This window comes from Sorex fumeus, unplaced genomic scaffold (assembly GCF_029834395.1).
Source record: "Sorex fumeus unplaced genomic scaffold, SorFum_2.1 ptg000047l, whole genome shotgun sequence".
NCBI lineage: Eukaryota > Metazoa > Chordata > Mammalia > Eulipotyphla > Soricidae > Sorex > Sorex fumeus.
Window position 1 is genome coordinate 11,826,122 of NW_026606104.1, and position 72,089 is coordinate 11,898,210.

The 72,089-nt window shown below is 39.7% G+C and overlaps 2 protein-coding genes across 2 annotated transcripts in view; both read left to right on the forward strand.

The window, feature by feature from the left end:
* Positions 1-16,354: 16,354 nt before the first annotated feature.
* On the forward strand, positions 16,355-50,608 carry LOC130031709 (guanylate-binding protein 6-like). Its single transcript, XM_056123164.1, has 11 exons — positions 16,355-16,445; positions 27,337-27,550; positions 28,356-28,483; positions 37,910-38,019; positions 38,226-38,422; positions 40,324-40,569; positions 41,409-41,689; positions 42,357-42,569; positions 43,048-43,150; positions 43,465-43,658; positions 48,520-50,608. Exons 2-11 carry the CDS (start codon positions 27,361-27,363, stop codon positions 48,739-48,741), a joined length of 1,884 nt encoding a protein of 627 aa, XP_055979139.1. The 5' UTR covers positions 16,355-16,445; positions 27,337-27,360; the 3' UTR covers positions 48,742-50,608.
* Positions 50,609-70,655: 20,047 nt separating this feature from the next.
* LOC130031859 (guanylate-binding protein 5-like) overlaps positions 70,656-72,089 on the forward strand; it is a 15,310-nt gene continuing 13,876 nt past the window's right edge. Inside the window, exon 1 of the mRNA XM_056123390.1 lies at positions 70,656-70,766. The gene's annotated coding sequence lies outside the window, so the exon portion shown is untranslated. The remainder of the gene's footprint in view (positions 70,767-72,089) is intronic.

Here is a 72,089-nt window from a genome sequence, read left to right on the forward strand (position 1 = left end):
GACATCCACACCAACACTAGTTGCTTTTGCTCTTTTGGATGTGTGCCAGTCTCGTGGTGTGATATATCTCATTGTTGTTTTGATCTGTGTCTTCCTGATGATTAGTGGTTAAGAACATTTTTTCAGGTACCTTTTGCCCATTTGGATTTCTCTTTGAGAAAATTTCTGTTCACTTCATTGCCCTTTTCCTGATGGAATTGGATGTTTTCTTCTTGTAGAATTCAACCAGTGCCTTGTATATCTTTGATTTTAACCCCTTATCAGAACGGTATTTGGTGAATATCCTTTCCCAGTCTGTAGACTGTCTTTGTATTCTGGTCACTGCTTTTTTTGAGGTGCAGAAACTTCTTAGTTTAAGATAGTCCCATTTGTAGGAGAGAGAGAACAAAAAGGAATGCCATGCCACAGAGGCAGGGTGGGACAGGGGGTATGGGAGATGGGAAGGATACTGGGATCCGTAGTGGTGGAAAATGGGCGCTGGTGGAGGGATGGGTACATGATCATTGTATAATTGAAACCCAAGCACAAAAATTTATAAGTCTACAACTGTACCTCGTGGTGTTTCACTAATAAAATTTAAAAAAATAAAAAGGTAGTCCCATTTGTTTATCTCTGTTTCCACTAGCTTAGTCAGCAGTGTTTCATCTTTGAAGATACCTTTAGCTTCAATGTCATGGAGGGTTTTTGGAACTTTTTCTTCGATATACCTAATGGATTCTGGTCTGATGTTGAGATCTTTAATACATTTTGATTTGACTTTTGTGCATGGTGTTAGGTAGAGGTCTGAGCCCATTTTTTTTTTTTTGTATGTAGCTGTCCAGTTTTGCCAGCGCCATTTGTTAAGGAGGCTTTCCTTGCCCCACTTCACATTTCTTGCTTCCTTATCAAAGATTAGATAATCATATATTTGAGAGTGTATTTAAGTATGTTCAACCCTATTCCACTGGTTTGTGGGTGTTTGTTCCAATACAATGCTGTATAATTATTACCACTTTCTAGTACAGTTTAAGATTGGGGAAAGTGATGTCCCTCCTTTCCCCCCCAAGAACTGCTTTAACTATTCATGGGGATTTGTTGTTCAATATGAATTTCAGGAGTATTTGACCAATTTCTTTGAAGAATGTCATGGGTACCCTTATAGGGATTGCATTGAATCTGTATAATGCTTTGGGATGTATTGCCATTTTGACAATGTTAATTCTCCCAATCCATGAGCAGGGAATGTATTTCCATTTCTTAGTGTCCTCTTTTATTTCTTGAAGTAGCATAGTAGCACTTTGTAGTTTTCTTTGTACAGGTCTTTAACCTCATTATTTAAGCTGATTCTGAGGTACTTGATTTTCTGAGGTATGATTGTGAATGGGTTTGCTTTTTTTCACATTATTTGCTTATAAGAAAGCCATGGACTTTTGGGTTTTGATTTTATAGCTTGTGACATTACTTTATAAGCCTATTGTTTCTAGAAGCTTCTTGTTAGAAGCTTTAGCATTCTCTAAATATAGTATCATGTCATCTACATAAAGTGAGAGTTTGATTTCTTCCTTTCGTATTTTGATTCCCTTAATGTCTTTTTCTTGCCTGACTGCTATGAAAAGTACTTCCAGTACTATATTGAATAGTAGTGGTGAGAGTGGGCACGCTTGTCTTGTCCCTGATCTTAGAGGGAAGGCTCTTAGTTATTCTCCACTGAAGATAATGCTTGCAGTAGATGGCTTTGACTATATTGAGGAAAGTTTCTTCAATTCCCATTTTGCTGAAAGTTTTCATCATAATCAGATGCTTTCTCTGTGTATATTGATATGATAATATCTTTTATCTTTTCTTTTATGATATGATGGATTATGTTTATTGACTTTGTTTTTTGCCTTTCTTGAGGAAAAACACTGACCAAAATCTTATCAGACCTTAAAATAACATTCTAAGAAAAAAATTTTGTACACATATTTTTCTCAAAAAAGAAAATAAAATTTTAATGTTGAGATGGTATCATTTTAAAAATAATTTTATACTGTGAAAAAGTAATACCTGAACGATATATATGTTTAATACTTCTGATAATTATTATCAATAGCCTGGCAAGCTACCAAGAGTACCTCACCCTCACGGCAAAGCCTAGCAAGCTACCCATGACATATTCAATATGCCAAACACAGTAACAAACTAACCTACCATGTTGAGGTTTGGAATACCAACCCTAGATTTTCTTTACCTGAATTAAATGTAACCCCAAATTTATTTTTTATACTTATTTATTGGTATGCAATATCTGTACCAGAAATATTGAATGTCTATGTACAGTAGTTTTAAGCATAGAGATGCAAGGATACAAAAAAAATCACTGCACTAAAAATTTTCAGCTCAATTACCCCTAGACTATTCTCACTGAAATATGTGTAATCCTTCTTCTTCGGGAAGAAACACCCATATTGAAAGATCCAATACTGCAAGAGTGTATTAGGCATTTCCAAAACAAAAGTGTTTTATCTCTGTTCGGCCAATACACGGCAAAGATCTCCTAGCCAATATTGAGAATGTGCCTGAAAACCAACTGGATTCCCAGTTGCACCTAAATCGTGCAAAGTGGGAGAATGAGACTGAAGTTTATTCAAAGATAAGCAGAGAGCTTATTGAGAGAAACAATAGCAGAAAACATGTGTAATAGCAGTAAACAAGTAGAGAGGCTGGAGAAGAGCACCTCTGTGAGACTAATCAGAGCACCTGATAATCTAAATGGAAAGAGACCTACAGCAAGACACATAATAGAGCTGTCAAATGTCAAAGAAGCATAAAGAGTATAAAGGTGACAAGGGGGAAAAATATGAAGTATAGAAAGATTCCTCCATTAAACGATTAGTTGTATTCATTTTTCACTTTTTTCATTTCACCTTTTGAAAGTCATATTTTTGCATTCAGAACAACTCCATGAACTTAATAAACTTCACACCAACAAACAAAATGCAGTGAGTGGCATTTATAGACACTGTGGACATAATTTATAGTAGAGCCATAATATATTTATATTTGATAAAATTTACTAAAGAAATCAATGTTCAGTGGAGATACCTCCGAGAAGGCGTGTAGGTGACTCGCAACAATATTAAAAAGTGTTGAGCACCCTTGCTGTTAGTGAAATTCAAGCCAAACAGCAGGGCAATATTACATTGCAATTGTGAACAGCCTATAGCAAAAAATTGAAAGCATAAGTTTTGGCAGATGAAGATAAAAAAAGGAACTGGAGCTGGTGGGCCCCCTCTGGTGGCTTATATAAGGCAGGGAGGAGACAGACAGTCACTTTCTCTTGGTCTGCCTATGCCACGGGGACTAACTAGAAAGGCTGGAACTCTGAAACTGATAAAATCTATGATGAGCCCCTGCATAAAAGTTATACGTAAAATATTCACTGTCACTGTCACTGTCCTGTTGTTCATTGGTTTGCTTGAGCGGGCCTGGTAACATTGTGAGACTTGTTACTGTGTTTACCGAATATGACACGGGTAGCTTGCCAAGCTTTGCCATGCGGGCAAGAATAGCTTGCCGGGCTCTCCGAGAGGGGCAGAGGAATCGAAAGGAATTTTTTCTTTTGCAAAATATATATACATACACATATGTGTACATAAATTCATTGAAAATTCATAAAAGACACAAAAGTTAAAAAAAAAACCTTTGATACTTTCAGTATCCTAGTTAATTTTAGAATATTTTTACAACATTTTATCACAAAATAGTTAAATTTAAAAAAGAAAAAACTCAAACTCTATAAATGACAACTCAAATTTCTAAATTTATATGCCTGCAATAAAATAGTTTATCTGGAAGTGGTTTGGAGGCTTGAAGGGAAGAGCTTTGAAATTCATTTCACAGTCACAGAAACATTCAGTTGTCACTGAAATGTTTTAGGTGGCTAAAAGAGGTGGAGAGGAGTACAGAAGAACAGTCAGCTAATTTTGCAGAATGAGTTTAAGTTTTCTAAATTACCAATCCATTTTCACTTTCAAAACCACTTATGCTACTGTTAAAGAATTTTTGTCAAGCTATGTTTGTCCTGGTTGTTTTGTGGGCTACACTGTGTAGAGCTTAGGGCTTACTCCTTGCTCTCTGCTGCTCAGGTATGACTACTGGTGGAACTGTGATGGTGGTGGGGGAGAACTTTGTGGTACTGGTGATTGGAATCTGAGTCAGTTGGTTGCAAATAAGCTCCTTAATTCCATGGATTAGGTCTAGCTCTAATTTGCTTACTTTATTTACTATATGGCATTCCATGAATCAATTGTGCCACAGCTATTTGGCTAATTATTGTGTATAGACTTGGTGTTCAACTCAGTGTGGAGATATGCACAGTGATCTTAGGGTCATTTTTCCTTATGTTTTCTATGCACATGTTTTCACATTTCTGCTGGGTGTAAACTTAGGAGTGTATCACAGGTAATTTAAGTTCATCTGAAACAGATGAACTGAATGTGCTTTAACCCATATGAGACTTAGGATATTTTCTAGGGTAAAAACTTTTCAGGATTAGTATTTATCTGAATTATTTGTGTGAGTTAGGGATGGCTAACTTTAACATCTGGTGGCATTAACAGTGCCAGGCTCGTAACATGATAACAAGTGTAGTTTCTATAGGTTTGGAAATAATGTCTCCATGTTAATGAGCAGAATATGGTGTTGAATGAAATTTGTTAAAAATAGAAATTTTTGATTCATAGTGCACTGCATCAAAAGACAAGAGCATCTGTCCCTCTCTGTTCAACAGATCTCACTCAGCATGATATCCTCTAGTTCCATTTATGCATTGGCAATTTTGCATGATAAATTACCCAGAAGGAAAAGAAGAGATATAGGACGATTTTTTTGTGGGACATTGTGGTGAACAATTAAGGGATGAGGGCAACTAGGGGTGAGGATGAAGTCCCTGAGACTTGGCCTAAACAAGTGATAGGCATTATGCGATAAATGGTAGGTAAACTTTCTTTTTTTTATTAAAAAAATTTTAATAGTGAGACATCATGAGGTACAGTTGCAGACTTACACATTTTTGTGCTTGGGTTTCAATTATACAATGATCAAATAACCAACCCTCCACGGGTACCCATTTCCCACCACCACGGATCCCAGTATCTCTCCCACCCCCCATCCCCCATCCCACTCTGCCTCTGTGGCAGGGCATTCCCTTTTGTTCTCTCTCTTAATGGGTGTTGTGGTTTGCAAAAGAGGCAATGGGTGACAATCATGTTTAGTCTATAGTCTACTTTCCGCATGCTTCTCCCATCCTGGGAGGATCCTCCCAACACCTTTATTTGGTGTTCCCTTCTTTATCTGAGCTCCATTTCCCCCTGGTATGTGTGGTTGGCCTCCAATCCATGGAGTAAAATTCCTGGTACTAATCTCAGCCATTCTTGGGTGTTAGTCTCCTATTTTGTTACTTTATGTTCCCCAGATGAATGCAACCTTTCTATGTTTCCCCCATAGCTTTTTCTTTCTTGAAATCCAGGCAATAGCCTCTCTCCCCTCCTTAACCTCTCCAGCAGTCAATCTTAATATCCAGTCACCTTATTGGCACCAGGGGATGAGCAAACAGAGCTCCAAACAAGAAGGAATGACAAACTGCAAGTGTGCTGAAAAATCCCCACAGTTTGTTTCCTGTTTCTTGAGGAAACAAACCTGACCCGCTTGCAATAAAATGAGTCTTCTCTCTGCAGAGGCTCCCAGAGTGCTAGTTTTTTGTTGTGTCTCTGCATACTCACTCTCCCTCATAGGGCTGTCTCCCTCCCCTACTACAGTGCTCAAAGGGCAGAGTGTGGTGACTTCTGTGGCCAGCTCCCTGACCAATCGTGTCCCCAGCATGTCGGAGTGTCATCTGGTGCCAAACGTGGGACACAAAATTATCAAAAGAGGAATCCGGTGTTGATTGGGTGAGTAGTCATCAGTGTGAGATACCTGGATCGCCTTGTTTTGTGCTTGCTGATTCCGAGAGTTCATGACTCTGAACTCTCTGAGGCACCACCAACTATCTGCCTCCCCGTTGTGCGTAGTGTGAGTGTGTGTGAATGAAAGCTTGGCCTGTCTACAGTGTAAAATCCAGACACTGACTAAGCTCTAATCCATGGTTCCAGGGAGCCAGTACAGACTGAAGGAGATGTGGCGAACTCCAGTTGATCAACCATGCAGGGAACTTATACCTATACTCCCAAGCCAAGGTCTCTTTCAGATCCCGCAAGGGGTCCAGTTGGACGAGAATCTGAGAGTAGCCCTTTCCTTTCCTTTGAGTGTTTGTCTTGTGTATCCTTTTGTGTATTCCCCATGGGCAGATCTTTCTACTCTCTTAAGGACCCCCCCAATTGACCTTTCTCAGAGGTCCCGTGATCTTCACCTCTCTCGTCCAAAACTGAAACCTTTTGGGATGCCATTATCACCATCACTCCATAGGGTACTGCAGCCCATATCTTTGGTGACTTATTACGAGAAAGAGTGGCTTTTCTCAGGCAGCTCAGATAGAGAAGGGAGCACCAAATAAAGGGTGTTGGGAGGATCCTCCCAGGATGGGAGAAGCATGCTGAAATTAGACTATAGACCGAACATGATTGCCACTCAATGCCTCTTCTGCAAACCACAGCACCCAAAAGGAGAGAGAGAACAAAAGGGAATGCCCTGTCACAGAGGCAGGGTGGGACAAAGGGATGGGGGGTGGGAGGGATACTGGGATATATAGTGGTGGAAAATGGGCACTGGTGGAGGGATGGGTACTTGATCATTGAATAATTGAAACCCAAGCACAAAAACTTCTAAGTCTACAACTGTATCTCATGGTGTTTCACTAATAAAAATTTTTTTTAAAGAGTGGCTTTTCTCTCCTGTGGGGCTGAAAATCAGGATGGCAAATCCTTCCTTCTTAACATTTTTGGCATCATGGCAGCCATTTGACAGTGATTTGTCAGCCTGTAGGACAAAGATGTGGTGGAACCCAAACCACTCTCTCTAGAGACACTTTTGATTCTCCAAAATTGCTGGTGAAATGTCCTGCCCCCATCCTTGATTTGCCTGATCCTCCTGATCTTCCTTCGATTCAACTCTCTTGTCCTATATTCCTTTTTTCTCCTTCCATTCCACCCTCTCCCCTTTCCTTCTCTCTGCCCTCCAGTCCCAAGAACTCTGGAGTTTGAGGGCTGGTATTTCCCCCAATCATGGAGACCCCTTTCCCATCCCTGATGGCCCCCCGTTCCTTTCCTGTTAGGACTGCTCCAAATCAGCAGTGTTCCCAGAATCCATATTCATTCATTCATTCACGGATCTTAAAGAATACTGCAGTGCCATAAGTAATGAAGGGGTCCACACTCTGTGGATGAAATCTGTGTTATATGGATTGGCCTGAAGAAACAAGCCACACAAATAGCAAGAGTAAATCCATGACAGATGGCAAAAATAATAAAATCCAGATAGGCTTCAGTCTCAGTTCCTGGAGCTGAAACAGTTTCCATTTCCTGGAAATGTAACAATGTGACACTATCCAACCAGACCCCACTTTGAAAATTCCTGGACATATCAAATGAGCTCAACCAATCATCATGCACAGAATCAACAATGCTAATGCCAGAAATAGTCTTTTGGTAACTGCAAAGAATGAGTAGCTTATGTAACCAGATACTATAAAATGCGAACCAAAATTAGTGTTGGGATCTTTGTCTTTGGAGCTGCTGTGTCAGTGTGGACTTGGACTCTAGCTTGAGCTAGCAATAAAATTCCTTGCTTTTGTATCAACAGAACGACCCGTCTTCCTTATTCTGAGACCCAGTACCCCAGCCCAAAATCTTAATATTACCCTCCAATTGGAGGAACCTTTCTTGGGCCTCCCTCCCAGGCTCCTTCTTTTTGCACTGAAAAGTCTATTACAGAGATGAATGTCACCAAGTCACCAGCCAGAATAAGGCCCCTGGCAGTATGCCCTGGGTCCTAGATCACATTATGGAGGAAGGATGCAGATTTGGAGCTACGCAGTTGGCCACTCAGCCTCATGGTTTCTTTGATCAATTTCACCTCTGAGTCTCTCAGGCCTGGGATTGGTTTTGTCTTAGATATGGAAAGTTTCCAATACTGTAGGATAACATTGGTATGTCCATTCTCCTCTGCCACAAGGAGTTTAGGTTTACTGAGCAATACCTATTACAATGCTCCTGAAGCACCTCCATTCCTCTGGATTTATTGGAATATAGCTCTAAACATTTTAGGATAACATTGGTATGTCCTGTTTCCCTGCTATAGGAAGCTTAGGTATATCACAGTGCTTCTGAGGCATTTCCATTCCTCTGTGTTTATCTGTAAACTCTTCTCTGTGTTCTCTTCCACAACCGGTCTATCACCTTTCCCCCCTATTCAGACTCTTCTAATTTGTAAGGTCAGATTTCTCAGAAATCTATGATTTTATATTTGTGAACGAAATGTTGCTTTTCTCCTTTTCTTATGTCCTTTTGCATAGTTTACTTTAAAGCAATGTCTTTTTTATATGGACACAGGAAGACAGTTAATATTACGTTTTTGTAACTTGGAGTTAATTGACTCTGAATAATATTCACTTCGCTTTCTCAACTTAAGCCTCAGTTGCCCTTAGTTCCTAGCACCCCAGAGGTGGGGTCCTGACAAGGGACTGGTTGGACCCAGGACAATCTGTGAGCTACAATGGCATCTAATTGGGCCAGGCCAAAGTGCCACAATACTTAACTATAAGTTAAGTGCATGGTCATAAACAAATTCTGTCATGATCCAAAAAGTCACAGCTGAATTAGGACCCTGCTAGGGTTAGGAAAGACTAATCTGACCTGAGCACTGTAGTCTGAGATAGAGATGGCCCCAGGAGAATAATCCTATAAACGTAAAGTATCTCTTACTGTGTCCATACAAAATGACTAATATTATGAATGTTTATGATTTTCGGACTAAGGAGAGGATAAACACACCCATATTTTGCCCTTAGGCCACTATTGCTTGATGAGAATCTGTCCTAGAAGAAGCTTCCCCTGAGGGAAGGACCTTATATCTGTTGATTGTATGAACCTATGTGTAATTGTTACCCCAACCCCTCATGATTTGGGATTTAACTAAAGCTGTAAGAGTGGACTGGGGGAGGCAGAAGCAGAAGGAGAATCAGAGGAGAATGAAGACAAGATTGGAATATACTGCAATTGATACCAATCAGTGTGGCCCTCATTCCCTCCTTCATCTGCTCATCACCATCGCCCACCCCTGGGTGGGGGAAGTGGCATGAGAACACTGAACGCAGGAGGTGAGAGAGATAGAGAAGGGAGGAGAAAGAGAGAAAGAGAGAGAGAGAGAGAGAGAGCTGCTGAAGGCCTTCAAAATTTATTTTTTAAACACACACAGTACTTCCCTGGTCACTCTCTGTCAAAAGGCCACCAGACTGGAGCCCTCCATGAATTTTTTGCAGTGAGTTAAAACCAGAATAGAGTGGAAATTCATTCAACCCTTGGACATGGAGGAGATAGATGATTCATCAGATCTTTTGCAAGGACATGACCAGTGAGTACCTCACAGTCTGTCAGGAGTATAAGAATGGGCATTATAAGGATTGGATTGTCCAGACTCAGAATGTTTGCACCACCTCCTACCAAGCTACCATTATGGTGACCTCCATAAAGCCTCCACACCCCCACCAGAACCTGCACCCAATGCTTTAATTGCTGCAGGACTGGCCACTGGCTGGAGGAGAATCTTTGACAAAAATGAGCCCCCCTCCTCCACACACACACACAAACACACAAACCTTCCACTCTCTTCCCTGATACCAGAAGGGATATCATTGGGAAAAGAACTGCACAATTAAGTATCATAAAAACGAAACCATCCCCCCTTGTCACCTCTAAACGGATTTAGGTGTAGCTCCCAGCCCCATTACTAAGAGAGCTCAATTCTTCCCTGCAAGTATCTGTTGTGCCCGAGCTTCAGATCTCCAACTGTGGAGAGACCAATTCCACACACGATAATGCAAAACCAAAGGAACTTTATTTATTGCCCCAGTCATTGCTAGCTTGAGCTAGGGTCCAAGTTTCATCCTACGTATTGGAGTCTTGAGAAGGATCCCGACTCCAAATCACAAGCAGTTTTATAAGGTTCAGAGTTAAGAAGTGGTTTTTATACTGGTCTATTTTTAGCATTGGGCCTATTACAACAATGTTCAGCAATTAGACAATGGTTCCTCAGTAATAGTTTCTAAGGAGGGTACAGTGACTCCTCATGACTGGACAGACCCAACTGTCCCACTTCTTATCTAGGCAATATATTCAACTGGGAGTTCACCAGAAACTGCAAGTCCTCCTCCAGGGAAACAGAAACTGAGGTCTAGTTTAGACTTAATGTTAGCTGTAGTCTGTCATGGCATCAGTTTTGTCCTCACATCTGCAGACTAGATGACCATGATCTTGGCACACACTGTATCACTGTATCACTGTCATCCTGTTGTTCATCGATTTACTTGAGCAGGCACCAATAACGTCTCCATTCATCCCAGCCCCGAGATTTTAGCAGCCTCTCCTTACTCGTCTTTCTCAAGGCTGCCGTATTGGAGGCTCTTTCAGGGTCAGGAGAATGAGACCCATTATTGTTACTCTTTTTGGCATACCAGATATGCCACGGATAGCTTGCCAGGCTCAGCTGTGTGGGGAGGATATTCTCGGTAGCTTGCTGGGTTCTCTGAGAGGCATATATATAATATATATACATACATATATATAAATTAACACATATATTAATTATATAAATTATATTATTAATAATATATAAAAATTAATAATATTAATATTATAAATATTAATACAATGATAATATTAATAATAATACGAAGACCTCAAAGAGAGAAGAGCAGCAGTGCTGGTAGATGCAGCAGAAGCCAGGAAAAGCATTTGCAATGCCCACTTGTCCTTTGCCAACTATGAGACCAAGATGACTGCCCTCTGACATCCTGATGAATCTATCACATCTTCCAGAAGGGCAATAAAGAAAATTATTCATGACCTCTACTCAGATCTCTTTGATAGCCACGTCCACCTGCCCATATACCAAATTCCGCAGGATGGATATGTCGTTCCCAACATTCTCCCTTCTGAAATCCGACACACCATTTTGTTGGTAAAGAAACAAAGAGCAGAAGAGAGAGAGAAAACACTGAGATTGGTCTTCATGACCATTATGGGCCTTCCATAAAATTGAAAACAGATAATGCCAACCTTGTCTTCAAAATACCTGATAGATTCTGATCTGATGTTGAGGTTGAGGTCTTTGATCCATTTTGATCTGACTTTTGTGCATGGTGTTAAGTAGAGGTGTGAGCCCATTTTTTTGCATGTAGCTGTCCAGTTAAGCCAGCACCATTTGTTAAAGAGGCTTTCCTTGCTCCACTTCACATTCTTGCTCCCTTAAGAAAGATTAGATGATCATATATTTGAGGGTGTGTAAGAGTATTCCACCCTGTTCCATTGGTCTGCAACTCTACCTTTGTTCCATTACCATGTGTTTTAATTATTACCGCTTTGTAGCAGAGTTTGAGTTTGAGGAAGGTGATGCCTCCCATCTTCTTTTTCCTAAGAATTGCTTTAGCTATTCGTGGGGGAGAGGTGTTATTCCATATAAATTTCAGGAGTGTTTGATCCATTTCTCGAAGAATTGCATGGATAGTCTTATAGGGATCACATTGAATCTGTATAATGCTTTGGGGACAATTGCCATTTTGACAATGTTAATTCTTCTAATCTATGAGCAGGGGATATGTTTCTACTTCCTCGTGTCCTCTTTTTTTTGTGAAATAGCGTTTTGTAGTTTTCTTTGTACAGGTCCTTTACCGTCTTAATTAAGCTGATTCTGAGATACTTGATTTTCTGAGGCATGATTGTGAACGGGATTGCTTTTTTCATGTCACTTTCATCTCTATCATTATTTGCATATAGGAAAGCCATGGACTTTTTGGGTATTGATTTTATAGCCTGCGACTTTACAAACCTATTGTTTCTAAGAGCTTCTTGGTAGGCTTTAGAGTTCTCTAAACATAGTATCTTATTTTCTGCAAATAGTGAGAGCTTGATTTATTCTTTTCCTATCTGCATGCCCTTAATATCTTTCTCTTTCCTAACCGTTATTGTTAGTACTTCCAGTACTATATTGAACAGAAATGGAGAGAGTGGGAAACTTTGTCTTGTCCCTGATCTTAGAAGGAAGGCTCTTAGTTTTTCCCCATGAGGATAATGCTTGCCACAGGCTTGTGGTAGATGGCTTTGACTATATTGAGGAAAATTCCTTCAAAACCCATTTTGGTGAGAGTTTTCATCATAAACGGGTGCTGGATCTTGTCAAATGCTTTCTAATCATCAGGGAGATGCAGATCAAAACAACAATGAGATATCATCTCACATCACAGAGACTGGCCCTCATCCAAAAGGACATAAGCAACTGGTGTTGGCGTGGATGTGGGGAGAAAGGGACTCTCCTTGACTGATGGTGGGAATGCTGACTGGTTCAGCCCTTTTGGTAAGCAATATGGATGCTCCTCAAAAAATTATAAATTGAGCTTCCTTTTGACCCAGCAACACCACTTCGGAAATATATCCTGAAGATGCAATAAAGTATAGTAGAAATGACATCTGCACTTGTATGTTTATTGCAACACTGTTAACAATAGCCAGAATCTAGAAAAAAAACCTGAGTGCCCAAGAACAGAGGACTGGTTAAAGAAACTTTGGTACATCTAGACAATGGAATACTATGGAGCTGTTAAAAAAGATGAAATCATGAAATTTGCATTTAAGTGGATCAACATGGAAAGTATCCACCTTCCCCAGATGGAATTCCAGTGACCAGGAGCTTCTACAAGCATGGCTCTGGCATGTGGGTACCAGGACTTTTTACCAAACTACAATGGAGCCGCCCCAGCTCCCAAGCAACCTCTGATTCTGGAAGTCATGCCCACAACCTGCCCTCAGCGCCATCTTACAGCACAGAGCAGCAAGAAAAAAAAACGGTTGGAGGACCCCACAGCTCCTGGAGAATTCTCCGGGCCCCAACCAGAGCCGATATCACCGGGAGGTCCAGATGGGGTAGGTGCTGTTTCCCTGCCTTCTCCAGATGGAAATCCGGTGACCATGAGCTTCTACAAGCATGGCTCTGGCATGCGGGTACCAGAACTTTTTTCCGAACTACGCAGCTGCGTGATCAATGGAAAGTAAATGATCTAGCATTTGTCCCTGAAAATCAGGTTTGAGTGGTGGTGGGAAAATCTGAGCAAAAGATAATGCCCAACCGAAAAATAACTGGACTGTGTATTTAACTATGGTGCTATGCCACCCTGGGAGGGAAAGGGTGTCTGTTCCTCTGCCTGTCCCCCTTTGCAGCAGGGACATGGTGGCCTGCATCTTTTAGAGCCTAATGAACAGCCAGGTATGAGACTGCCTTGACGGGACACGTGGGGTTTCATGGGATGGGGGTGGAATCAGCCCTGCTCCCCGCCATGACAATGCTCCAGGTTGCCACCCTCAAACTCCTCCTCCGGCTTCTGGCTGACCATGAACCCAGAGGCACACATACCAATCTCAGAACCCAGGGGCTTCTGGCAGTAATCCCTCTAGGTTTATTACTACAATATCAGAAATCCAAATTCTCATGGCTGCTATTGTGGTCACACGACATCATATACTCTTCATAATCACCAATAGAAAACAAATTATCTAATGATGTCCTTGTGGCAGGTCTGAATGTTGGGGAAAATTTCAAATAACAATGTTGAGTCTTTTGTCGTAATATTGAATGTGATCAACTTAGAGAGAGCGAGAGTAAAGTGGAAATCTGCCACACAGGCGGAGGGTGGGTGACGGGGGTTACACTGGGGTTCTTGATGGTGGAAAATGTACACTGATGACGGACGGGTGTTTGATCATTGTATGACTGACCGAGACTTGAATTGAAAGACTTTGTGACTGTTCTCATGGTGATTCAATACATAAATAAATAAAGTATCATATTATGTGAAATGAGTCAGAAAGAGAGGGACAGACATAGAAAGATTGCACTCATTTGTGGAATATAAAGTAACAGAATGGGAGAGTAACACCCAAGGAGAGTAGAGATAAGGACCAGGAGGTTTGCTCCACGGCTTCGAAGCTGGCCTCACATGCTGGGGGAAAAGGTAGCTCAGACAGAGAAGGGACCACCAAGTAAAGAGTGTTTAAAGGGCCCACACAGGTTGGGAGATGTGTTCCAAAAGCAGACTATAGACCGATCATGATGGCCGTTCAATATTTGCATTATTGACCACAATACCCTAAAGGAGAGAGAGAGTGAGAGAGAGAGAGAGAGAGAGAAGAGAGAGAGTAAAACGGAATGTGCCTGTCACAGAGGCAGAGGGGGAGGGAGGGGGTAGAAGAGGGGGATAGGAGTGACACTGAGAACATTGGTGGTGGAGAACTGGCACTGGTGGAGAGATGGGTACTCGATCGTTATATGACTGAAACATAAGCAAGAACATTTGTAAGTCTGTAATTTTACCCCACAGTGATCCATTAAAAAATAGACAATGGCCCTGCCTTTATTAATTCTTCCTTTAGAGATTTTTGTGCTCAATGGAAAATACAACAGACCACCGAGTATTCCATATAATTCTGAGGAAGAAGCCTTGGTGGAAGATGCCCATAATACCTTGAAAATTTATCTTCAAAAATACAAAGGGGGAGCATACACCCCCCCAAATATCAGGCTGTTCCTATCCCTTTCAACTTTTACTCTTTTTAATATTTCAAAACTTTCAGATGAGCCCACCATTGTTACTCACTGGAATCCCCCTGCACCAGTTCCCCCCATTATGGTGTGATGGAAGGACCCCCTTAATGGCCTATGGAAAGATCCAGACCATTATTATTGACAGGGAGAGGCTTTGCTTGCATTTTTCTACAGGATTGTCCAAAGTCCATATGGATCCCAGCCAGACATGTACAGCACTTTACCACTGACTGCCAATTGGCTCGTCTATCCCTGAAAGAGACCATGAGAGAGACCACGAAGTAGTGAATAAGAAGATAAGAGAAGATAACATAGAGGAGTCTCCAAGCCCTGAATTCATAGGTTCAGGAGGCATGTCCTGAGGAACCACCTTCCCCCATGGCCTGACCACTACCCTAGGTCTTTCTGTGGTATCCCTGACCCATGGATTCTTAACAGCAGAGGACTTTATCAGGCGGCTGCTGTAAGCTGATGGTTCTACCACTGAGTGTTTGTCAGCGCTCAAGTGCCAGATCACCTCCATTGCTGCCGTTGCTCTCCAATCCAGTGATTGTTAGAGGGCCCACTGACAATCCAGTGATAAATAATCCAGTGATAAAGAGGGCACCTGTGAGTTTTTATGGGAACAACGTTCTTTCTTGGTTAATGTGTCAGGGGTGGTTGAGCATGATATCAATACTTTGACCAAATTTAGTGAAGACCTATGTTCCTGATATTTGTCCTACTCTTCTTTCCCTTGGTTCTAGGAACATTTTTTGTTTGGATTATGCCTTAGTAATCTTGGCCATCATATAATTGCTGGCCCCCTGCACCCTGATGTTTTCTCAGCAACAACGTCAGATTGTAACAAGAGACATGGTTAACCAGGTTACTGTTCAGCAATATCTAATGCTCCCTAGAGACCCCCCAACAAAACTGTTTTGATTCTGAACCTCAAAAACAAAAAAGGGTAGCTGTGGGATATTGCAGGGCCCAATTGTGGGGGGTAACTAGGGGTGAGAATGGAGCTCCCAAGACTTAGCCTGAGCAGGACGAGTGTTAGATGACCCCTCCCCTATAGCCTACCCTTCTGATTTTTCAGCAATGGCCCCTCTCTTCTCCTCTCTCCCCTCTACTAGCCAGTGGTAACAACCAGTCACCCCAGGGGTGCCAGGGGAAAATTGATCAAAAAGGCCCCTAACCAGAATAAATGACAAACTGCAACATCCTACTAATCCCTTGTGCAAATGTGTGCTGAAAACCCCCGTAAAATGTTTGTTTCCTGTGTCTTGAGGTATATAAACCTGACCCTGCTTGCAATAAAATGAGTCTTCTCCTAATAGAAGCTCTTGGAGTGCTCATGTCTCCACATACTCACTCTCCCTCGTAGGTTTGCACCCCCTCACTATGGTGCTCAATAGGAGGAGTGAGGTGGGCTGCCATAGCTGGCTCTTTGAATGGTTCCGAAACCCAGAGTGTCGGTAAAAAGCACGCTGTTGCAACTTAAAAAAAAAAAAACAATGAAATATTACTTTCACTTTCAATTTCGTCCTTTTTAAAAAAGGAGAAACACAGGAAATACAGAACAGTAAACTGTTCACTGCACAGGAGCAGGTATCTCCTTGCTCTTATATAAACTTTTTCCTGAATTCAACGCTAAACTTCAGATTCAGTTCCACTCACCGAAACTCTACAAATCTCAGGTAAGGCTGGGATAAAGCTGGTCCCTCGGAGAGACTAAGGGGGCTTTTAAGTTGCCTTAGGTGGAAAAATAGAAGGGAACAAAGACCAGTGGAACAGGTGTGCTTGGTATGGGCTTGTTATCTGTAGGGGATCGGTGTGAGGAAGCATGGAATGTAGCCTGATGGTTTCCTGTTGGCAAGTGGGCCATAAGACCTGTCTTCTGTTCTGGGGACAGAGTGATCTCTGATTCTGCTGTCTCATCAGTCTGTCACTATTTTGTCCTGGTTACTATTTTGTTCGTTCGAATGCGTGGAGAGTGGTCTTAAGCATGGCTGTGGCTGGAACCGGAGGTCTTCAGCTGCCGGGGCTCTGCTCGGGGTGAGGAGGGAAGCTCAACCCACCCTCCTCCAAGGGACCCCGGTTCAGACGAGCCTCAAGCATGAAGAAACTGGCAGAGGAATCCAGTTGTGCAGGACCCGGGGGCGTAGATCTCCAAGCCTGCTCGGGTTGGGACTGGGCCTCCTCCACCCAGATCCCCCCATCCATCTTCCAGTATGTAGGCATTATACCCACCAACTGCCCCCGGCGCCGTGTAATCCCATCAACGGCCAAGACCCAGAGACTATAAAATCCAGCTCCCGGAAGCATGTGGCTGCAACATCTTATTTTCAACTTCCTACTATGGAGAACCTGGCGGGCCACCAAAAGTATACTGCCCACATGGCAGAGTCTGGCAAGCTCCCCATGGCATGTTCAATATGCCAAAAACCAGTAACAATAATGGGTCTCATTCTCCTGACTCTAAAAGAGCCTCGAATGTGGCACTTTAAAATCTCAGGGCTAGGATGGAGAGTTACTGGGGCCTGCTCAAGGCAATCAATGACCAACAGGATGACAGTGATACAGTGATACTATTTTAAGTAAACCTCATGTAGCAGTAGTATTGGTTACCTAACAGTGGCAACAAGAAATCTCTCTAGCTTTTCTGGCAGGAACAGGTTTGTAGCTTTTAGGCAGATGGTTTGCTCAAGGGACAGTGGGCTATTGGGAGTGAGTAAAAGAGCAATTGACTGAAGGTGCTTCTGAAGATTTACCAAAACTGTACCTGGATGAATTTCAAGTGGGAAGGTGCTAAGATTAAAAAAATAAAAGACAGATATCAGGGAAAAGATAACCTTACTGAAATTAATGGCCCTACTGATAGGGGGCACACACCAGACTGCTAGGCTTGTTAAACCCTATTTTATTTAAAATATTTTTTAAATTTTATTTTATTTTCAAAAAGTTGTTCACAATATTTGTTTACATTCAATATTTCAACACCAATCCTACCACCATTCCATCATCCCACCTCCATTATTTTCAATTTTCTCACCCAAGTCTGCCACATAGGCAAATGCTAAATAATTTATTTTTATTGCTTATTGTGAATAGAATGAGAATATATATGTTCCTGGAGTTCGAAAATTGTTAACTATCTGAGGTCCAGAGGTGTCTCTGTGCCATGCTGCTCTCTTCTGAGGTTCATTTGTGAGTCTCTGAATCATGGCTATTAATGAACTTAAGTGGTTCCCAGAGGCAGTTCCTGGGCATGACTGCCAGAAAACCAGAAGGGTGGGGAAACCGGGGAGGTCTCTTATCCCCAATTTTATGAAGTCTGTAGTTTTCAGTCACTAGTCCTTCATACCTGGCTTTTTCAGCAGATTCATTCTCATACATGATGAGTGGGCGGTGGGGGGGAAAACTTGGAATGAGCTTGTGAAGGTCAGCATGAACATAGCAGCAATTGGGTTCTGGAGGTTTGTGGATGCTGGGATTCATTTGGGATAGTTGAAGAGACTCACATGTCCCCCCCCTTGAGGTGCCCTCGTGAAATCAGTCTGGCACGGGATGGGGAAACATCTCTGTGGTGTTCTGCTCTCTTCTGAGATTCATTTGTGAGTCTCTCCTTTTTTTATATCTCTTTAAGATTTATTTATAGGTCTCTGAAGGCTAATAAATGAGTTTATAGAACTGAGCTGCAGATGCTTTGTGGGCATGACCCCATATACCTAACTTTTGACTACTTAATTTCTCAGGAAACTTGGTCACAAGTTGTTGGGGTCTGGTAAGAGGCACAGCAGCCATTTGGGGGTATCAGGAAGTCTGAAAGCATCATCAGGCTGCTGATTGACTCACTCCACAGGTTGACCTGCTGGGTGATACTGAACCCCATACGCCCTTTGTAAATCAAGCCCATTAGAATGTGTTTGTTCAATCACTCTTTAGTCTGATTTCTACAGAAGGGAAGATACAAAGACACATTTTTTTCTCCACCTTCAATTTGCTTGGCAGATGGTTTAACAAACCTAATCTATCAAACCAGGCTTGTTCTTGATAGGTTACTGATCTCAGCCAACACAGAGAGGCAGAGTCTAGTAAAAGTGAAGAGAGTAGAAGTTTATTGGGGTATTCCCCAAAACAGAGCTCTATGAACGTGCTAGAGTTTCTCTCGGAGGGGTTAGGGGGTCCAGACTTTTCTGGGACTGTCACTAATCCCAGGTGAAAGACTTATATGGCTTTAGTTCCTATGCTTTCTGATGGCCTTAAGACTAGGCAGTTTTATTATATCCTAGAATCCATTGCCATTGCCCTTCCCTGTCTAGTGCCTAAAGCCACCTCTCTGGCTTCCTCAATATTGATTGGAAAGGCTTCTGCCTATCCACTGAAGGTATCAATAAGAACCAAAAGATATTTATACCCTGAACATTTGAGCATTTTTTTGAAGTCTAGCTTCCAATCCTCCTCTGGGTAAATTCCTTGATGCTGAACATGTGGTGTTAGGAGAGAAGGTCCAAGATTCCCAGTAGGTTCATTAATGGCAAATAAGGCACGGTTCTGAGTTACTTCTCTTACTGTCCTGTACAGTCCCTTCCCAAGGGAAAGTTTGCACTAATGTGATTAAAGCATCTCTTCCAAGGTGGGAAGCTTTATGTATTTCCTTAAATCATTCATTAATTCCCTTTTTGAAAACTTCATTTCAACGCCATTTCCTCTTCTGCAAAGTATTCTGTCCTACAGGAATTATTCTATCATGGGGTATTAATCCCATGATGGAACAAGAATTAAGAGCCATTAAAAAATTCTTATTCTCTACAAATCACTACATGTGCTCATATGACTAAGAATAAATACTCAGACTCAATTTAGTGATTCACTTGGCCTGTTAGTAGGTTCAAGAGAAGGTCTGCATTTTCACTGGCATTCTCCTTGGCAAACTTCTGGCTTCAACTATCCTGGTCAGGCTAGTGATAGCATATGCAACTGTGAGTTTCTTTTTAGTATAGGCTGCTTACTCACAGTCAGTAAACCAAGTTTTATGTGGACTACCTGAGGGGGCTACCTTTTAAATCAAGCCTATTATTTATTCAATCACATTTGTAGAACTAGAATCTGATTCTTAAATAAAACAAGTTACAGAAATAGTAGAACTAGAATCTGATTCTTAAATAAAACAAGTTACAGAAACATGCTATTCTCTCCACCCTCACTTTGTGTTTGCCAGATGGCTTAACACACCTGACTTGTTCTTTTGAATAAACTCAGCAAGATTGGAGAATTCTTCATTTGGAGTACCCTATTTACTTACTGACAAATCCTGGGTATTGACTAAGACAGGAGACACACCAATAGTGGCATTGATTTTTAATCTGCATGTAAAGTTACCCAGGCCTGGTCATAAGATGTGAAGATCAGGTCCCACAATGAGCTGGATGTAGCCTCATGCCTGCAGGGTGAGGTGGAGCTGGCCCCAGGCCTCTCACTTTCTGTAGGAGTGTCCTGGCAGATTGGAGTACATCCCACCCCTTACTCAGGCCTGGATTTCCAGGTTTTTCCTGACACTGAGAGCAAAACCCAGGCTGGGTCAGTCATTGCAGATCTCCAGATACCTCATTTTCCATAGCAGAGATGATTTCCATACCTTTCTTGATCTGACCTGCTTCTAGGGTCTACCTGAGGTTTGTAGATAACTTATTACAGTGAATATTAACTATCAGCTCCTGTCATTTACCAAATCCCTTAACACTGTTTCCCTGGAAGAGGACTTTGGGGTCCCATGACTGGTTTTCCTGTCTGTATGAGGCATAGACCCTATTACAGAGAAGAAAGATGTTCTATCCAGATTTATGCAGAGCAACATAGTGCCATGAAGTATCAAGAAAATGCACTGAAGGAACAAAAAGAGAAAAGCAAATATTTTACTTTATTCACAATGAGATGCAATACACCTGTTTTCAGTGCATTCTAGACAAAAGCATTAAGATCTGTAGAGATAGAATAAACAATTTAACAACATAATGTCTAATTCATTTAATCCCATGTTGAAAACCTGTTTCAAATTCTCTAAAAGCACTACAACAAAAATCCAGACCATATCTCTAATATCTTTTTCATAGATAATGCCAAAAAGGTACTAGAACAATTCTGAAGATATAAAGGTTCTTGTTACAATACAGTTTGACCATACTTTCTTTCATTAAGATACAACCTCAAATATTCTACACATTCCTTTATATTCTCAAACCATCTACACTTTTCTTTGAATTCATTATCTCCTGTAACCTTTCGTCATTCCATTTCAAAATCAGCGTCACCTTAACAGGATTCCTTTCCTTTTTTTCCACTGAGGGTATCCATTATCTTTTTTACTTAAAACATACATCTATAATCCATATTTAGTCACATATCACAGGTATACCTCCTAATTTTTTAATGTAGGAGTACTGCTATTTATTCAGCTACTGATTCACTGATTAGCTGATTGAATTGGGCATGAACTCCACCTTACTTTTTTTCATAATTTTATTTATTTTATTCTTATATTTATTTATTGAATCACTGTGGGAAAATTTACAAAGCATTCAGGCTTACTTCTCGGTCATACAATGATCAAACACCTCTCCCTTCACCAGTACTCATTTTTCACCACCAAGAACCCCAATATACCCCCTCCCACACCTCCCAATGCCTGTGAGGCAGATGATTTCCACTTAACCCTTCTCTACATTGATTACATTCATTATTTCAACAAAAGATGCACCATTATTGTTTAGAATACCCCCCAACAATCAGAACTGCTGAAAAGGTATTGTGAAATATTTTGCTTTCTATAGCTAGTTATGAGAATCATATAATGTCATGTGGCCGCCATAGCAGGCACACGATTTTGGATTTCTGCAAAGAGCCAGATAATTACAAGATTGGTTTCTGTGCATCTGGTGTTATGGCTATGCTGGAGAGCTGCTCGTGGGGGGCAACTTGTGGCCTCGGTAGGGCGTGAAGGATGAGCCAGTACCGCCCCTCTTCCCTTGAGACTGCAGTTGTCCCGTCACCGCCGGCTCATACCTGGCTTTCCTATAAGCTCTGAGATGGCAGCCACCTTGCTGCTGGGGGTGGGGGAACGGCAGAAAGGAGCAACACCCTTTCCCTTCTGGGGAGGCATGGTGCCTTAGTTTAACACATGATCCATTCACTTTTCTGTCACAAGCTGCCGGGCTCTGGACTAAATCCTTTTGCCTCTGGAGCCATGGCCGTGCCAGAAAGCCGCTCGTGGGGGGCAACTCCTGACCTCAGTAGGGCGTAAAGGACAAGCCAGTACCACCCCCCTTCCCATGAGACAGCAGTTGCCCCGTCACTGCCAGCTCACACCTGGCTTTCCAATAAGCTCTGAGGCAGCAGCCACCTTGTATGCAGTCCAGATGCATTTCTGCCAAAAGCTGCTGGGTTTCGAGATTTGTTTCTGAGTTTCTGGGATTATGGCCGTTAGTTTAATCAGGAGCCAGAGAGGCCATTTGTAGGCAGTGACTTGCGGTCTCATTGGGTTGTGGAGGAAAAGGCCGGTTCCACCCCCATGTGGTGATGCCCCACGTGTCTCGTCACTACAGGCCTGACTGTCCAGTGGCCTCTGGAGGATGGTGGTCACTGGGCCACCAAGGGGAATAGGCTAAGGCACGAAACCTATTCCCACCTGGAGTGGCCCAGCGTCAGTAACCTACTGCAGGGACAGGACGCATTTTTGCCAAAAGCCTTTGGGTTCCGAGATTCGTTTCTGAGTCTCTGGGATCATGGCCATTCGGCAGTTCAATCAGAAACCAGAGACATATAGCTGAGCCAGAGGAGGTTTGTGGGTGTGTCTCCCACATACCTAACTTTTGTTTACATTCTTGGTAAACTTTGCCCCAAGTTTTTGGGGTCTGGCCAAAGGCACAGCAGCAATTTGGGGGTATCTGTAAGTCTGATGATGCCATCAGGCTGCTGATGCACTCATCTCACAGGTACAAATTGACTTGCTGGCAGCACCATACCTCCTTATCTCCTAATTTTTAATCTTCTTATTTTATTGAACTTAGTACAACATAGTCTCCCAAGAAATTTGGACACAAGTTGTCATCATTATCTCATAGAGCATGACAGAACTGGACTCTGCTGTTCTATTTCAAAAGCATTAAATTAGTTCTATAGATGTCCAAAAGACTTACCATGCCCACAATTAAAGATCTTATAACATATTACTCTGGCAAAAGTTCACTTCGTATTAGAAATTGACCAAACATATATTGAAAGTTTTATCTTTAGAACTCTTATTTCTAGGAAAACATATATGAAAGGGTTAAAACACTCACAAAGATTACCATGAAACAGTAAGGATTTCATACTTTGAATAAAGTTTTATTAAGTTCAAGATTACGTTGACAACTTTCTTTTCTCTCTCTCTCTCTGTCTCTTTCTGTCTCTCTTTGTCTCTCTGCTTTGGGCATTGTGGTTTGCAATATTTATACTGAAAGATTATAAGAAAAGTGCTCACCATAGAGGCAGTCAGGAAGTGGGGGATGGAAGGGATCAGTGGGAACCTGGGGAATGTACACTAATGGAGGGATGGGTGTTGGAATACTGTATGACTGAAACCTACTCATGAACAGCCCTGTGCGGGTCTCTCACAGTGATTCAAAAAAAAAAAAGACTAGGTTTATAAAGCTTTTCTGAAACAAAGTTATCACAATAATAGCATACATTTTCATGTACTGGGAAGGTTAGCAACATAATATAAAATGAACCTGATTGCTTTCGTTTCCCACATTTTCCACCCATTTATCCATACTCAAAAGTAATTAAAGCCAAAGAGGCAAATACTAGCAGCTTGCATTTTAAAAGTGGCTCACTTTTTAAATTTTTTCTTCAGTAAGAAGTCCTGATGCTGGCCTGGAATTCCAGCAGGGAAGTCTGATATTTTAAAACTTTTACCAAGACATACTGCTATGACTTCAGACTGTCAGACTGAAGTCTGAGATTACACCATTATTAACTCTTGCCTAAGTAGCTCTAGAAATTTGCACTGTAGCACTGTTGTCCCGTTGTTCATCCCTGTGCTATAGCTTAAGTTATCAAATATCTCAGAGATCAAATAAAGTACCACTGTAGCACTGTTCTCTCGTTGTTCATCAATTTGCTCGAGTGGGCACCAGTAACATCTCCATTGTGAGATTTGTTGTTACTGTTTTGGGTATATTGAATACGCTACAGGGAGCTTGCCAGGCTATGCTGTGCGGGCGGGATACTCTCGGTAGCTTGCCAGGCTCTCCAAGAGGGGCAGAGGAATCAAACCTGGGTCAGCCGTGTGCAAGGCAAACGCCCTACCCATTGTGCTATCGCTCCAATAGAGATCAAATAAAGTAGTAGGATAAAAGTTTTGCAACCAATTTTATAACTCTAGAAACTCATGTTTTAAGCCAAACCTTACTTATAACTTGTTTATGTGCCACCATTATTTCAACTCACAAGATTTTCTTGGTCAGATATTCTAATAATTCAATGTAGATACAAAATAATATATACATTTAGACATATCAGCATAAGAAAATGTTTGAGTCATCAATTTTTATCACACACTAGAAGACCTTCTTTAACTTAATTTTTATAGTTATTCTACCTTAGTTATTTCAAATCATGAGCTTTCAACACCAGATATATTAACATTTCCATAAGCCAAAAAATAAACATGCTTTCAGACACAGAAAAGGACCCTTTGTTCTTAAGAAACTTTTACATGTCAACAGAAGAAAATACTTGAACTGCTAATGTTTATGAAGATGTGAAAAAAATTCTTTCATTTAATTTTTATGGCATCTGTGCCTATTATTTATAAAACAGCCTAAATTCTCTTTAAAATTAGCAGATGCTTATAAGTAAAGCTTTGCACTATCTCACAAAGCTCTTATATCTCTCCTGCCTTTGGCTCTAACTCCATGCCCTTTCTAAACACAGTACAGGTTCTGAAACTGAGATAATTCCAGGGATCAGGAATTCTTTAACCTTTTAACTGAAAAGATCTAGATTGAGAATTTCAATTTCTTCTCATGCTCAACACTCTGCTTAGAAGTCTTTCAGTATGTTCTGGTGTAACAAGGTACAAAAGTACCCCAAAGTACCTAACTTTTGAAATGATTGGGTTGCATATCGCTCTGACCACTCACGATGATGCAGCTTATCAGATCTAAGGATTTCTACTTCTTGTTTCAGCCTGGCTCTAACAATCAAGTGTTCCACACAGGCAGAAAGATGAAAGACAAATTGACTACAAACACACATGTACATGCATATATGTCTACAATTGATTGATCGATCTGACCCTTCAAGAATGGCAGGAAGAGAGCTGATGGATTGAGCAAGGAAGGAGCAGTCGCCCAGGCAAACTTAGCCCTGTTAGCCAATTTGGAACCTTGCCCACTGTTTTCCAGCCTGACCAGACTGTTTCCTGCTTGTTAAAAATGAGTCAAAAATTGCTTTTGTTAATAAAAAGCCGACAAACAAAATTGTTGCCATCCTAAGGTGGTAAATGTTACCATTTTTGACTTTTCTAGTTCTGAGGTAGATAATTAGCCTTTTCTAATCAGACATGGTGATAAGTTGCCTTAGTGTCTCACTTCTTCATCCCTAATATTAAATAGTTAATCATATGATCACACATCTCCCTCTGTTCTCTGCTTTGATAATCCCATTTCTTCTGCTTCTTCCTAAAAAGATCCAACTGCAAATTGGTCTGGTAGTGCAAGCTGCCATCTTTCCCCGTGTGTAGTCATACTTCAGTCATGTGGTGTTGCAAAGTTTGGTAAAATGCTTCTTTTCCTAAAACTGAAAAAAACCCTAAAACAGAATGACCCTTTGGCAAAACTATAACCAAAAACTCTCAGGAGGTTATGCCACCCTGTGACCTGGCATGCCCAAAATGTTACAGGACGGGGTACCACCCTGTGCCCTGGTGACAGGAAAACCAAGAAGCTGCAGGAGGTGACACCACTCAGTGACCTGGAAAACCAAAAAAACTTGCAGGAGGGAACACCACCCATGACCTGCCATTGGTCAGAGGTTTGTTGAATTCGGCCGTCTCCATTAATGGTCCCTATTTTCACTACAGGCATCTCTGGTAAACCTGTAGTTAGGCAGACCCAAAGCTGGGTGTCCAAACTGAACCTGGTGCTGTGGCCTTAGAAAAAATCTTGCTACTGGAAACTAAGTGCTTCCTTTCTTAGCTTACTCCCTCTGCTACATCTTCCATTGCCTTGCTCGCGTGCTGCATCTTTCCTGTTTTTTTTCTTACCTGCCTTTTACTCCATTCTTCTCTCATCCCTTAAATTGCCTAGAGCTAAACCTTCTTGCTGCCTTCAGCAGCATTTTAATTTACCTCTAGCTATTTCTCTTGTTAGACTGAAAGCGAATGGGAAAGGATTTCTGCTTGGGAGTTGATCTCTTGCCTTAGTTTCCCAGGACAGGTTTCCTCCTGTCCCTCCCATAATGATCTGCACTATACAGTCACTTAGATAGGAGGGCCTGTGGGAGCGCAAGCACACACATTCACACAGAAGTGACAGACAGGTACTCGGTGCTCAACACAGTTCACTGCTCCCTCATGGCTGTGCATGAGCACCAAGAGGAGATCCTCACTGAGAACCTGCTTTGCTTTATCAGCTTTGCTGAAGTCCTTAGAACACACTGAACTAGACAGGGTCCATTCAGAGTACATAAGTGCTTATGATATCAAGGGATATCTGCTTAGAAAGAGAAAACATTCTATTAATTGTGTAAGAATAATTTAAAGTGAGAATGCCATAAAACTGTAGAATCAACTTTTACACCTGTGTTACTATGTGTTAAAAATAACTAATAACTAGTTTGAGCCTCCCCCGCCGCCCGCCAGCCCCAGGAGTGATCCCTGAGTTCAGAGCCAGAGTAAACCCTGAGTAACCCTAGAGTAATTTGAAGTAAAGTATTAAAAATAGGGAATCTAAGTTTAATAATTCCTCAGGACAAGTATCAGAACATCAAAATGAAAAGTTAGTCCCAAAATAGCTGCATTTTGATATTTTGAACCTGAAAGTTCAACGCTTATTTACAGCTAAGAGCCAGAGGTGGTTTGTATAAAGTTGGTTATTTGCCATGGGTGTTTCATGATAGAAGTTCAATGAAATTTTTGTTACTGTACCTCATAGTGGGGCTGGAGCGATAGCACAGCGGTAGGGCGTTTGCCTTGCACGCAGCCAACATGGCCGACCCAAGTTCGATTCCTCCGCCCCTCTTGGAGAGCCCCGCAAGCTACCGAGAGTATCTCGCCCGCTCGGCAGAGCCTGGCAAGCTCCCTGTGACGTATTCGATATGCCAAACACAGTAACAACAAAGTCTCCAATGGAGATGTTACTGGGCCTGCTCGAGCAAATCGATGATCAACGGGAGGTCCTTTACTTACTTACTTACTGTACCTCATAGTGAATTAATGAAAAAATTAATTAAAAAAAGAAATTCTGACCTAGTCATAAATTGATGTGCCATTTGGATAACAAAACACAGAAAATAACATTTTTACTCTTTGGCCTACTGGAGGCTCTTCTTGGTTTACAGGTTTTCATGGCGTCTGCACCCAAAATGATGACCCCCATTTGTCTGGTGGAAAACAAGAATGAAAAATTGTCAGTGAACCAGGAAGCTCTAGAGATTCTACAGAAGATTTCTCAGCCAGTGGTGGTGGTGGCCATTGTAGGGCCATATCGTACAGGCAAATCCTACCTGATGAACTGTCTTGCAGGACAAAATCAAGGTGAGTAGTATACTAGGTCATGAAACAATTGCTTCTCTCTAATATATATATGCATATATAATATAAATATAATATATTGATATATGTAAACTTTATATATGTAAGTTTCTATATGTTTAATAAAACATAATATTATATATAATCCTTCAGACGTTCAGCATTGGTCACATAAAAGGAAAAACTAACTCCTCCCAATAATACAGCATTTCAACTTAAACTTTAAATGTTTAATTGGAATTAATTTCTTACCCACTTTACCCACTTTAGCTTTACTTCCAGCAAGTAAAATGTTTCCTGAATTACTGAAGTTTCATTCTTCACCTGCTCAGTCTCCAGGCTCTTTCAATATCTATACATACATACATATATATGTATATATATATACCTTCTCTTGAAACATATTCTGTTTCCATCTGAAATATTCCCACCAATACATAGATATGATATAAACTTCCTGTTCTAATTTTGTTATTCCAAATGCTCTATGCAATTTGCCTTTCATTGGCTTTAAAACATACCTTCATTTATCATACTCTTGTAATGGTTATCACTATCTTACATTTTGTCGGGTCAATGATAAAACTTTGTCGATATCGTGCACTCTTGTGAAGCATTGTTCTCAAAGTTGAAGTTTTTGTTTTGGAAAAAATAACTTACATAATGTTGTTCATTCTTGAGGAAATCAAAAAATACCATCCAGCATGCTGAGGTATTTTCATTCCTTCCTAAGCTAATTTGTGGTGTCCTCTGGTTACATAGATGACTTGCTGCTACCATTGTTATGCTTTTGCCTCTCACCTTGCAGGTTTTCTTCTGGGCTCAACAGTGCAATCTAAAACTAAAGGTATCTGGATGTGGTGTCTTCCCCACCCCTCCAAGCCAGATCAAGTCCTCATCCTGCTGGACACTGAGGGCTTAGGAGATGTGGAAAAGGTATGGGAAAAAGTCACAGATAGTTTCTTTTCACTTCTATTATTTCTCTTGAAGATTCTTAATTTAACCACTCTGATCTATCTTTAGACTTCTGAAACCCAGCTATTTTAAATGAATAAATTTTGGTTTAGTTGAATCTTACTACTAGGTAAGACAAGATAGGTTGTTATAGTAGATTAAAAATTATTTTCCATTGGCAGTGAATGAAATATTTGATTAAATTTGGTCAGTGATCATTGAGCATTGGAATTCCAGACCTCTGAGCATTGAAGCTCTCTATAGATAAATAGATAGATACATACATACATACATACACACATACATACATACATGTATACATTCATACACACATACATGTATTCCTACATAGAGACCCAAATCAAAATCCTTTCCTGAAGTACAATTTTTCCCTTTTAGAACAATACATGCCTTCTAATCAGAATGAATGAAATTTTATTGAAATAGAGGCAGATTGGTAAGAGGAAATTCTACTGGTAGTTCAACACTACTTATGTCAACTTTGTGGGAGTTTCTTACTGAACTGTACTTTTGAGTTATCCTGAGATGAGAAAAGATCTGATCACTCACTGATGCATACCTTCATAGTGAAGAATACCAACTTCTTCCAGCTGACTCCTAGCAGCACTGCAACACCTGGGAAAAGAAGCACTTTATGCCTGAAAGGTGATTATTTAGCCAGTTAGAGTTTTCACCATGAGAAAGCATAAGAGTGCTTGGAAGGAAAGAACATTAGCTCAGACTGAAGGAGTAGAAAGATTTCTTATCTACCAACAACCTATGAGAGAAATGTGAATTTTAGAGTGGGAGTTATGGGTTGTGTTTATGTATTTTATGAACTCTTAAGGAATTCTCAAAAACTCTGAATCCTGTTTGGAATTGCTGATTTTATAAAATCATAATTTATACTATAATTGTTATAATAAATAGTTGTTATTTTAGTTTTGTATTAATATATGAGACAATTCAATTTTTTAACTTACATTGAGACAAAAATAGCATCTGAAACTTGATATCCTTACATTTCTGTACAAAAAGTTAGAAATTTTATATATTGAATCATACATCAAACACTGATGCAGTGATTTTCACTGAATAATTTTAGTTGTCATAATTCTAACTACTTCCTATACCAATTGATAATTATTTAATTGATTATTAAATGTGGTATGGGGAAATAACTAATAAATAGATGGTACCCAATTTTAACCCTCTAATAATTCTCATGTAGGGTCTTATAGACATAAATTTCACCTGATATATTTGTGTAATAAACTGTTCACATTGCTTATATAAAAAAGATTTCCAGATTATGCCATAATTTATACAAACAAGTTAGATCTTAGCAACCTACGCTATGTTTTTCATATTCAGCCTTTTCTTTAGATCTCTGCTCAAGTCAAATTTAATATCAAATTTAATAACTGTTATATTGCAAATTTCACTATATGCTAGCATTCCTAATCTTGTTCCTGTTGATCTTTATATCTGCAGCATCATCTACCTTCTAATCATTATTGAACACTCTGCTCAAGACTTTAAATAACCAGGTGTGGAGTGATAGTACAGTGGGTAGGGCATTTGCCTTTCACATGACTGACCAGGGGCTGAACTCCCCCATATCCCATATTGTCTTCTGAGTATCGCAAGTGTAATTTCTGAGTGCAGAGTCAGGAGTAACCCCTGAGCATTGCCAGTGTGATGACCTCCCCACCAAAAAAACCACTTTAAGTAAATTGTAACATCAGACTCTCTTTCTGAAATTCACAGAGATATGCTTTGTTTTATTTGTCTGTCTCTTTGGGCCTCCAAAGCAATTCTCATCAGGAAGGGATCCCTTGAATAATTATCAAGTTATTGGTTTCCTCAGTTCTATGTAAAAGATGTAAGGATCAAGAGATTGAGGGACTGAGAATGTGGTGCTGTTCAAACTCTGTAGTCTTGAGGACCACTCTGGATGTTCTTGGAAGTACCAGGAACCTTTAGAACCACACTGGGTAATACTAGGGCTGGAGCCACACACACAATGCCAGAGATTAAGCCAGAGTCATACAAGGCAAGTCATGTACTTTAACCCTGTAATCTCAGGTCAAGAATTGTTCCTTTTTGATAGCATTTAAATAAATTTTTGTAAAAGTCTTAGATTACATGGGCTGGAGCGATAGCACAGTGGTAGGGCATTTGCCTTGAACCTGGCTGGCCCGGCCGACCTGGGTTCGATTCCTCTGCCCGTTTCGGAGAGCTCGGCAAGCTACCGAGAGTGTATCACCTGCATGGCAAAGTCTGGAAAGCTACCCATGATGTATTCGATATGCCAAACAAAGTAACAACAAGTCTCACAATGAAGACGTTACTGGACCCGCCTGAGCAACTCGATGAACAATAGGAGGGACAGTGCTACAATGCTTAGATTACATCCAGCTCTGCTCAGGCCTTGTTCATGGCTCTGAACTCAGGGATCACTCTGGAGAGCCTTGAGGGACCATACGTCATATTGGGGATTAAATCCAGGTTGTCCACATGAAAGGCAAGTGCCTCATCCATTGTACTCTCTCTCCAGACTCCATTTTAACCTATTTTAAAGCTAGAATACTCCTGCTGATAGTATTTATTCATACATGTAAAATCATTATTGAAATTGTCTTTTTATTGTGGTTATTAATCTTATCAATATCTTATGTATTCTTGGTTTTTTAAAAATTTTTAAAATTTTTATTAGTGAAACACCATGAGGTACAGTTGTGGATTTTTTATTTTGCTCCAATTTTTTTGCTTGGGTTTCAGTTATACAGTGATCATGTACCCATCCCTCCACCAGTGCCCATTCTCCACCACCAATAACCCCAGTACCACTCCCAACCCCATCCCCTCCCCCATCCCATCCAGCCTCTGTGGTAAGGCATTCCCTTTTGTTCTCTCTATCCTTTTGGGTGCTGAAGTATGCAAAAAAGGCATTGAGTGGCAATCATGTTCGGTTTATAGTCTACTTTCAGCATGTGTCTCCCATCCTGGGAGGATCCTCCCAACACCCTTTACTTGGTGTTCCCTTCGCTATCTGAGCTGCCTTTTCCCCTAGCATGTGCAGCTGGCCTTCAAGCAATGGAGTGAACTTCCTGGTACTTATCTAGACTATTTTTGGAAGTTAGTCTCCTAGTTTGTTACTTTATATTCCCCAGATGAATGCAATCTTTCTATGTCTGTCCCTCTCTTTCTGACTCATTTCACTTAGCATGATACTTTCCATGTATTACCACTTGTATGTAAATTTTATGACTTCATCTATTCTAACAGCTGCATAGTACTCCATTGTGTTGATGTACCAAAATTTCTTTAACCAGTCATCTGTTCTCAGGAACTCGGGTTTTTTCCAGATTTTGACTATTGTTGACAGTGCAGCAATGAACATAGAAGTGCAGATATCATTTTGACTATACTTTTTTGCCTCTTCGGGATATATTCCCAGGAGTGGTATTGGTGGGTCAAATGGAGCTCAATTTCTAATTTTTGGAGAATCGTCCATACTGTTTTCCTAAAGGGCTGTACCAGTCAGCTTTCCCGCCAGCAGTGAAGGAGAACCCCTTTTTCGCCACATCCACGTCAATACCAGTTGCTTTTGTTCTTTTGATGTGGGCCAGTCTCTGTGGTATGAAATGATATCTCTTGTTGTTTTGATCTGCATCTCCCTGATGATTAGTGATGTAGAGCATTTTCTCATGTGCCTATTTGCCATTCAGATTTCTTCTTTGAGAAAATTTCCGTTCATTTCGTCACCCATTTTTTGATGGAGTTGGATGTTTTCATCTGTGGAGTTCAACCAGTACTTTGTATATCCTTGATATCAACCTCTTGTCGGATGGGCATTGGGCGAATATACATTCCTATTCTGTAGACTGTGTTTGTATTTTGGTCACTGTTTCTTTTGAGGTGCAGAAGCTTCTTAGTTTAAGCTAGTCCCATTTGTCTATCTCTGTTTTCATTTGCTTGGCCAGTGCGTGTCATATTTGAAGATACCATTAGCTTCAATGTTGTGGAGGGTTTTGCCAACAATGTCTTCAATGTACCTTATGGACTCCATTCTGATGTTGAGGTCTTTAATCCATTTTGATCTTACTTTTGTACATGGTGTTAGGTAGAGATCTGAACCCATTTTTTTTCATTTAGCTGTTCAGTTTTGCCACACAATTTGTTAGAGAGACTTTCCTTGCTCCACTTCACATTTCTTGCTCCCTTATCAAAAATTGGATGATCATACGTTTGGGGGGAGATGTCAGTATATTCAGTCTTGTTGCATTGGTCTACAGTTCTGTCTTTGTTCCAGTACCATGGTGTTTTAATTATTACTGCTTTGTAGTAGAGTTTGAAGTTGGGGAGGTTTATTCCTCCCATTTTCTTTTTTCCCAAGAATTGCTTTAGCTATTCATGGGGCTTTTTGCTCCATATGAATTCCAGGAGTATTTGCTCCATTTCTTTGAAGAATATCGAATCGAATACTCTCGGTAGCTTGCTGGGCTCTCCGAGAGGGGCGGAGGAATCGAACTCTGGTCGACCATGTTGGCTGCGTGCAAGGCAAACGCCCTACCTGCTGTGCTATCGCTCCAGCCCGACACAGTAACAACAAAGTCTCCAATGGAGACGTTACTGGGCCCGCTCGAGCAAATCGATGATCAATGGGAGGGCCTTTACTTTACTTTACTTTTCTTTGAAGAATGTCGTGGGTATAGTTAAAGGGATCGCATTGAATTTGTACAATGCTTTGGGAAGCATTGCCTTTTTGACAATGTTAATTCTCCCGATCCATGAGCAGGGGATATTTTTCTATTTCCTCTTGTCCTCTTTTATTTCCTGAAGTAGCGTTTTGTAGTTTTCTTTGTACAGGTCTTTTACTGCCTTAGTTAAGCTGATTTCTAGCTACTTCATTTTCAGGGGCACAATTGTGAAAAGAATTGTTTTTTTTCAAGTCACTTTCTTCTCTCTCACTATTTGCATATAGGAAAGCCATGAACTTTTGGGTATTGATTTTATAGCTTTCAACTTTACTATACAAGTCTATTGTTTCTAGGAGTTTCTTGGTAGAGGTTTTAGGGTTTTCTAAGTATAGTATCATATCATCTGCAAATAGTGAGAGCTTAATTTCCTCCTTTCCTACCTGAATGCCCTTAATATCTTTTTCTTGTCTAACCACTATTGCAAGTACTTCTAGTACTATATTGAACAGCAGTGGAGAGAGAGGGCATCCTTGTCCTGTCCTGATCTTAGAGGGAAGGCTCTAGTTTTTCCCCAATGAGTATGATAGTTGACATAGGCTTGTGGTAGATTGCTTTAACTATATTGAGGAAAGTCCCTTCTATACCCATTTTGGTGAGGGTTTTCATCATACATGGTTGCTGGAGCTTGTCAAATGCTTTCTCTGCATCTGATCATATGGTTTTTATCTTTTCTTCTGTTGATGTGATAGATTATGTTGATTGATTTCCGATGTCAAATGTTAAATCATCCTTGCATCCCCCAGATAAATCCCACTTGGTCATGGTGTATGATCTTTTTGATGAGTTGTTGAATTCTATTTGCTAGTATTTTGTTGACAATCTTCACATCCATATTCATCAGGGATATTGGCCTGTAGTTTTCCTTTCTTGTGGTGCCTTTATTTCCTTTTGTTATTAGAGATATACAAGCTTCATAGAAACTGTTTGGGAGAGTTTCTGTTTCTGCAGTTTCCTTGAAAAGCTTGACATGAACTGGCAATAGGTCCTCTTTAAATGTTTGGAAAAATTCGCTAGTGAATCCATCTGGACTTGGGCTTTTGTTTTTGGGAAGACTTTTGATTACAGTTTGAATTTCCTTGAAGTTAATAGGCCTATTCAGCTACTCTAGATCTTCTTGATTCAGCCTTGGGAGATTATAGGAATCCAGGAATTCATCTATTTCTTCTATGTTTCCTTGTTTTTGGCATACAGACTTTCAAAGTAATCTCTGATGATCCTTTGAATGTCTTTGGCTTCTGTTGTGATATCCCCCTTCTCATTTCTGATTTGGTTTATTAGGGTTTTCTCTCTCTCTGTTTCTTTGTGAGTGTTGCTAGTGGTTTATATATCTTGTTTGTTTTCTCGAAGAATCAGCTTTTGGTTTCATTGATCTTTCGGATTTCTTTTTTTTTTTCGGTTTCCATGTTGTGGATTTCTGCTCTGAGTTTTATAATCTCTTTCCTTCTGCCTAGTTTGAGCTCCTTTTGTTGGTTTTTTCTAAGATCTTGAGCTGTGAAGTCAAGTTGTTTATGTGGGCCCTTTCTTCCTTCTCGAGTAATGCTTGCAGAGCTATAAATTTTTCTCTTTACGTGGCTTTAGCTGCATCCCTGGTAACTCATGTCTTCATTCTCATTTATTTCCAGGTATTTTCTGATTCATCCTTGACTTCCTTCCTGACCCACTTGTTCAACATTGAGTTGTTTAATTTCCAGATTTTTGATTTGGTTCTCCGTGTCTGTGTGTGATTCACTTCTATCTTCAGTGCATTGTAGTCTAAAAAGATTGTTGATACTATTTCTATGTACCTGATCTATTGAGGTATGTTTTGTGGCCTAGCCATGATCTATTTTGGAAAATGTTCCATGTACACTGTAGAAGAATGTGTATTCTTTCTTTTGGGGGTGTAAAGGCCTGTATAGATCTATAGCTCTCTCTCTTCTATTTCTTCCAAAGCCAATGTTTCCTTGTTGAGTTTTGTTCTTGTTGATCTATCCAGAGTTGATATGTCATTGTTGAAGTGTCAGCCTACTATTGTGTTGCTAGCAATGTCCTCTTAAAATCTGTTAGCAGTTGTTTTAAATATTTAACTGTTCCCTAATTAGGTGTGTATACATATAAGACTGATTTCTTCCTGTTGTATGTATCCTTTGATAAATAGAAAATGGCCTTTTCAGTCTCTTCTAATCTTTTTCAACCTGAAATCTATGTTGTCAGATACTAGTATGGGCACCTCAGCTTTTCTGAGGGAGCTGTTTTCTTGCAGGATTGGTTTCCATCTTTTAACTTTGAGTCTGTGTTTGCTCTGACTGTTCAGATGAGTTTCTTCTAGGCAGCATAATGTTGGATTCTGTCTCTGAATCCATTTTTCATTCTTTGTCTCTTAATTGGTGAATTTAGACCATTGACGTTGAGAGAGATTATGTCATCATGTTTTGTGCCATCTCTCAGTAAGGGTCTGTTGTGCCTGTAGGGTTTGTCTTGTCTTATAGTAGCCCCTTTATTCCTTCATATAGGTTTGGTTTTGAGTCTATGAAGTTCCTGAGCTGCTGTTTATCCAGAAAATAGTGTAACATTTCTTCAAGTTTGAGTCAGAGTTTAGCTGGATAGAGTATTCTTGGTGAAGCATTCATTTCAGTGAGCTTTTTCACTATATCCCATCATTGCTTTCGGACTTGGAGGGTTTCCTCTGCTAGATCTGCTGTGACTCTAAGGGGTGCTCCTTTTTATGTGATTTACTTCTTTGACCTTGATGCTTGTAGTATTGTGTCTCATCTGTGGCATCCATCATTCTAAATATGATGTCTTGGAGTGTTTTTGTTAGGGTCTCTTTTAGCTGGTACCTTTCGGGCTCCTTGAATCTGAATGGCTGCACTGTCCAGCTCTGGGAACTTTTCAGCAATGATTTGTTTAACCGTGGCTTTTTCATTGGGATTGTTTCCCTGACCTTCTGCTACTCCAATGATTCTAATGTTGTTCCTCTTGGAATCATCTCCTAGGACTCTGATTCATTCTAGAGCTATTTTGAAGTCCTTTGCCATTGTTTGTTGTTGCCTGTAGGCTTGGTGCAGCTGATCTTTCAGCCCACTGATTCTGTCTTCAGCTGTGTCAATTCTACTGTTGAGGGCACAGACTGAATTTTTTATTTCATCTACCGAATCAGGAAAACCTGGCAGGCTGCCAAGAGTGTCCTGCCCACACGGCAGAGTCTGGCAAACTTCCTGTGTTGTACTCAATATGCCAAATACCAGTAACAATGATGGGTCTCATTCTCTTAATCCTGAAAGAGCATTGAAATGTCTCTATTAAAATCTCAGGACTAGGAAGAAGGAGACGTTACTGGTGCCTGCTCAAGGAAATCGACGAGCAACAGGATGATCATGGTTGTGACCGAATCTTTTATTTGTGACATTTCTGTGTGTAGCTTTCCAGTTTCTGCTCTCATTTCTTCCCGTAATTTCTCGATTGTTTCTCTCATGTCCTCATTTAATTTACTGGATATCTGTCTGACTGTTTCATTGAGTTCATTGAACATCATTATTACTTCATATCTGAATTCTTTCTCAGAGAGGTCCCTTAGGTGAGTAGCACCTACTGAGGCATCTGGATTCTTCATTGTCTTCCCCTTTGCTGTGGAGATTTGCATTGTTTCTTCATGTTGGTGTGCAGATATGTAGACTGAGATATTACACAAGATTGCTGGGTATGGGTAAACTACCTGTGACCCAAAATTAGGCCACATCCATTTTTAAAGAGACCACACACACTTCTACAGAGGCCACGCCCCTCTGGGTATCTGGTGTCTGTGAAGGGTACAACCTTGGGGTGAAAGAAGACTGGGCACAGCGTTGGGGATGAACAGGAAGAGGCTCGATGGAAGATGAGCATCTCAGGGTCCTAGAGGCCGCCTGGGGCGTGTTCGCGGGGAAAGCCAAGTTCCGGGTTCGAGTCACTGACCTGGGGGTGGAAGAAGACCCTCTTATGGATTCTTGTAATTGCTTTGACTTTGTTTTCTTGAAAATAACAATTTTTATTTTAATATTGCTATTTAGAATCTAAAATCCCCGGGAAATTATGTGACTTTCTAGAAATATTTATTCATTAATGTAAGTTGAATATCTAGTTATGTCTTCTTTGGTGTATTTTACAAGACAATGGTTATGAAATATGTATGCAATGAGGATTTTCTGAGACTCATCATTAAACAACTAATTATACATCCTATGTGAGTTTTTCTATATATATTATGCCTTTGTGCTTGTTTGTTATTTTGGTTTTAGGCACTGCTCACACGTTACTTCCCACTCTGCACACAGGGATCACTCCTAGAAGGCTTGGAAGACAATATGAAATGCCAGGAGTCAAACCTGGGTCTACCACATATAAGAACATTTCCCTACCTGCTATACTCTCTCTCCAGCCCTATTATGTTTCTATCCAACTGAAAACAACAATTTATGATGTTTAGAATAGTTTATGTATGAAAGTATTAAAATCACAAAATATGTTTTATACTTGGCACAGTTGATATCTTCATTTATGCTTGTCTTCACACCTATTTATTTGCATGGTGAGTGGTTAAATAAAGAAAAGAATGATTGGTTAAAAGATTGACTGGAATTCCAAACAGTAAGTTGCTAATCCTCCTTTTAAACTTGTATCCCAGGCAAACCCTAAGAATGACTCGTGGATCTTTGCCTTGGCTATACTTCTGTGCAGTAGCTTTGTCTACAACAGTGTGGGCACAATCAATCACCAGGCCCTGGAGCAGCTGCAGTATCCTTCCAGGAATCAAACCCCCAAGTGTCCTTGTGTTGTTTGAATGGAGACAGAATCAGTTTCTCTTTCCTTCTCCCTGGGACGGAAAGGTGGTAGGAGGGGACACTGGTCAACAGAGTGTGCATAATCTCCTTTTTAATTATTGTTATTAAATAAATGTATGGACTGTTGATGTTATTTTCTTTCCTTTAACTAAATCCTAGTTATGTGACAGAGCTCACAGAACTCATTAAGGCAAAGTCTTCCACTAGCCCTGATGAAGAAGACGATTCTGCGGAATTTGTGGGTTTTTTTCCAGACTTTATCTGGACTGTCCGTGATTTCATTCTGGAACTGAATATTGATGGTCACTCTATCACAGAAGATGAGTACCTGGAAAATGCCTTGAAACTGAGTAGAGGTAAGAGTTCATGGCTTGGGAAGTGGATGGCCCAAAGAGTGTGGGAACTACTTAATCCTGTCCTTTCTGAACTTGTATTTATATTTGAGACTAGGTTGAATTTTGTGAAGAAGCTCTGGGGACTGGAGTTAATGTTCATATAAGAGAACAAAATAGATCAAATTGATTTCAATCCCACATATCTCATATGGTCCTGCAAATCCAACCAGAGGTGAACTCTGAGCACAGAGCCAGGAGTTAGACCTATGTAATTCCATGTGAGACCCACATCAGCCCTGTCCAAAATAATAAGAGAAAAATAAAATTATATAGCTTAAAATAACTCAAAATTAATTCTTGCTTACTTTAAAATTTGATATTTAGATAACAATGTGGGCTAATGTTTCTAAAGACCTAAGACTTTCATTTTCTGCCTTTCTTTAGAAAAAACGCTGATTAAAACCTTATGTGATATTAAAATAACAATTGAAGTTAAAAAAAGTTTGCACATATCTATTTCTTAAGGAGGAAAATAAGATTTTAATGTTCATATGGTATCATTTTCAAAATAACTTTATGCCCTGAAAATATCTGCAAGAAATATATTTTTAATATTTCTGAAAATGAATGTATTCTTATACATTTACTTTTATTTTGGGGCTACACCCGGTGGTGCTCAGATTTACTCCTGGTTGTGCAGGCATAGATCATTCCTATCAGGTCCAGATATCTATATGGGGTGGCATGGATCAAATCTGGGTGGACTTCCTGCAAGGTATGCATCCTACCTGCTGTACCATTGCTCTGACCCATCCTTATATTTTCAGTGCCATGTGCTTCTCGTCACAAATATTGAACAATACTATTCTTAACAGATATTAATATACTTATTTAATAAGGCTCTAGTAAAAAGTATTTAATGTAATGAAGTTATTAAGATGCTTAAAGCTGCATTAAACAATTTAGGATAAAATAAATAGCACATTATTCACAAATCACAAATCATCCTGTTATTCGTCGATTGCCTCAAGCAGGCCCCAGTAACGTCTCTTTCATCCTAGCCCTGAGATTATATTCAAGGCTCTTTAGGAGAATGAGACCCATCATTGTTACTGGTATTTGGCATATTGTGTACGCCACGGGGAGTTTGCCAGACTCTGCCGTGTGGGCAGGCTACATTTGGTAGCCTGCCAGTTTGTCCAAAGTAGGACAAAGCACATTATTAAGTTAATAAATCCCATTATTTAATGGATCATATTTACATGAAGATATATTTCATGAAACCTTTATTTCAGTTCTGATTTCTTCATATTATTTTAACAGTTCTATTTATGCTTTTTCTGATATCAATTAACAGAAGAGCAACATTGTCAGGTCAACTCTACTTTCTAACTCACAGAGGGAAAGTGATATTTCAGTGAAATATATTACTCCTGATTACAAAATCAACAGATTTTTATGAAAAACAATATTGTATTTGTTTTCAGCATCAAATTAATTTTTAAAATAGCTAGTATGATTTTACTAATATTCAGAATATTGTTTCACCATCCTTCATCTGTGTTCTTTTTTTTGAGCCAAAACTTAACTCTCATGGGATCAATTAGATTAAAAGCTACATCTGACTTTTTCTTTCTTTATACCATTTGTTCTTTCAGCATCTAATAGACAAACTAAAATCAAATATTGAGGTTGGGATTACTAACATTATGCTTCCTTTACCTGAATCAGATGTATCCCCAAATTTCTTTTTATACTTATTGGTACACATTATCCACATAAAGAAATATTGATCTAAATTCAAGGAGTTATAGGCATACATATGGCAGAATACCAAAAAAATGTGTCGCTGCATGAAAAATTTTTAGCTCAATTACCCCTGGACTGTTCTTGCTGAAAAATGTATACTTCTTCTTCTTCAGGCAGAAACCCCCAAATTGAAAGATCCAATTCTACAAAAGAGTGTACTAGGGATTTCTTTCCAAAAAGGAAGTGTTTTGTCTTTAATTGGCCAGTACAAAACAAAGATCTTCTAGCCAATATTGAGAATGTACCTAAAAACCAACTGGATCCCCAATTTCTGGAACAAACCAAAAATTTCTGTTCTTATATATTCACCAATGCAAGAATCAAGACGCTTAAAGAGGGTGTCATTGTTACCGGAAAACGTGAGTCTCCTTTTTTTTATATGTGTAGGATTCCAACATATGGAGAACGTGCTTCATAATTTAAAGCATTTTAATTTAATTTAAAGTATTTAAAGCATTTTATTCTATATGGAAATATGGATCTATGGAGATTCGTACTAATTGAACAGATATGCATAGTTTATATTTATCTCACTTTTGAAATTTGCGACAGCTCTTTAATGGTAAACTATGTCACAAAGTGAAGCTTTGAATTTCACTCATTCAGAACTTTTTACACTAATGATAAATTTGGTAACCAGATATGAAAAACCTATACTAGCTTCTAAAAAGAGCTTTTACACTAAAGTGTTCTTTGCAGAGGAGAGCAGATATTTTGAGAGAATGGACAAATCCAAAAATAAGTATTAAGTTACAATTCTTCAGAAATGTATTTAAAATTTCAGAAATTTTATAAAAGTATTTTACCCTAAATGTTTGGTATATTTTGTTTTTAATTTCTTAATGGAAAAGATTTTCCAGATACACCTTGGTATTTTGGATGAAGGTAATCTTTTAAGCAATGCAGATATCATAATGCCCCACTCCCAAGAAATGTCAATATGAAAAGTAAAGTGAAGATAAATTAGGAAACCTGTTTGTGTGTTAAATGATTAAAAATGTTTGTGTGTTAAATGATTAGAAATGTAGTCTCCAAAACTTGATTCCTGTTCAATTATAATCCAGTATTGTAAAATTCCCAGTTTATTCAACTAATTTTTAGGACAGAATCCTCTGAATTCCAATTCTGAATATTATATCCTATTGAGTGATAGCTTTATATTCATCTCTTCAATTCCCTACATAATTTGCTTATTTAGGTATGTCTACTCTGGTGGTGACTTACGTGGATACCATCAGAAGTGGAGCAGTTCCTTGTTTGGAGAACGCAGTGACAGCACTAGCTGAGCTAGAGAACTCAGCGGCAGTGCGGATGGCATCTGATCACTACAGTGAACAAATGACCAAGAAAGTAAAATTCCCAACAGAGACGGTCCAGGAGCTCCTGGACATGCATGCAACCTGTGAGAATGAGGCCATTGCAATATTCATGAAGTATTCCTTCAAGGATAAAAACCAAGAGTTTCAGAAGGAACTGCTGGTAATTTCGCATTCCCATGGCCATCCATCCCCTTGTCTAATGAAACACGTATGTGCCTTTATTGACCTCAGCTCTCAGTCATAGGCAAGGTAATGTGGATTTCTTGAGATATAGAGCTTCACAGTACTACATTGTCTTATTATTTTCCCCCTAAAAATGCGCCTCTTTCTTTAATTTTTTTCATCTTTGTAGCAAAATCATGTTAGACACCCTTCTGAAGGAAACTATGAGACAACATCCCGGTTTGCACAGAACAAGAAAAGTCATTCCTGAGCTGATATATTTTCCCATGGAAATATACACATTCCAAAAACAAAAAAAAATATCCTGTTAAACTTTCTCCTATACCATTTTTCTCTTAGTGTTCTCTGCTCTATTACTGATAGGAAAATTGAATGCTACTATTGCAAAGGATCAAGAAGTTTGACAATGCAAGTGCAATATTTTGTTGAGGCAACAGAGAACTAGAGAGCTGAAAAACTTCCCCAAGATCCTGTAGAGAGTTTATGAAGGTTGTGAGTCAGTGAAAACTTTTGGTTTCCTTTTGTTGCAGTTTCTTCTCTATCAGAGACTTTAGAGGACTGTTATTAGATCTATCTTCCTAGTAGGATATTTGCAATTTTATTGCTACTGTCCCCTCTTCTCATGATATCATCTATTATTGCAGGAAATCCTAAAGAATAAAAAGAAAGAACTTTTGCTGCAGAATGAAGAGGCATCTGTTAAATGCTGCCAGGCTATTATTGAGCAGCTTTCAAAGGCCCTTATGGAAAGACTTTCAGTAGGAGCTTTCTCTGTTCCTGGAGGGCACAAATGCTACATGGAAATAATGGAAAGAATTAAGCAGGACTATAAACAGGTGTCCAGGAAAGGAGTGAAGGTGAGGAATCAGGGAAGTGTAAAGATTCTAGAGATTAGAATGAAGAGGAACACAAAATAAAGTTCAAATATGAGTGTCAGGGTGGGGGATGGATATGATGACATGAACTCTTCAGTTCCACTATTTTTCTAAGTAGATGGTAGAAAGAAGTATCACTGGTAGAAAGACTGGTAGTGGAAAACTTTTGTCAAGGAGATTAGACTTTGTAAGAAGACTGTACATAATTTGGTGGAAGGGGGCACACCTGGTAATACTCTGGAATTACTCCTGACTCTACACACAGGAATTTCTCCTGATGGTGCTCGGGGTACCATATGGGATACTGGCATCAAACCTAGTTCAGGCATGTGCAAGGAAAATACCCTACATACTGGTCATATGGCTGTACATAATTTTTATGGAAGGCATGAAAAATATGTAAATAGACATAGTATGTTAGCATTAATCTAAATTCTTTGCTCTTTCTGTTTTATTTCAGTCAAATGAGGTCTTCCAGAACTTCTTGCTGTCACAGGAGACAGTGGAGAAATCCATCCTGCAGTTAGACACAGCCCTCACTGAAGGGGAAAGAATCTTAGCAGGTACCATGCTGGGTTTAGAACACCATGGGGAGGGGAGGGTTCTGCAGTGCCCTTTGACAAACTTGTTAGAAAAGACTTTCTGCAGAGACTTTCCTTTCTAGTGCAAAACACACTTTACTCAATCGGAACACAGGAGGAATCCTGATTGTACCTCTGTAAAGGGGGCCTTTCTTGAAAGTCACATTCTCAAATAGCAGGAGGGGGCAGAAATACAGAGATTATCCCACTCCTCTGTGGTTTGACTTATGAGCTCAGGAATGTAGGGATGATTCCTCACTGAATTTTTTCCCCTTCTCTAAAACGTCTGGGGGCAGAGGAGCGGACTAGGAGGGAGAAAACTGAAAAGGAGCACGAGCTGTTCAAGCAGAAGCAACAGGAGCAGCAGCAACTGATCGAAGCAGAAAAGAAGACTCTACAGGAAAACATAGCTCAACTGAAACAAAAGTTTGACCAAGAAAGAGAATACCTTTTGGAAAACTGTAACAAAATGTTGGAACATAAACTGAAGGTAAATCTGCCTGGGCCTTGGAGAACTGGGCCCATTCAATTCTGCGTACACTTACAGGATCAGAGAAAAGATAAAGAGCTTTCTCTCTTTCATTGTTTAATTAATTCCACAGTTTAGATGATATGTTTACAATAATTTTAACAATTACATTTTCTTTTAGTTTTCCTCGCTGGGGCGTGGTGTTTGGGCCATATCTTTCTGTGTGCTGTGGTCAAACTCAGGCTCTGTGTTCAAGTGTAAGTCCTAAAGGTGCCTGGGAAACCATATTATCAAGGCTTGAATTCTAGATCAGTTCCATGCAAGGCAAGTGCCTTACCTGCTTTACTGCATCTCTTCTGCACCTCGATTATGGTTTTGAATTACAATTACATAATTGAGGGCACTACCAAAGTGCAAAGAATGTCCACCAAAGTCCATATATCACCTCTATTCTGTCTCTTCACCTCACCACTTCCCCACCTCCTCTATTCCTCTGTTTAAGTTCAGGGCCAATTGTTTGTCCTCATCATACTATAATTTAATATGATCTATTCCCTTGCTTAATTTTTGTATGTACCACAGGTGAGTGGGATTATATGGTATTTGTCCTTCTCCCTCTAACTTGCTTCAAGTTTATATGATGCTCTTCCAAATTATCCAAATTGCAGGGAGCTGCAAAGCCTTATGTGTTCTTTTAGCTACATAGCAATCCATTATGTATATATATCACACATTCTTTACCCATTGATCTATCACTGGGCATATGAGTTGCTTCCACATCCTAGCTATGTGCTAAGTACTGCAATGAACACAGGTATGCACACATCTTTTAGAATCAATGTTTTTGTGTTCTTGGGTTAGATGCCAGAAAGTAGAGTCACAAAGTTATATAGAAGCTCTATTCTTATTTTTTAAAAGAAGCTTTCATACTGTTTTACTTAGAAGCTGAAGCAGATGGCCTTCAGAGCTATGATAAACAGGGTTCTTTTTCAATATGTCCCTGCCAACAGTGGTTCTTCGGTTCTTTTCAGTATATATGTATGTATATATGTATACATATATATCTCTCTATATATGTGCTTGTGTATAGTCTTCACTTTCAGTGTATATATATGTATTGTATGTATACACATATACAAACACACATATATATACATATATATAATCTTTATATGAGTAATGTTTCTTGCTGCCAAATTTGTAAAAAATGAAATATAGTGGAGGTTGGAGCAACAGTACCGCAGGTAGGTCTTGTGCCTTGCACACAGCTGACCGAGTTCAATCCCTGGCATCTCATATGGTCCCTCAAGCACTGCCAGAGGTAATTTTTGACTGAAGAGTCAGGAGTAACCCCTGAGCATCACCGGTGGGACCCAAAAGAGCCAAATAATTAAAAAACAAAAATATAGAAATAGAATGGGTATTTGATTTTGTTTCATTCAGCAATGAGTAAGATTTCTCTAAGGCCATGTAACAATCTCTTTGAGCGGTGTGTCTTCTGGCATTGCTCAAGGGAGTGAGAGATACACACCCAAATGGACGGGCTAGTTCACATATTTGATATGTCAAAAACAGTAACCACAAGTTCTCATAATTTGTTGTGAGACATTACTGGTGCCTGCTACAGTGCTACTACAGTGCTTCACTTTCACAAGAGGAAATTTATCTAGGCAAATAATAGGAAAATCTGTTTGACAGACACTTCAAGTGGAAGTCTGGTGGACATCATTTGTTAATATGATTTACTGTGCTTTTGTCTTCTGAGACATGCTATATTTTGGTCCCCAGGAAGGTCCCATAAATCTAATGGAGATTTATGATTAGTGTCTCATGATTTTCCATTTTCTCCCTCTTTTGTCCTCTTCATACAACATTTTGCTTTGGTAGGTGAGGGTAGGATAGGGTAAAGAGAGAAGAACATTTATATATCTATGCTAGGTCAAATTATTCTTTTTGAAAGTTTTCAGTCCAGAAGCTTTAATAAAATATGTTTTTATTAAAAATACCGTGACATATAAAGTTGTTCATTATACAGATCATACAGTTGTGGGTTTTTTTGGTTTGGGGATTTGTATTTTGTTTTATTTATTTATTTATTTATTTATTTGCTTTTTGAGTCACACCCAGCAATGTACAGGAGTTACTCTGGGCTCATGCACTCAGGAATTACACCTGGAGGTGCTCAAGGGAACATATGGAATGCTAGGAAGTAAACCTGGGTCAGCCGCATGCAAGACAAACGCCCTACCAGCTGTGCTATCACTCCAATCTCTATACAGTTGTTATAAGAATTTTAGAATGGTGTTTCAACACCACCCATGTAACCTTCCCTTTACCAATGTTCCTATTTTCCCTCCCATTCTCAAATTTATCCCTTAGGCACATAAAAAATTTACTTTATGCTGATTGCTTCAACAAAACTTGAATAAATAGCAAATAGAATGATCATAAAATAAATCACTAAGTGGCAATTTGTGTTTGCTATATGATTTTAACCTATTTAATAATAAAAATAAACCCTTTAATACAATATAATGAAATGTTTATTTTCATTTACATAATATGCATAGGTTACATAAAATGCAAGTTCTCTGGAATCTAAAGTACAGTGGTTTAAATTTTCCTTTATATTTGGATCTTATTATGGTAATAATCATGCCTTACCCATCTTTAATAAAATGTTAAAAAAAATTCTGGGCTAAGATATTTTACATAACATTGGTAAGGTCTACTTTTATAAAATATCTCCTTCACTTTATGTAAGCATGTGGTTGCAAAGTTGTTTATGATGATTTTTTATAGGCATTCAATATTCCAACACCAATACTACCATCATTATCACCTTTCCTCCAACATTGTTTCCAATTTTCTGAACCATCCCTCAAGCCTACTCCAATACCAAGCCCAAAATAATTTATTTCGTATTGCTTGTTATCAACAAATAGCTAACAGAAGAATTAAAAATTATTTCCTTGGAAGAAAATCCCATGGGGACATTAAGTCCTTGTGTGAGGGTTTGCTAAGATATTATTTCACGTTAAATATTCTATGCTGCTGTATGATTAGTCTAGATGGGTTGCCTTCTATGTTACATCCCTTCCAATCTATAGTGCTACTATTGGATTATCAGTGTTGGAGAGTTTGGAGATATTGTTCCAGGAACCAGAGTTTTTAACAGGATGATACAGCTGGAGTTAAATTTTTAAGTGAGCAGTCGCTTTGGGATGTGGATGTAACTGCTGGGGCTTCTGGAAGTATAAGGAGGTGGGTGGAAGTACCCCACCCAGATTCCTAGAAAGCCTGGAAATTTCAGTCAAAAAGACCTGCATACCCAATTTCAGTGGGTTGATTTCTGGGTGAGGTTCTGTCCAGAGACAATGGAGTCTGACTGGAGGCAAGGCAGTTATTTTGCATTGTGGGATGGACAGATTGCTGGGGCTCTGTTTGGGTGGATCCTTGGCTGGTCAGACCCCAGGTTTGTTTTAAATAGAAGAAAATGTTTAGTACTTACAACCTGTAGTTGTTGGGGTTATTCATGCTATACGTTTGCCTTTTACTGCTTAAATTTATTAAAATATTGAATCCTGTAAATAGTTACATTTTTTAAAAAGAAGTCTTTGTATTCTACTCTGTAGATTTCAAAATGGGCATGATACTCTCTAGCCTTTGGACAATGTAAATAGGATTTTTGTTGTTATTGTGAGGATTTCAAATGATTTAGGGATGCCCAAGTGAACAGATTACAACCATATGTTGTAATGTATGTATGAGCAACAGGCAGTTTGCTCTATTAAGATCTCTACCAATCACTTAAATGCCTGTTACCAGATACATACCCTGAGGTAAATCTGTGCTTATAAAAACTATCAATCACTTAAATGCCTGTTACCAGATACATACCCTGAGGTAAATCTGTGCTTATAAAAACTATCAAAATGTTTCAGACTTAAATCAAGAACCATGGCAGTTTCTAATATTCTTGTATTACTGTACTTTAGATTGTCTCCTCAAAATAAATATGTGGCATAGGGAGAATTCTTTCTTTTTTGTTGTTTTTTTTTGGGGGGGGGGATCACACCCGGCGATGCACAGGGGTTACTCCTGGCTCTGCACTCAGGAATTACTCCTGGAGGTGCTAAGGGAACCATATGGGATGCTGGGTATCGAACCCGAGTCTGCCGCGTGCAAGGCAAACGCTCTACCCCCTGTGCTATCTCTCCAGCCCCGAGAATCCTTTCTTCACCCATCTAGCATATTCATTACAGAATCTACAACACTGAACAAATTTCCATTATTTCTATATTTGAGTGTTTTCACCATCACCTGCAGAACTGAGAATTATTACTATCATATCAGTGCTATCTCTCACCTGACCTTTTTACAGTGGAGCACATTCAACTTGTCCATTTGTCAGTTGAGCATCCAAGTGAAACCTTAATTGGTTACAAATATTTGCTGATGTTCCCAAACTGTTTTGACCAATTGCCTCCTTTTAAGAAAAAAACATTACTCAATGTCCCCCTGCTAATCAACCTTAATAATCTGGCAAAGAGAAAGTGTCACCCCAGATACCACCCCTGTCACTGTATCCTGAAGCTACAACTATGCCCATTTCTGTTGTATTTCAATGAGTCCAGGGGATGGGGCAGTTCCACCCACTGTGGAAGATTGAAAATTAGTAAAGATGATGACGAGTATTTGGGATACCAGTATTCAGATCAAACTGGGGATCTTCTCTGTTTCAAATATCTCCTTTCATGATTGAGCAAGAGAGAAGAAATTTAGGAGTAAGATAGGTAGTTGAACACAACTGCTTATAAGAAATATATTTCTGAGCCGAAAAGAGTTTTGAATTAATTTTTATGCATTTTTTTACTTTTAGATTCAGAAAGAGATGCTTAATGAAGGTTTCAACAAAAGAGCTGAAGCTATGAATTCAGAAATTAATCAGTTGGAAAAGAGGATTAAAGCCACTCAGAATGATGCTTCCTGGAATTATAGAAATTTTTTAGAGACTGCTACTAAAACCTTCACTTCAGTATTAGCTTCTAATCCAGAAATTGTAGTACAACTCATAAAAGAGATCAAGTCACTGTTCAAATAAAATTAGTTATCCTTTAAAGAAAATTGCAGCATACAGTAATCACTCTAACCTCCCTTGATATATATGCTATTTACTTTCATTCAGCAAAGTTTTAAGCGTAATAAATATGTACTAGATTATACTAATGCCCATTACTTATTAGATCAAATAAATGTTCAATTTGATATAAATGTTTACTTTAGGAAATGCGTATGTGAAAAATCATATGTATATCAATACATCATACACATATTTAAACAAGAAGTCCATGTGGTATTATTGTTAATGACTAAAAATGAAAAACATTTCAATGTCTATTTATATGAACTGGTAAATTGGACATGTACACATATTGGCACACTATAATGCCAGCAAATAATATATTTGAATACATAACAATATAAAAAGTAGTATAATAAAAATGAGGCATAATATTTTTTGCATAATGTGTTCAGTGTTAAAATGTATAAGAATATCTATGAAAATATGGAGTATTTCTAGAAAGATTCATTAGAACCTAATATCATGGTTTATGCTGGAGAGAACAGAGACATCAAGGTGAAATATTCTATGCTTTTCACTATATATTTCACCTTTTAAATTTTATGTAGCACTGTAGCACTGTCTGTAGCACTGTCCTACAAATTGAGTTGTTCATCAATTTGCTCAAGTGGGCACCAGTAACGTCTCCATTGTGAGACTTGTTTGTTACTGTTGTTGGCATATCGAAAATGCCACAGGTAGCTTGCCAGGCTCTGCTGTGAGGGCAGGATACTCTTGGTAGCTTGCCACGCTCCCTGAGAGTGATGGAGAAATTGAACGCAGATTGGCCGCATGCAAGGCAAATGCCCTACCAGCGGTGCTATCACGACAGCCCTTAAATTTTATATAAAAGGTTTAAATAATTTATAACTGTAATGAGGTTAAAACTTCATTAAATAGCAAAGTAGGGCCAGGGTGAAGTACAATAAGTAGGGAACTTGTCTTGCATATAGCCATTTGGGGTTAAATGGCACCACATATGCTTGCCATGAGTGACTGACCACTGAGCACAAAACCAGGAGTAATTCCCAAACACTATGGCGCGTGTCCCAAAACAAACAAATGAGAATAACAACAAAAAAGAAGAAATTACTACTAATACTTGTATGATACTGATACTAGTGATAAAAAAAGGAAAATGACATTGACTATTAGTAGGTCAGCATGCAAATTGCTTCTAGAAATGATATCAGCTTCCTCAGCGTGGGGTTAAAGATTAAGTAAAGTGTGGAAATAATAATATAGAGATTGTAAAGATAGCTCTAAGAGCTGAGGGTATATTTTGCATGCTGGTAGTCAGCATTTGATTAAGAATATTTTGAGCACTTCTGAGAGCAGTCCCTAATCTCAGAATAGATAAAAGTTGCCAAGCACTGCTCAAATGTGGCCCCAAAACCAACTCTTGGACTCTCTTAACTATGTAAATAAAATAAGTTTCATATGGATCAAGATGAAACATGAAGTTTAACTATAAACTTTTTGGTATAGGAGAGTATAAAGATATTTGTAACAGAGAAGACACAAATGTGTGACATGAAAGACAAAAAGATAATTTTTTTATTAAGCAATAAAAGCAGAGTAAAAATACAGATGGCAACATGATTATTCTCTGGCATCTGACTTTTGCTTTAGTTTTTCTTTTTCTAGTTTCTTTAGGAATTGAATAAGGTATTTTAGTTGTGATTCTTCTGAAATAGACTGAGTTTTTTCTATAAATTTCTCCAGGAGTAACACTTTTGCTGTATCCCAATAATACTAACAAGTTATGGATTAATTTTAATTTTCTTTTTTCAAAAAACAAATATAAGCAAGAGAATAATAAAATTTGGAACAAAAATAAAGATCAAAAGGCAATTCTGTGTTTTCTGGCTTAATTTTTGGCTACTAAGGGTCAATTTATTGCAGCACTAAGTATAATATTCAAGACTAGTAAATAATCCAAATGCTAATAACAGATGGGTAAAAAAGCTGTTATTGTGATTCAGGAGAAAACTTAGTCCACCATTGTTCTGGTTATGAGACTTATGAATTTAAAAATATGACTACTAAGTGGAAAGAGAAGAAAATTATTTTTTTCAGAAATTGAGAGCTATTTGAAGGAAAATTTATCACAAAGAGAGTTCTAATTAGCTGTTTTCCCTGCCTTCCAACCACTACTGTGTGGATTCCAACTTACATGTAATTGGAACTGCTCTTTATCTTCAGTAAAGGAAAAACATACGTTAAAGTTATAATTAAAATTTTAAAAAGTTGTGGTATATATACAGAATGGAATATTACACAGCTATAGGAAAGATGTGATCTTGCCTCTTTCTGATGTGAATGGAGCTCGAGGGCAACATATGAAGGAAAATAACTCAGAGGAAGAAAGAAAAATAATGAATGATTTCTTTTTTGGTATATTATGAAACTTTACAAGGGAATGAAAAGTATCTGATTAAAACAATACATGTGTATTGCAAACCACAACACCCTAAAAGAAGAGAGAGCAAAAGGGAATACCCTGCCACAGAGGTCGAGCTGGGTGGGAGTGATGCAGTGAAGGGGTGGGAGGGCTAATGTTCATTGGTGGTGGAGAATGGGCACTGGTGAAGGGATGGGTACTCGATCATTGTATAACTGAAACCCAAGAACGAAAGTTTGTAAGTCTACAACTGTACTTCATGGTGTTTCACTATTAATTAATTAATTAATTAAAGTTTATTAAATTAAAGTTTATTAAATTTAATTAAGTTTACAATGTGGGTCCCAGGGTTGAGATCTCCAAGCCTGCTTCGATCGGGGCTGAGCATCCTCCACCTAGATCCTCCATCGTCCAGTAGGCAGGGGTAACACCCACCAACTGCCCCCCAGTGCCATGTAATTCCATCAACGGTCAAGACCCAGAGACTATAAAACCCAGCTCCCAGAAGCGCACGACCGCATTTGTGGCCGCACGACATCTTATTTATCTCATTCTTACTTTGGACAACCTGGCAGGCTACGGAATATAACCTGCCCACACGGCAGAGTCTGGCAAGCTCCCCAATATGCCAAATACCAGTAACAATGATGGGTATCATTCTACTAACCCTGCAAGAGCCTTGAATATGGCACTTTTTAAAATCTCAGGGCTAGGATGAAGGAAACGTTACTGGGGCCTGCTTGAGGCAATCGACGAACAACAGGATGATCATGATTGTGATGGTGATCTACAATAAAAAAATAGAATATAATACCACCAATTCAAAAAATTCATTTACACTTCTGTGTTGCATCACCATTATTCATAGCAGAATTAAGCAAAGAATCAATCTTTATGCGATCAACAGAAGAGTAAATAAAAACACTGATATATATGAAAATAAATATATACATACAAGGTGATATACTCAATAAATGATTACTCTGCCACTAAAAAATTTATATCATGCTTTTAGGACAAAATGAATGAATTTTGCTGATGATGCCATATGCCATAAGTAAGGAAGAGAAAGATAACTATCTGATAATTTCACTCATAAGTAGAATATGCATCACTAAATTAATCCACCTAGAATTGGGGGGAAATATAGTGGATATAAAAGGGAAACAGAAATTTGGGTTTATAAAATGTGAGTAGAGCCATTGTTTTGGTAGTGGGACTCTAAAATGACTCTGGAACTTTCATGGTGGCTGCAGTTTTATACATGTAAGATAGGGTGTGAGGCAAACGTGTGAAATTCCCTAACACTGTAAATCAATTATAAGCCAATAAATCAATTGCTAATATTTTTGTGGATAGGTGCATAATTACCTTTATATAAGTTTGAATGGAAATGTTTAAAGTGCTCTAAAAATACTGAAGATAACACAGAATAGTAGAAAGAGGAACCATAGTTACTTCAGAGATGCACAGAATGACTTGTGAAGACAATGATTGTTGGAGAAATAGGTCAGCATGGGAGATGTGTGCTGAAAGTAGACTCAGGACCAAACATGATGGTCTCTCAGTATCTATATTGCAAATCATAATGCCAAAAATTAGAGAGAGAGAAAGATGGAAGGTGCCTGTCACAGACGCAGGGAGTGGGGTAGGGTGGGGTTGGCAGCAGGGATACTGGGGATATTGGTGGTGGAAAATGAGCACGGGTGAATCGATGGGTGTTCAATCATTGTATGACTGAAACTCAATCATGAAAGCTTTATAACTGTGAGGAACTAAAGCTATGCTGTGACAGTCTTCGCTAGTGAAAAGGCAGCATAGACCTAACTTAATAAGACCTAATAATGGAACTTCAACAGCCCATTCTGGGAACAAAAAGCCTTTTTTCACCCAGAAGTATCTAGAGACACCACGGGGTGCCTAAAACCTAATCCTCCCAAGCCACAGCTAATCAGGAGCTCCTTGCCAGGAGCTCATTGCACATGTGGTCTCGCAAGATTACATGCACAAGCTAGTAAGAGTAAGGTTGAATGTAGCCTATCATGTAGCGCTGCATGCTTCAAATTGTAAAGATCAATCTATCCTGTAATAACACTGTTTAAGTGCCTGGGCTTCTTGCTGTAAACCTTATATAAACCTTGTTCCCTAAGAGCTAAGGTCTCTCAGCTTCCACCTGCTGCATCAATGTTGACTGGGAGACGAAGCTCGAGCTTGCAACAAAGATCCTCGTGCATTTGCATCAGAGTTGGTTTCTTGGTGGTATTTGAAAAACTGAGTCACGGGCGTAACAACTGTATCTCACAGTGATTTAATTAAAATATTTTAAAATATTACTTGTGATCTATGTGAAATATTTTCTTGACAAATAGTATATTATTAATTTGATATTTCTTCCATTATTTAATTGTATTCATCAATCTATCTGTTCATAAAGCTTCTTTATTGGCAAAATTTCAATATCTGAATGTGTATGATCAAGGGTTCTCTCTTCACTGGATCACTTAATATCCCGTTACACATTAATTTACTCAAGCGGGCGCCAGTAACATCTCCATTCATCCCTGTTGTGTGCTAGCATAGCCCAATGTCATCTATTCATTCTAGGAACATGAAGAGGCTCAAACCGACCGTTCAGGGTCTTCACGAAGAAGTCTGACCATCTCGTAGGTGGGCATCCACGCGATCTTTTGATGTCCCGTGGAATCCAGTCAGTAATGGCTCTAGTCCAGCAGGCCTTGGCAAACGAGATAGCGTCCTTGATTCTTGAGCGTTGACAGATCAGAACTCTAGATTTTTTCTCTCATTTGAGTGAACTGTGATACTACAAGCAGAGCTCTTTTTATTCCTCTTTGAGAGACCCATTCTCATCCTGTTTTCATAGGGCCCAAGTCTCTGAAGTGTATGTTAATGCAGGAAGAACAGTGGAATCAAAGAGATGTGCTTGGAGCTGTAGGTTCTTCGTCCTATTAGCTATTTCTTCAACGCTCTTGAAGGCTTTCCAAGCCACTCTCTTACTCCTGCACAACTCAGGTGCCAGGTCATTTGTCAGGTTGACTTCTCGACCTAGGTACACATAACTGTTGCATAAGGAGATGGTCATTCTGTTGAGAGTGAAAGGAACATCAGGGACAAGACTGTTTCTCATGAACATTGTCTTTGTAAGATTCAGTTGTAATTTGACCTTTCCACACTCACGGTCGAAGTCGGTCAGCATTTGTGCCTCTGGCTGATGTTTTGTGTTATTAGAACGATGTCATCAGCAAAGCGGAGGTGGTGTATTTGCCAACCATCTATCTTCACTCCCATTCCTTCCCATTCCAGTCATCGCATGATGTTCTCAAGGGTGGCACCAAAGAGTTTCGGTGAAATGGTATCACCTTGCTGAACCCCTCTCTTGACATCGATGATCACTTCTTTGTAGAATGGTGAGATCCTGGTAGTGAATCTGTAATACAGCTCACGGAGGATCCTGATGTACTGAATTTGAATGCCCTGATTGGCTAGGGCTTTGATGACTGCTTCCATCTCAACAGAATCAAAGGCCTTCTTTAAATCAATGAATGTTAGACAGAGTGGCATCTTGAACTCCCCAGAAACTTCAATGAGCTTGGTTATCTTGTGGATAAGGTCGATGGTGCTGAATCCTTTGCGGAACCCGGCTTGCTCGCATGGTTGTCCTTCATCTAGTGTTCTGCCAATACTATTCAGGATGACTCAAGTGAACAGCTTGTAAATGACAGACAGTAGGCAGATCGGGCAATAGTTGCCAATGTCGTGGATGTCTCCCTTCTTGTATAGTAGTACAGTCCTGTTGGTTTTCCATTGGGATTAAACCTTGCATTCAGACAGGTAGCGTGTGAATAGCTGAGCCAGTGTATTGATGAGTACTAATGGTAGGTTTTTCAGGTGTTCAGGTCTGACAGAATGGCATCTTGAACTGAGCCAGGTGCTCTTTGTTTCTTTACTGACGAGATGGAGTGTTGGATTTCGAAAGGAAGAATGTTGGGAACAAAATATCCATCCTGTGGAATTTTGTATGTGGCAAGTGGACATGGCTATTAAAGAGATCTGAGTAGAAGTCATGAATAATCTTCTCGATTGCCCTTCTGGAACATGTGTATATCCATCAGGACATCGGAAGAGAGTCATCTTGGTCTTGTAATTGGTGAGGGACAGGCAGGCGTTACAAATGCTTTTCCCGGCTTCTGCCACATGTACCATGTTTTCTCTTCATGTTTATCCATTTTTTTAAATAGGAATTTGTCCATTTCACATAAATTACTAAATATGTTGGTATAAATTTGCTAATAACATGTCTTTGTAAGTTTCCAATGTGTGCAGAATATCTCATTATAAATTCACTTTCATAGCTGACATTTGTTGTTTCTGTTTTCTACACATTTTTCTGACCATTCTCAGCTATTGATTCTCTATATTTTATAAACATAAAATATACATTTATTTCAAATATTTATATAGACAATTATATATATATTTACAAACACCAAATTTAAAGTCTTTAAAAATTTTATAAATTGCCTGTTTTTTCTCAATTTTTAATGTTTTTATTTTCTACACACTACATTTTACTTCCTTTCTCTTTTCATTTGATTTAGCATGAATGTTTGGCTTAGTGATTTTAGCTCATTTTATTTTATGAAGCCCTAAAATTATAATTATTACTGTAATCATTGTTTTAGTTGCATTGTTAAAATATTGCATTTTCAAGACATTTCCTTTTGGGTGGTCATGCCCACCTGTGTTTAGGGATACTGTCTGGCTCTGTGCTTTGAGTTCACTCCTGGCTATGCTCAGGGGACCATATGTAGTTCTGGGGATAAAACTGAGGTTGGCCATGTGCAAAACAATCTTCCTACATGCTGTACTATTGTTCTAGCCCCTCATGATGTTTTCTGATTTATCTTTGTAACTTTACCTTTTCCTCTAAATTATATTTGTTCTTACTACATTTTGAATATTTGACATGCTGCACGAACAAAGCCTGGTAAGCTCCCCGTGGCATATTCGATATGCCAAATACAGTAACGACTATGGGTCTCATTCCCCTGACCATGAAAGAGCCTTCAATCATTGGGAAAAGACGAGTACGAGGAGGCTGATAATATCTCAGGGCTGGGAGGAATAGAGACGTTACTGGTGCCCGCTCAAGTAATTTGACAATTAACAGGATGACAGTGACAGTGACATTGCTGCAGAATAGGGTCACGGGTCACGGTCCTCCCATTATTCATTGATTTGCTCCAGCGGGCCCAGTAACGTCTCCATCTTGAGACTTGTTGTTACTGTGTTTGGCATATTGAATACGTCACAGGTAGCTTGCCAGGCTCCGCCCTGCGGGCGAGGGCTGGAGCGATAGCACAGCGGTAGGGCGTTTGCCTTGCACGCAGCCAACATGGCCGACCCAAGTTCAATTCCTCTGCCCCTCTCAGAGAGCCCCGCAAGCTGCAGAATAAAAAAAATGAATTGATTTTAATATAATTTTATGCACATTGTACAGTATTCTTTTATATGATTTTTAATTATACAAATTATGTGTATTATTTTTAATTTGTATCATTTTGATCTTTTGAGAACTATTGATAATCATTTTTTTCTCCAAATTATGGTTTGTGTTCATAAAATATATGTCCATTCTACAGTTTGACCAGTGAAATTTAACCAAGGTCATTGAACGTATGAAAATATATTTGGAGCAGATAATAATAATGCCTGCCTCAGCAGCTGGGACCCTGGCCTGGGACATCTGCCTCCACTTCTGCAGCGAGGGCCAGCCCAACAAGTTGCTGCCCCTCCCCAACAGGTCTGTGGACTAGCATCTGGACTGGCTGGGGGCGTGGCCACCACTGTGAGGCGTGGCCTTCTCGGGGGGGAAGGTGGGCGCTCATGCAGCCACATTTATATTTCCTACTTCCAGCACTCTGGACTTTCATCCCAGCCTTTATCACCTAAATCAGTGGGAAAAATTCTGGCCACCTCAACTACAATACTGGGGCTGTATTGTAGTTGGGCTACAATAGAGGGGCTGGAGCGATAGCACAGCGGGTAGGGCGTTTGCCTTACAAGCGGCCAACAGAGCCGACCCGAGTTCGATTCCTCTGCCCCTCTCGGAGAGCCCGGCAAGCTACCGAGAGTATTCGATATGCCAGACACAGTAACAACAAGGTCTCCAATGGAGATGTTACTGGGCCCGCTCGAGCAAATCGACGATCAACGGGAGGGCCTTTACCTTACCTTTACCAACTACAATACAACAATAATCCACTGTCCTACTTCAATTCTAACAAAAGACCAGTACACAAAGAAGCTCTACAAGCCCAATATTAAAAGAGCACCTCCTCCAAAGCTTCACTAGATGCCCGTCATAAGCCAAAGAAAAATGCCTGAGAGGATGGTCAGACTCTAGAAAGGGAGAAGGGTGACCACCATCGACCAACCGTATCCAGAATCCATTCCCACAATAAGAGGGAACAGTACTAGTGAATTTCTAGAGTTTGACCACTAGACAACCAAAACAACATGAAGAAACAGCGAAAATCTCCACTACAAGGAGAAGGCGAAGAAATGAGTTCTGAATCCCCAGCCAGGGTTAACCACAAATATGCTCTCTCTGATAAAGAATTCTGAGACAAAATTCAGAGGATGTTGAAGGATCTACTCAAAGAATCAATGGAGGAGATATCCAGAAAACTAAAGGAAGAAATGAAAGAAACAATAGAATGGATAGTCGAGAAAATACAGGAAGAAATGAGAGCAGAAATAAAAAAGCTACTAAAAGAAGTGTCACAAATAAAGGATTTGGTAGACAAAATTAAAAACTCAGTAAGTGCCGTTAGCAGTAGGATGAATACAGTTGAAGACAGGATTAGTGAGCTTGAAGATGAGCAACATAAATCACATAGGGAACAACAAGCAATGGCAAAAGACCTCAAAATGGCTCTTAGGAGAATCAGAGACCTAGGGGATGATGCCAAGAGAAACAACATTAGAATCATTGGAGTACCAGAAGGACAGGGAAGCAACCCCAATGAAAAAGCCACAGTCAAAGAAATCATTGCTGAAAAGTTCCCAGAGTAAAAGAATGCAGACATACAGATCCAAGAAGCTATAAGGGTGCCAGCTAAAAGAGACCATAATAAAAACACTCCAAGGTGTGTTTTAATAAAAACACTCCACTCAGAGTCAGGACGATGGATGCTGTGGACAGAGACACAATACTACAAGCAGCAAGGTCAAAGAAGGAAATCATGTTCAAAGGAGCACACCTTAGATTTACAGCAGACATATCAGAGGAAACCCTCAAAGCCCGAAGGCAATGGTGGGATATAGTGAAAAAACTCAATGAAATGAACGCCTCACCAAGAATACTTTATCCAGCTAAACTCTCACTCAAACTAGATGGAACAATACACCATTTTGTAGATAAACAAAAGCTTAGGAACTTCATAGACTCAAAAACAAATTAAAAGAAGGATTAAAGAGGCTCCTGTAATATAAGCACAACCAACCCCTACAGAAAGATGGCACAAAACCCCATGACAATGATCTCTCTCAATGTCAATGGTCTAAATGCACCAATCAAGAGACACAGAGTGGCAAAATGGATGCAAAAACTGAAACCAACATTCTGCTGTCTACAAGAAACTCATCTGAACAGTCAGAGCAAACACAGACTCAAAGTTAAAGGATGGAAAACAATCCTGTAAGCAAACAAATCTCTCAAAAAAGCTGGGGTGGCCATACTAGCATCTGACAACATAGATTTCAGGTTGAAAAAGATTAGAAGAGGCAGAAAAAGCCATTTTCTATTTATCAAGGGATACATACAACAGGAAGAAATCACACTCTTAAATGTATATGCAGCTAATGAGGGACCAGCTAAATACTTAAAACAACTGCTAACAGATTTTAAGAAGGACATTGCTAGCAACACAATAGTAGTTGGAGACTTCAACATCGCTTTATCACTTTTGGATAGATAAACAAGAACAAAACTCAACAAGGAAACACTGCCTTTGAAGGAAGAAATAGAATAGAGAGGGCTAATAAACCTATACAGGGATTTACATCCCCAAAAGAAAGAATACACATTCTTTTCCATTGCACATGGAACATTTTTTAAAATAGACCACATGCTAGGCCACAAAACATACCTTAATAGAAAAAAGACGATAGAAGTAGTGTCAACAATCATTTCAGATCACTATGTGCTGAAGATAGAAGCAAATCACACAAAGACACCGAGAAACAAATCAAACACCTGGAAATTAAACATCCTAATGTTGAACAACGAGTGGGTCAGGAAGGAAGTCAAAGACGAAATACAAAAATACCTGGAACAAATGAGAATGAAGACATGAGCTACCAGAACCTATGGGACGCAGCTAAAGCCATGCTAAGAGGAAAATTTATAGCATTTCAAGCATTCCTAAGTAAAGAAGAAAGGGCCTACATAGATAACCTAACCACACAGCTCAAGATCTTAGAAAAAGACCAACAAAAGGAACCCAAAATTGGCCAAAGGAAAGAAATAATAAAACTTAGTTCAGAAAATAACGACATGGAAACCAAAGAAACAATCTGAAAGGTCAATGAAACCAAGAGCTGCCTCTTGAGAAAATAAACAAGATTGATAAACCACTAGCAAGACTCACAATGAAAGAAAGAGAGAGAACCCTAAAAAACCGATAAATGAAAAAGGGGACATTACAACAGAAACCAGTGAAATCCAAAAGATCATCAGAGACTACTTTGAGAGTCTATAAGCCACAAAACAAAAGAACCTAGAAGAAATGGATAAATTCCTGGATTCCTATAATCTCCCAAGACTGAACCAGGAAGACTTGGGATACCTGAATAGACCCATTCATATCAAGGAAATTGAAGCAACAATCAAAAGTCTTCCCAAAAACAAAAGCCCAGGCCCAGACAGGTTCACTAGTGAATTCTTCCAAACATTCAGAGAAGACCTTTTGCCAGTTTTCCTCAAGCTTTTCCAGGAAATTGAAAAACAGGAATCCTCCCAAACAGCTTCTATGAGGCACAAATTTCCCTAATATCTAAAGGAAACAAAGACACCACCAACAAAGAAAACTATAGGTCAATATCCCTGAAGAACACAGATGAGAAGATCCTCAACAAGATATTAGCAAACAGAATACAACAACTCATCAAAAAGATCATACATCACAACCAAATGGGATTCATCTCGGGATGCAAGGATGGTTTAACATTCGGAAATCAATCAATGTAATCCATCATATCAACAAAAGTAAAGATAAAAACCATATGATCATATAAATAGACACAGAGAAAGCTTTTGACAAGATCCAGCACCCGTTTATGATGAAAACTCACCAAAATGGTTTTTGAAGGAACTTTCCTCAAGATAGTCAAAGCCATCTATGACAAACCCATGACAATCTTTATCCCCAATGGCGAAAAACTAAGGGCTTTTCCTATAAGATCAGGAACAAGACAAGGATGCCCACTATTTATCCCCAATGGCGAAAAACTAAGGGCTTTTCCTATAAGATCAGGAACAAGACAAGGATGCCCACTATCACCACTTCTGTTTAACATAGTACTGGAAGTACTTGCAATAGCGATTAGGCAAGAAAAAGACATTAAAGTTATCCAGATAGAAAAGGAAAAAATCAAGATCTCACTATTCGCAGATGATATGATACTATATCTAGAGAATCCTAAATACTCTACCAAGAAACTCCTAGAAACAATAGACTTGTACAGTAAAGTCGCAGGCTATAAAATCAACGCCCAAAAATTCGTGGCCTTCCTATATACAAATAATGAGAGAGAGGAAAGTGACATGAAAAAAATAATCCCATTCACAATTGTGCCCCAGAAAATCAAATACCTCAGGATCAGCCTAACTAAAGAGGTAAAGGATCTCTGCAATGAAAACTACAAAACGCTACTCCATGAAATAAAAGAGGACACAAGAAAATGGAAACACCTCCCCTTCTCATGGATAGGGAGAATCAACATCGTCAAAATGGCAGTACTCTCAAAAGTATTATACAGATTCAACGCTATCCCTATAAGGATACCTATGAAATTCTTCAAAGAAATAGATCAAGCACTCCTGAAATTCATATAGAACAACAAATACCCAGGAATAGCTAGAATAATTCTTGGGAAAAAGACATGGGGAGCCATTACCCTCCCCAATCTCAAACTCTACTACAAAGCGGTAATAACTAAAACAGCATGGTACTGGAACAAAGCCAGGGCCGCAGACCAAAGGAGCAGGTTGGAATATCCGTACGCACAAACCCAAATGTATGAGCATCTAATCTTTGATAAGGGAGCAAGAAATGTGAAGTGTAACAAGGAAAGCCTCTTCAACAAATGGTGCTGGCATAACTGGACAACCACATGCAAAAAAATGGGCTTAGACCTCGATCATGCACAAAAGTCAGATCAAAATGGATTAAGGATCTCAATATCAGGGCAAAACCCATAAGATACATTAAAGACAAGGTCGGCAAAACCCTCCACAATATTGAGGCTAATGGTATCTTCAAAGACGACACTCCACTGACCAACTAAGTGGAAACAGAGATAAACAAATTGGACCATCTTAAATTAAGAAGCTTCTGCACCTCAAAAGATACAATAACCAGAATACAAAGAAATCTACAGAATGGGAAAGGATATTTATCCAATACCCATCCATGTGTGGAGCGATAGCACAGCGGTAGGGCGTCTGCCTTGCACGCAGCCAACATGGCCGACCCGAGTTCGATTCCTCCGCCCCTCTCGGAGAGCCCGGCAAGCTACCGAGAGTATTCGATATGCCAGACACAGTAACAACAAAGTCTCCAATGGAGACGTTACTGGGCCCGCTCGAGCAAATCGATGATCAACGGGAGGGCCTTTACCTTTACCTTTACCACCTGAAAAGGGATAGATATCAAAACATACAAAGCACTGGTTCAACTCTACAAGAAGAAAACATATGGGAAAGAAAGATGGCGGCCGCACGGGAGCCTTGTGGACAGCAGGTTTGAGCCGCGGCTGGGGGCGGCAGGGACCTCATGGGAAGGGGGGCATAATGGGCCGTCCTTCACGCCCAATCGAGGTAGCCAGCTGCCCCCCACGAGCGGCTCCCCGGCACGGCCATGGCCCCGGAGGCACAAGGACTTAGCACAGAGAGCCAGCCGCTTGGAGCAGAAAAGCAAATGGACTATGTGTTAAACCGCGCCAGCATGCCTGCCCAGAGGGGAAAGGGTGTTGACCCACCCGCCCGATCCTCTCTGGAAAGAAAGATGGCGGCCGCACGGGAGCCTTGTGGACAGCAGGTTTGAGCCGCGACTGGGGGCGGCAGGGACCTCATGGGAAGGGGGGCGTAATGGGCCGTCCTTCACGCCCGACCGAGGTTGCCAGCTGCCCCCCACGAGCGGCTCTCCGGCACGGCCACGACTCCAGAGCACAGAAACCAATCTCTTAACTATCTAACTTTTAATAGAAATTCTTCCAGGGTTAATAAGTAAAATAGCAGAAATCCAAAACCAAGACATCATTTAATTCTTAAAACCCAGCTGTAGAAAGCAAATCATTTCACAACGCTGTTTCAGCATGTCTGATTGGGGGGGGGGGGCGGGGAGGGTCGTAAACTCTAAAGAATAATTGTGCATCTTCTATCGAAACAATGTATCTAGTCAAAGTAGATAGAGTATTAACTAGAACTCATCTGCCTCACAGGAATTGGGAGGGGTGGGAGGTGGGGTTCTGTTGAGGTTCGCGGTTAAAAATAAGTATTGGTAAAGGGAAATGTGTTTGATATTTACATGACTGAGATCTAAACCTGAAAGCTCTGTAACTTTTCCCACAGTGATTCAATAAAGAAATAAATTATAAATAAAAAGATGTTAGAAGAAAGATTATTAAAAAACAAGCACAGGTACTAATAAGAGGGACCCCTGCATCTGAGGAGTCTCAGCAGAGGCATTTCTGCTATGTGCCAGAGTAGTGTGACTACAGAACTAGACTCTGCTAGTGTTGGAGTTCAGAGACCCTGAAAGATAGAGGTCAGGTATTGGCATTTAAGTCATAACCAAGCTGTGCAGTGACATCGGTAAGCAAGGGTGTAGTGACAAACTAATGGGCCTATCCATGGGGACCTAGACAATAACTAGAACATGGTCAACAAGAATAAGGGGGACACAATCAATAAAACAATAATACTTTATAATCTCTCGGAAGAGAGCATAAAATGAGATGCCATAGCTAGGCCGCTGGACCCTGTGCCAGGACGTTTCATTCAGGGCAACCTAAAGGGAGGTGGGTGAGTTCCCCTCCCACCCCGAGGCCAGCCCTAGCAGCCAAAAACCTCCAGAACTCAACTGCCACCACACTCACTGTCACTCTCCATACACCAGATGATTCTCACCCATGAGTGAATCTAGTCCTATAAAATAATCTCATACTTTACACCACCAATGTACCAAGAGTAGCACACCACATTTGATTGGGATTAAAGTAGAAGGGTACCTTTAACAACATGTTACTAATCTCTTGTAGAAGGGCTTAATGGCTCCTTGGTGAAATTAAATAATCTTCACACACTTTTCTCCAATAAACCTTTTTGGTCTCATTTTTAGTGGATTATTCATAACAAGCAATACAAAATAAATTATTTTGGTTCTGCTTTAGGGACAGGATTTGGGGTTCAGGATGGGAATTTGGTGGTGGGAAGGTGTAATGGTGATGGGATTGGTGTTTGAATATTAAATGTAATCAAATATTGTGAATAACTTTGTAAAAACAAAACATAAAAGAGTAATTTATAAGTAGGCTATTGATTAATGCCCAAATAAAGTATTTCAGACCCTGATATTGTAATCCTTTTAGAACTCAAACCCTCACATGGACGAGAAGTCAGATCCTCAAGAAAAATAATCCTAGAACTTCAGGGAATATTTATATACTGAAAATGTTTCCTTCATCACTCTTTTTTATTTCCTCCAGATCATGGTACAGGGAATATAGGAATACCAATGTGAGGTTTGTTTAGACAAAATGGTGACCAGGACAAAATGATTACACACTGATGAGACTGCAACATTCCTGGAACCAGAGATCACTGTGCCTCTAGCACAGAAGACGGGACTTATGGGTCACCTGGCACCAGGAACCACCAGGCTGCATTCCATGCTTCCTCACGATCCACCTCCTACAGATTATGGGATCCAGATCAATCACATTGGTCTCACTAGTCTTGGTTCCCTTTTCCCACCCAAGACAACTTAAAACCCCCGCTTATTCTCTCCTAGAGCAGAGCTGTATTCCAACCTTTCCTGAGGTTCATAGAGTCCGCCCTGGAGCGCCCCCAATAAACATCTTTTTCCTTCACTTTACTTGCTCTCTCTGTGAGGGCTGAGTTCACGGACCTATCAACCAAAACATTTAAGAACTTTGCTCAAGATGCAAGTCATTGACACCTTGATTATGGATAGACTCAGATGCCTGTTAAAGTAGGGAGGCAAAGTTCCCAGGAATAATTTGCAGTTTTTGCCAAGGTACACTAAACTGGAATTTTGCAACAAGTTTCCGTTAGATAGTGAGGTTCATCTTAGGACAGGCACTGCTTTTCTGTGCCTCCCAGAGGGGTATGTTTAGGTATGTTTATGCTAAGCAAATAGTTGCTGTATAAACAAAATAATGATGCAACCTTGTATCAGGAAACCTTTACTATTTTGGCAGAATATCAGGATTCAAGCTGTGTTTTTGAAAAATCACTATTAACTACGTGAAAAAGAATTATACAATCCAAAAATTAATTATTGTAAGTCATCATCATTTGCAATAAACCCACCTATATTCTCTTCATTGACCAGCATGTTTGTAAAAAGATTTAAAAGAAAGCAATGCTAACATAAACTCTTGATTGCAAGAAAGGGGGTTAACTGTCTTTTCAATCCAACAAAGTGATAAGCATTTCCGCCTATTGTCTCAATTGAATAGAAAGAATTCTGATTTGCCAAGATAAAGTCACTGCTATGTGAAAGGAAGTTACTGACAATAAAATTAAAATTGAAACTAAACTTAAGCAATGGTACCAATTCTAGGAAATCATCTTCAGAAAACACGGTAAATGAAACATTTGCCTTGCAGCCGCCCACTGGGTTCTATATCTGATATCACATATGGTCCCCTGTTCTCCACCAAGAGTGATTCTTGGGAGCAGAGGCAGAAGAAAACTTTGAGCATGGACAGACAGGTATGGTCCAAATTACAGAGGAAAAAAGCATAAATTTAAAAAATATTTAAACTCATAGTAATATATGTTATAGTGTTAGAACAATAGTGTGCTATTAGAAAAAGACATGCCTATAAATTGACAACACAAATAAATCCATATATATATGGGTGTTCCTCCTGTAGCCAGGATTCACAGGTTCATAATCTTACAAATGGATGGAGTTACTTAGCACCACCTCTCACCATTAGAAATTATCATTACTCTTAGTGACCACTAGCAGAAGTTTTGTATCCTATTCTCAAGACTTTATGTTCTGTTGGTCCAGAGATTTTAATCCTGGAAAAACAAAGCGAATCCCCAAAAGAAAAAAAAATTCCACTGAACTGAAAATAAAGATGGTCACTCTGTCAATCTGGGTCTCTTCTTTCTGAATCAACAGCAAAGCTGAGACTTTTCTGAGGTGACTGAGACTGATTACCAAGGCATAAAAGGACTACCACTTTTTAAATGGTGGCATGAAAGAGTATGCCTGGAATAGAGTTATATATCCCTCAGTAGTACAAAGCCTTGTAATTAAGATCAATGAAAAACCCACAATGACACAACTACTAATAGAGGCAAGACTACTAATAGATTGCACCCTTAAGAAATGAAGTTTTCAGTAAGCCTAAGGATACAGAGCTATGAGCAGCTGAGGTTCTTGTTGACAGTAAAAGGAATATAGAATGCATAGTAGAAATATCTTAGTTGCAAATATCCAAATAGAAAAGAAAGAAATTCTATGTCTACTAAATTGAGCAGAGGTGGATTTGAGATGATTACCTTTGGTGTGTATCAATTTTACTGATCATGGAGTAACCAAATTGAACATTATTTTTGGGTGAATCTGAGAAGATGCTGACAGATGAGACTAGCATCTGAATTGAACTCAGTTGTATAGATTATCTTCTCCAATAAAAATGGGCATTATTCTATTCACTGGAGACCTAAACTAAACAAAAACAATGGAAGGACAAATTTATCCTTTTTTCTCTACTTCCCTAATTTTTGGGTATGAAACTCATTTTGAATTACACCACTGAAATTTTTGGGCCTCCATTTTACAGAGACTAAATTGTGAAACCATTTTAGTCTCGGTCGATAGCACAGCGGTAGGGCGTTTGCCTTGCACGCAGCTGGCTCGGCAGACCCAGATTCGATTCCTCTGCCCCTCTCGGAGAGCCTGGCAAGCTACCGAGAGTATCTCAATATGCCAAACACAGTAACAAGTCTCACAATGGAGATGTTACTGGGCCCGCTTGAGCAAATTGATGAACAACGGGAGGACCGTGATTGTAACCCTGATTTTAGTCTCAGTAATTTCCTGAGTCAAACAATCATTATAAGCACATATTTTATTGTTTCTTTTTCTCTGTAGAACATTAACACATCTTCCAGAAGGAAAAGCAGATCAAATAGGTGAGTTCATTATAATTCTTTGTGAGACACTTCGTTGGTTTTCCAGGGCTACGTAAAATTATTCCTACTCTGTGTTTGATCCTTTGCCCCATGCCATTTGCTGTCCTGGTCAAGAGGGCACCTGATTTCTTTTTTTTGTATGGGGGTGGTTTTTATAGGAAAGCCGAATCTTTGTTTCTTTTATCAAAGTATCAGAGGATTACCATTTGTCAGAGATGTCCTCTTAATTTAGGGCCTATTTGTTTTGCTAAGATTAATATCTTACATTCCACTTTGGCTGGTGAAGAATGTTTGTTCATTTCTTTAGGTTAAATATTTGACCTGCCCAGGTATCAAATACTACTTTTTAGTCTCCTGTGAGAAAAGCCTGGGGCAGAATTCATGGGCCTGGGAAACTTTAACCTTCTCAGTTTCAGAGAGTCTACAAATTGAAGGAAGGAATGGTTAAAATGTAGAACGGGGACAGCTAAAATGGAGCCCCTCATAGCAGCTAGTGAAGGGAACTGAGGCTTCCTCTCTCTCTTTTTTTTTAATTTATTTTTTTTATTTTTCTTTTTTTATTAGTGAAACACCATGAGGTACAGTTGTAGATTTACAATGAGGCTTCCTCTCTTATTACTGACAGTAGTTTGTCTTTGGGGTGACCCTCAAGGCCAGTAGCAATTTACCCTTTTGACTTTCCTTTGCTCTTAGGCCACATGGGTGATAACCACTGCCTTCCTGCCCCCTTCCCAAGCATAGGTGAGATGGCCTAAGGGGAGTTACCAGGCCTGTGGTTATTCAGGTTGATATATAGGTTAAATATTTGACCTTTACAGATTTGCTACCTCCATCCCTCAGTATTTTGCTTGCACTATTTATCTGACTGGTTACATCTCATATTGGCATAATACAACATGACTTTCTGCCTTTGCTAGATTATCTCATGTCTCTCTTCTCTCCATCCATGGTACAGACTCCACCTCAACTGCAACAATATTACAAGGGTTAGGTATATGGTCAACCCCATGTCAATTCTGGGCACCTCTGGAGCACCGTGGAATGTTGCCCTAGAGGTAGTCACTCAGTACCACAGGACTTGTTCTGGTTACTTCCAGCACCACAGGTCCCAAGCAGCACCTCATCATGTGCCCTCACAATCAATTTCAGGCCTGATTGGCTGAGAACCAACAGTGTGTGTGTGTTTGTGTGTGTGTGTTGGGGGGAGAGGTCATAGGACTCTCTGAACATCTCTTTATAGGCCCACCAAAATAAAATAAAACAATTTTTTTAATGTTTAAGGTATGTTCACATAATACAGACATTCACTGTAACTGTGGGCTAACATTGGCTTCTCATAACCATGAAGACATTTTAGAATTAACCACAAATGTCCTTTAACTTCTCTCCACTAATTATGTGCCATAATTTGAGGAATCAAATAGATAGGAGGTCCTCTGTTAGTGAATTCCTGGAAAGTTATAAAACCAAGACGCTATTCAAAGACATTTCTCTGTGACTTACATTAAAGTAGCCAAAGTACCACAAAGGCCAGACCACTTTGTGGACATTGGAAATGGGAGGTTTATAATGTTCTAATTGGCAGTGGTCAGCACCAAAAAGGCTAGACACCTTCCAGAGAGAAGTTCAAGTGGGAACAAAGGTTGTAATAATGAACTTGGTGGGCTCCCACAGGTGGCTTATGTGAGACAGAGAAGAGAGATGACCACTTTTTCCTATTCACCTCTGATACTCTGGGATTGGCTGGGAGTCAAGGACTAATAAAGTCTGTCATGAGTCCCTGCACAGTATGGACCAGAGTCCCGCCAGCCCCACTAAGTACCTGTCAAGCTCCACCAGACGTCCACTTGGTCTGATTGGTACAGGAGTTAATCCCCACCACCCAATTTCTTCGGGGAGCCATGGACTCAGGCTGTAGTGAGGAATTGCTCTTTACAGGAAAGGAAAACCAGTCCTAGGCCTTCCCCAGTTCTTCCCTGTCCTTGCCTTTTTCTCGGAAAAGAATTTCAGGAGAAAATGAGCAGTGGAGCAAAAAAAAAATTATTTGGAGGTTTTTAAGGAAAGGGAAGGAGGAAGGGGAAGAAAGAGAGGGATAGAATGGGGAAGGTAGGGATTGAAACATGCTCAAGAAATAATGTGGGTTCCTGAAAAAGAGGAGAGAGCCCCAGCATACATATCAAGAGGGGAGATGCGGGTGGCACATGTAGCACATATATTCAGGTACCATGTGCACTTGGTCACATGGACATAAGTAACACATAAGCACGCCTATGTGAGCTTGTCCTTTCTTCATTCAAGTTGGCTTTTATGGGTTTTCTCCAAGATGCCCCATGTAGGGCTTTCTACCTGGATCATAGTCCAATGCTAGGGCAGTTGCCAAGGGGGTAGAGTTGGCATGGTCTTCTTTGAATTTCCTTTTCTTGACCTTTGTTCCTGCTGGAGCTTCTCTTAGAGGGTGGGTTCACTCTTCCCTGGTCTGGGTTAGCTCTGGGTAAAGATCTTATTAGACCTTAGTTTCAGAGTTCACAAGATGGGTCGAGGCAACCTTAGGCCTAGGTGGTTATTACTTCCCAGGAATTTCATCACCATGGGGGCCCTTCCCTATCTCGCTAAATATATCAGTAAGACATGAAGGTGAACCACTAAAAGATCAAAGCTCTTTCCCTTGACAAGACCCAGGTATCAAGAAAGCTACCTAGAAAGCCACAAAGGAAGGCGTTTTGGAGAAAATTTATAAAACTTGCAAAGGCAAGTGGCACAATTTCCCATTTGGAGTTGGTGGGGGAGGGGATACTTGTATCTCCACTAGGAGAGTATTATTATTTCCTTATACTTTACCAAGTGCCCTAAGTGCCTTTCTTCTGGAGAAGTCATTATTTTCTCTTGAAGGCACTACTCTCTCTGTCTGTCCTCATACTCTCTAAACAAAGCTATTTTATTTCACTATTCAGCTCCTCCTGAAATTCTTTGTGAGGGAAAGAAAAGGATCCATAAAAAAACCTAGGTAGGAGTTAAAGCTAATTTTTCTTTCCTGAAGAAATGCCCCTCCCCCGAGCCTGAGTTCCACTGCTCCCAGAGAAATCGGCTGACAGGTTAATTAACTATCACACCATGCAAATCAAGTGGGACACAGGCTCAGTCTATTGTTAAGCAGAGAAGATCTCAAGCATCTACACCATACAGTGATCCTTAAAGACTGTCTGAATCCTGACTCAACCAGACACTTCCCTGGGTGAGCAAGCTGGGTATTGGGTTAAAGTAGAAAACTTCTTTCTCAAGGGTACGCCCTTCCTTCTCCCCACTTCACAGAAGTCACCCACAGAAGACTCAAACCAAGTGCTTTCAGCCCAGGCAGAGGGCAACACTTCATTGAGTTCATTTAGAAATTCCATTTGTGTAGACCTTTGTACTCATCAAGTTTCCTTATGATCTCAGTTTCCAGCAGGGACTAAGGTAAAAGGTAAAGGTCCTCCCATTGTTCATCGATTTGCTCGAACGGGCCCAGTAACGTCTCCATTGGAGACTTTGTTGTTACTGTGTTTGGCATATCAGATACATCACGGGTAGCTTGCCAGGCTCTCCGAGAGGGGCGGAGGAATCGAACTCGGGTCGGCCATGTTGGCTGCATGGAAGGCAAACGCCCTACTGCTGTGCTATCACTCTAGCCCTATTAAATGCTTTTTTATCTTTCATTTTCTATTTCCTTTTATAAATTTCAAGCCACTCCCAGAGGGAACCCGGGGTGGTTTTGAAATAATATCCTTCAGAAGCCACCCCCAACCCTCCTACTCTTTGGGTGTAAAGTTAAAAAGAGAATTAAATGTTGATTATATTTCCAAGTACTCTGGAAGTGACTTTTCAGCTCTAGAAGATCTCTGCTACTGCTTTCATAGTAAGGTAAGATTGGGGGCATGAGTGGAGAGAGATTGCTGAGATGAGTTTGTTTCAAAATATTCTATTCAAGCTAGGACGCAGGTTGCAGGTGAGCCTGCAATATTAGACTAAAGATGTGTGAATATAAACATAACAGTTTAAAATGTCTTAAGATATGTTATTTATTGTCTACTGATCTACTGGGATCATGATTACCAGTAAAGTTACCTTTGTTTTTTACTACAGCTGCATAACTTTCATGAGAAAGAGTAAAAAATAAAATGTAGGAGATATAGCACATATATGTAGATAAGAGACAAGGAAATTTTTTAAAGAAATGAGTAAGAAATCAGAGGGAAAAATAAAATCAACTTTAAGGAAAACATTTTTGCACCTTTATTATAATTGTTTTCTTTGTCAGAGAACATATTTCTTTATTCAAAAAGAGAACGGGGTTACTTAGCTTCGATTTCTCTGACCTTACTCATACCTCATAGTGTTTGTTTTGGTTTCAGTTTCTATAGTTCTGTTCCTCTAAATTAGGAGTCACTTAATTCAACAGTCCTAGATTCAGCCCTCAGTACTCTGCAGCAATTTTATTAACTCCTCTGAAATTCTTTTTTGATGTATCACAGCACTTGCTCTGATAAATCAGTGTAGGCCTTTATTTGATTTCTGTCTGTCTCCTTTTATAAGAACCTCTTTTCTTCCTCCAAACCAAGCCAAACACAAAGAAAAAATCATCCACAAGAAAAGTAATACCAAAGACAACTAGAATTTTGTGACTGAAACTTTTCTTTCTGAAATCACATACTTGCATTTATAAAGCGGTTTTTCCTGTTGCTTGAAATTTACCTTCATTATGCTTCTCTCTCTTTCTCACACTGTTCCCTTTCTCTTTCTTAAGCTATGGGTTATACTAAAGAAAATAAATAATTATTTACTTTTATTTATTTTCAGAAAGGAGCATATAATACTGAGTGGGTCAATGCTATACTCATAGCATTTTTCAAAATTGGTACAGGATATCAGTTCTGCCTTTCTTCAAAGTGAAACTGAGGATTAGGGTGGTGTTTTAATTAATTTTTCACTGATTTTTATTAAGAAAAGGTAGCACTGGTAACACTGTCCTCCCATTGTTCATCGATTTGCTCAAGCAGGCACTAGTAACATCTCATAATTGGGAGACTTGTTACTATTGGCTTTAGCATATTGAATATGACACAGGGATCTTGCCAGGCTTTGCTGTGCAGGTGAGATACTTTCAGTAGCTTGCCGGGCTCTCCAAGAGGATTGGAGGAATGGAACTCTGAACTCCGGTCGGCCACATGCAAGCCTTACCCACAG

Coding starts and splice junctions, on each gene's coding strand:
- LOC130031709 (XM_056123164.1), top strand. CDS start 27,361: ATGGCGTCTGCACCCAAAATGATGACCCCCATTTGTCTGGTGGAAAAC. Junction 40,570..41,408: donor TGTCATTGTTACCGGAAAAC/GTGAGTCTCCTT, acceptor TTGCTTATTTAG/GTATGTCTACTCTGGTGGTG. Junction 41,690..42,356: donor AGTTTCAGAAGGAACTGCTG/GTAATTTCGCAT, acceptor CTATTATTGCAG/GAAATCCTAAAGAATAAAAA.